This window comes from Schistocerca serialis, chromosome 2 (genome assembly GCF_023864345.2).
Source record: "Schistocerca serialis cubense isolate TAMUIC-IGC-003099 chromosome 2, iqSchSeri2.2, whole genome shotgun sequence".
In the NCBI taxonomy this organism is placed as follows: Eukaryota; Metazoa; Arthropoda; class Insecta; order Orthoptera; family Acrididae; genus Schistocerca; species Schistocerca serialis.
In genome coordinates this window covers 490,896,353-490,968,441 of record NC_064639.1, presented here as the reverse complement: position 1 = coordinate 490,968,441, position 72,089 = coordinate 490,896,353, and the positions used below count along the sequence as shown (strand labels likewise).

At 42.1% G+C, this 72,089-nt stretch overlaps 1 protein-coding gene across 1 annotated transcript; it reads right to left on the bottom strand.

Annotated features, from left to right (window-relative positions):
- Positions 1-18,597: 18,597 nt before the first annotated feature.
- LOC126457420 (uncharacterized) lies at positions 18,598-66,328 on the bottom strand. The gene is made up of 3 exons (XM_050093690.1): positions 66,208-66,328; positions 26,917-27,792; positions 18,598-20,336 (listed from the first exon to the last, which is right to left on the bottom strand). The coding sequence occupies exons 2-3, from the start codon at positions 27,769-27,771 to the stop codon at positions 19,920-19,922; spliced, it is 1,272 nt and encodes a 423-aa protein (XP_049949647.1). The 5' UTR covers positions 27,772-27,792; positions 66,208-66,328; the 3' UTR covers positions 18,598-19,919.
- Positions 66,329-72,089: the final 5,761 nt, after the last annotated feature.

The window sequence follows — 72,089 nt, the reverse complement described above, 5'->3', positions numbered from 1 at the left end:
TAGCGGTGGTGGCCGTCGTTACATGAATCTTGCCGAGGGCAGCAGAGTGTTAACGTCAGATTCTTGTAATCCACCTTTGGTCACCCCAGGGAATTTCTATGTTTACATAATTCAGTTCAATAAATATTTACAATTTAATTTTTCCTATATTTGTTATCATCGATGTATATTAATAGCACGATCACTTCGTTTTGGCTTTTCACCATAATAGTGACCACAGTAGGATCTGCTGCTAGAATGCGTTTAAAATGGCTCATTTACAGTCTATTTCCCCCCCCCCCCCCCCCCCTCCCAGCTAATACCCTTAAGGAACACTAAACGGTGCTATAAGAATAGTAAACTGACTGACATTTAATAACACGACCTGATTTCTTCACATTTTTCTTCATCAAGCAACACCCAAAGAGCGAATGCCTGCTACTTGGCTGCAACGAATCCTGAGAAGCACATTTGTCATAAAGAGATATGGCTCAGTATAAGATAAACTCACTGAGATCAAAAAGTTTCTCAGTAAATGTGCCAAAGTTCCAGTTTAGTGACATCGTAGTAGATCCAAAGTTCACATCTTCCAGTTTTACTGTCAGATGGTGCTTCAACGTACACATGAAGATACTCATTAGAAGACGTGGTTCTGAATGAAAATATGTAAAATACGTACCATCAGCCCAGTTCGTTAGGCGCAGTTTTCCGTAACAATACTTGGTGGCACATCGACCACGAATAGCTTTAATGTGGACCTCGTGATAACTTAAAAAATTAAAATTTTTCTTGAGTTTTCCCCCGATAGGTTCAATCATATCTGAAAATGACTGTCTAAAATTTAAGTTCTGTAGGATAAGGAGGGGTGGCCCTGAGCCTTCAGAATAGGAAAATCGGTTCAAATGGCTCTGAGCACTATGCGATTCAACTTCTGAGGTCATCAGTCGCCTAGAACTTAGAACTAATTAAACCTAAGGACATCACACACATCCATGCCCGAGGCAGGATTCGAACCTGCGACCGTAGCGGTCACGCGGTTCCAGACTGAAGCGCCTTTAACCGCACGGCCACACCGGCCGGCAGGAAAATCGGTAATTTGTCAAAATATTATATACGCATAATAAATTTGTCTTTTACCTAATGGTCGGCCGCGGTGGCCGAGCGGTTCTAGGCGCTTCAGTCCGGAACCGCGCTGCTGCTACGGTTGCAGGTTCGAATCCTGCCTCGGGCATGGATGTGTGTGATGTCCTTGGGTTAGTTAGGTTTAAGTAGTTCTAAATCTAGGGGACTGATGACCTCAGATGTTGAGTCCCATAGTGCTTAGAGCCATTTGAACCATTTTTACCGAATGTAGTAGGTTGTTTACCTCAGTTTCCTTAACTGAATGCATTCTTATCTAGCAGGTTGGTGATGTGATGAAACAGTGACAAAAGGCACGTAACGAGATTGCACAATGAACTGAACCGTTGTTTTTTACTACCAGTCCGGGCCAACCCCAACGTCTTTTACTTTCTAGGAAGGCAGAAGTCGTAGCAAGTATAATGTCTACGTTTATGAGATATAACATATATTTTCTCGCATGTTATTCTCGAAGCAACTGGGAGTAACCTACCATCTGTCAAACCAATTTATAGGTTTTTTTAGTAGTTTGCAAGTGTCTGTATTAACTGTGCATTAATGTGCGACAGAAATGTGTGGAAAGAGATAATTTCTTGGGAAATGTAAAAATTATAGTACAGGAGCTGAGGAACTGAATTCACAAGGTTTGTATAAACAACGGAGGCAACTACAAAAATATGCTGAATGGTCAGTGGAGGTTCATAAACGAAAAGGAACTACTTGTTTTCACAGTCTTGAGGGTCAGAACACATGCTAATCCTTTAAAGGTCCTTGTTATTGAAGAAGGTAGCCAGTTATTCATCAATCAGCAGTTGAAAGGAGGACCATGCTCATGCATGGAATCGATCACAATTGTTTTAAAAAGAGAGTTTCTGTGCAAACAGAGACAGATGTGAAGAGGAGAGAATTAAGCGATAATTATACAGTTCACTAAGTTTTTTACGTATTCATGAACTTACGCCATGGGAACTTCCTTATTTAAAAAAAAAAGAATCGTTAAACAGAATTCTCTTTTCTTTACGTAGAGGTACATTTAAAACTTTATTTTATTCCGTTTTGAAAATTATTTCTTGAAGGTGGCCTCCGTTATGCTCAATGCATTTGGAGAGTCGAAATCAGAAGTTTCGGTCCACTTTCTCCAGCATGTCTCTGTCTATACTGGCCATAGCAGCAAGATTTATTGTTCCGCAGCTCACCAGGGTTTGTGGACGATTGGTATACAGCAGGGGTTTAAGACCGCCTCATATGAAAAAGTCCCAGGGGGAGAAATCTGACGAGCGTGCTAGCCAAGGAAGATCGCCCATCAGAGAGGTGACACAGTCGGGGAAGTGTTCGCGCAAGAGTCATTCATGTTCGTGCCGTATGAGTCGTGGCGCCATCTTATTGGAACCATACATCCCCCGCCTCCATTTCTTCAAGTTCGGAAAGAAGAAACACCTCTATTGGACATACCATAAGGCTAAGAAGTGACCGTAACAGCCCTAACGTTCTTTTCGAAATACTACAGTCCAATAATGCCAATTTTGGGTAATGAACACCAAACAGGCAAACATTCTGTACTCAGAGGTTACTCGTGAAGCTCTCGGAGGGTTCGTGTCACAGCAGTATCGCAACTGATTCACGCAGAACGCATGGGGCAGATTTTCGCTCAAGGCTTCACTTGCATTTTTTCGTGAAACAAAACAGCATAGGTTAAGCGTCACTGCCAGTTTATGTGGATGAAATTTGATGTCTTCATGAAACATTAGCGTCACTGTGAAATCACAAATTGCAAGAGCAGCTGCATGTTTGCGAGCAGATCGTTTGGAGCTATTCAAAATCTCCAGCCTCTTCTTCTCTTTTTCCGGTGTCGTGGTGGTTCTCGAAGGTCTTAGTTGCTTTTCCTACTCACTACTACTATCCATAAACGTGTCCACCCACAAACACTCACTTTTCGGTCAGGGACACGACCTGCAGGAACGATATTAAACTTTTCCCTGAGTGCACGCTGGGCTGCGACGACAGATTAGTCACTGGAAAAGTAAGGTGCCTGGGCGAATGCGTGCTGCTCTCTAGTCCACTGCATGATCACTACGAAACTAATTTTTTTTTAAAAAAAAAAAGAAAAAAGAAAAAGTCAGACCAGCACAACATTGAATAACGGCGACGATGTGGCGCGCGTTTCAAATAGGGAAGTTCCTGCGCCACACTCCGTGTAATAAACTGTACACCTATATTTTCTTGAAAACAAAATAAAGAAAAACCTGCTGCCCATTCAGTGACGGTTATTTTACGCATACTGCCGTCGTGTGTTATGGAAAAGAGCAGGTGAACGTTGTAAATTGAACTCTTGCGGGATTAACCGCGATCTCTCTTTCAGTCATCTCGCGCAGTATCTTTTCGTGCTCTACGGCAGATCCACGAAACACCAGTGTTTCGCGGGAAATGAAGAAGTGCTAAGCGAAAAACTATTAACAAGACGGCGGTTATTTCGACAGTTTGACGACACTAATTATTTTCTTAAGTTTCTGTGTAATTAGTTATGATCTAAAATTGAAGTAATCAGTGAATAGAACAAGTTTCTCATTTCTTAAAAAAATGTTATTAACATTGAAAATAAATAAAGCATTCCACGAAAGTATCAGGCTTCTCAAAGTTTTGCGTCAGTGAAAAAGTTTCGGAACCTCCTGCTCTAGGGCTTATCCGTCATACAAGAGAAAGAGATAAAGCTATTTGTTGCTTGAAAATGTTTGTGCCGCAAAGAATTTGAAATCTGACTATAATGAGAGAAGAAATTCACTGTATTTCTGTTTTCTTTATCATTGTGCGTATCAAACATCTTCTGAAAAACTGTGTCCTTTCTGAAGCCATGACGCCTTATATGGATTTAAGTATTCTTTCAAAACATTATAAATAATATATTTGCGATTGTGATATAGTAGTGTTACAACAATGGAAGCTGTTCCCCTACGAGTTATGACGCCATCACGATGTATGGGATGCAGTAAATTAAGTCATTTCACTGAACGATGAACGATTTTGTTGCATTAAATCTGTGTTGCAAAATTCTACAAAACGTTCGAATCCCTGTGTTTGTTTAATGTTTGTCGAATCAACGGATGAATCTACTAGAGTGATTTGCAGATATAGTGGCGCCGGACGCAGTTATCACCGACCCAACACCCATTTCTGGCAAAATGATGCTTTCCACTGAGTCAAAACGCAGCTGACAGTGCCTGAGAAATTAAAAAAGAATGTGATCTATATTGTAAAAATGACGCATCAGTTAGTGTCAGCTACGTTTGCTAGCAGACTTTCGTGAATTAACATAACCTTTTTTGTTATGTGGTAGGCCTAGTATACTGTGAATGAATAATAAACAATTGAAAATGTTACCACCAATTCTGTGATCATGTTAAATGGAAACCTTTACCTAAATTCTGGAAGCAGAATAGAAACTAATTGCTAAATAAGACGACGACATGTTGCTATAGTGTAATCTCTGGATTTATGATGATTGGTTCATATGGAAGAATCTTTCAGTGTGCTATGAGATACAAAGATCTATAAACTATATGTTACAGATAGTGCAGCGTTCAGCTATCAATATCTGGAAAAGAAAGCTAAATAAATGTCAAAAATCCTGAGCCGTGCGAGAGCTTTTATCCATAGCTGCCGCTGTAGCCTAACATCTTTGGTCCATTGCCTGATAATAGCACCTCGGGCATCCCGCTCATTGGCAGCCACGTTGATCTTTGCGCCGATAAAAGCTCTCCTCGAGCCAATGCAAGAAGGCTGGTTGAGCTACTACTGCAGTAGTGTGACTTGCAGGTGACATTTTTCTAATTGCTCCGTGTAATGCCGAGGGAATGGCTTCGGCAGTTCGCGTGGAGTGTTTAGTTTGGCAACTCAATTGAAACGTAGTTGGTCTCCTCAGGGGGATAGTTAAATTGTAATGTTCTCCGTTTTGGTAATTTGTTCTGTTCGCTATCTAAGCTGTTCCTAAGTGCTTTTCTTTTCGTATGTTTTGCTTATTTTGGTTACCAACTAAGACAAGCTACTAGTCGTAACTTTTCAAATGGTATTTCAACACATTAGTCACTAAGAAGACGCTTCGTGAATCACTTTTTTTTCTATTGCCTTTTATGGCGGCCAATAGTTAGAATAGTTTTTCATATTTTACTGCTGGTACCGTCATTATTCTGAGTGTTTTTCATATCATAAAATTTAATGGAATGTAAATTGCTTTTCTGTAGTGTCCGTCTGGAACATTAAGAGAGCTAAAACTTATTGTTGTTTCGGTATTTGATCTTACCGTTAAAAAATTTATTATCACTTGGAATATTCTGTGATTTAGCTAAAGTTTTTGTATTAAGCATGATGTCCTTATACAAAAGTTAAAATATTATGGGATAACAGGAGTAGCAGGCTGATGGTTCTCATCCTATATTTTTAATAGAAAACAGTGTGTGTCTGTATCAGGCTTACCACATAACAATAGTCATTCAAAATATGAAACCATCAGACAAGGGGTGCCCCAGGACTCTATTTTCGGTTCCTTGCTGTTACTATTATATATTAATGACATTCCATATGCAGTGTCACAAAATGCAAATTTTGTGTTCTTTGCAGATGGTACAAGTATTGGTAAAAAAACAGTGCCCGTGATCTCACTGAGCAATCAGCTAATGAAATATTTGTAAGTACCAATGGGTGGTTCACAGTAAATGGATTGTCACTGGATTTTTACAAGAGCCAGTACATACAGTTTAGTACCTCACAAAGAATACATGATTATATAAGTATAATGTATTCAAACACTCAAATTAAAGCTGTAGACACGGTCAAATTTTTAGGGCTACAAATTGACCACAACCTAAATTGGAAAACTCACACTCTAGACTTAATGAAACGCCTTAATTCAGCTACATTTGCAGTACGCATGATAGCAGAAATAGGTGATTTATAAATGAAGAAGTTCGTTTATTCGGCCTACGTCCATTCACTAATGAGATATGGAAGCATCTTTTGGGGAACTACTCTCACAAAGAGATTATTTTCAAAATTCAGTAACGAGTCATTAGAATTATATCTAGTGTCAGTCCTAGATCATCATGCAAGAACCTCTTTAAGAAACTTGGTATTCTAACTATTAGTTCTCAGTACATGTACTCATTGATGTCCTTTGTCATTTCCAACATGTCTCTTTTTACACAAAATAGTGCAGAACATGATTATAATACCAGAACCAAAAACAGTCTGTATAAGGACTATAAAAGCTTAACATTAGTACAAAATAAGTCAAATACATGGGTACTCATATATTCAATAACTCAACAGAGCATATCAAAGGTAATATATGTATATCTGAGGAAAAAACTGGCTCTTTCCACATCGCAGAGACTCCTCTCCATGGGTTCAAATGGTTCAAATGGCTCTGAGCACTATGGGACTTAACTTCTGAGGTCATCAGTTCCCTAGAACTTAGAACTAATTAAACCTAACTAACCTACGGACATCACACACATCCATGCCCGAGGCAGGATTCGAACCTGCGACCGTAGCGGTCACACGGTTCCAGACTGTAGCGCCTAGAACCGCTCCGCCACCTCAGCCGGCTCCTCTCCATGGGATCCATGGAAAACGATAAATTCAATGTAACGTAATTGACGATATGTCGATTTACATGATCCAACACCTTACCACTCACTAGCCTAGCTCCCTACCGATTCAGAGCTCTGACTTTCATATTTCTATCTGCCAGGCACTTAATTTGCAGAGTATCCATGTAGATGTACATGAATTGGTAAATTCATTGAGATAAACAATTTGAAACTGAGAGGTCAAGTCGCCGCTCTGTAGACTGAGTATGTCTGGATAACTTAGCAACCCAGTCAGTGACTACAAGAATGCTATGCAACTTTGACGGGTGAATATTTTAATTGAAATATTAGAAGATAGTGCCCCTGATTTTGACGTATCTCCGAAAAAATCATGCCGTACCGACCAACTGAATAGAGAGAAGAATGTTACAAAAGTGATTTAGGCCCAAGACGAAATATTTCATTTGCTTCCGCAGATAACGCGGCAGCGTATGTTTACAACACAGGGTCTGGCAGGGAAGTATTACGTTTCAGACTCCGCTATAACGTAAGTGGTGGCGGAAGCATCGCATGCGCAATGGTTGATGTGCATTAGTATTAGTTGCCGTGGCAGTAGCCATAGAGCCTTGGACTTTGTTGACGACATCTTCGTTGTAATCGGTCATTCGGTAGCACAGGGACTTCGCCATCAGTTTAATGTTAGCCGACACGGTGCTGTCCCATCTCTACCAACAGTAATCAAGTGGTTCCCAATAATAAAGTCGTTCCACAACTTCAGAATGAGAGGAACGGTGAGGACTGCAACAGCTTGGGGAGGTATTCGGGCTGTTATAAAAGCAGAAAACATCGAGAAAGTTCGACACGCTATGGCGGGCAGCCCTCGCACTCAACGGTGCGTCAGCCCGCGCTTTGTGTGTTTCAGACAGATCAGTTCGCGGCGTTTTGCACTTTGATCTCCACTTTAATTATTTCTAATATTGCGTTATAAAAATTAAAAACCGTTTACCATAGCTGTCTCCTATTGTCGCCTTAGTCATCTTTCATCCTAATTAGACTTATAAATAAAAAACGAAAATTGTTGACGCATTGCACCATGAGGCAGAACCATCGGTTCTGGAAATATTAAGAAGACTAAAGTAGGACTCGATAAAATATTTAAAATAATGAATAATGGAATTGAACAGAATGTTTCTAATAAAAATAAGAGTATTTTTTACCAGATTTGGTGGTCTGAGGGGCAAGTTACTTAGCAAAGATACTGCGCAGTTGAATGTAAATGAAAATTTCATCAACGCTCAACACCAAGTTGTTAAAATGGAAGTTTGTGTTTGCTCAAGGCGGAAAGTAACCAAAAACAAATTTATTCGAGAGAGATGTCAAACTAATGGAGGATTATAATAAATAATTTACATACAAAACGAGAAAGCACTATGTCATCCAGGTCGTATCAAAGTATAGTTGTAAGCTTCCATTGGATAAAGAGACTTGTCAAAAAAGAATAACCAGTTTTGGTGGGAAAATAAGATTTTCTCGTCATAAAGGTTTAATAATAAAGTTAACATAGTGGTATTAACAACTGAGCTTCAGGTAATAAAGTAATTGGCTGATCAGTTACTTTTGAGCGATATTTTTAGGTAAGAAAACATACATGATTTCTGTATTTTTTTCTGGCTTGAGAAGGGACACTTAGTTTCACCCAATATTCATATTTTGCAGCGTGTGCCCACTAGCGAGGGCAAAGTCCACTTTCAACCAATACAAATGCGACCCATGTCGCACTTGATTCTTTCTCCACTCAGCTTCGAGAACAGACCATACTCCTAAAATTCCAACTATACGTTATTCATGATATGTTAAGGCGCCGTGATTTACAATTTTGAAACACATAACTGAACATCAAGACCACAGCGTGAAACAAACGGTGAAAATATGTGTTTAAAAAGATATTCACATTGATTTTTAAATAAGCCGAAAAGGTAGAAATAGTGTATTTGACCAATTGTTACATTTACAGTACCTTCTTCCACAGTATCAGTGGACACTACTAAGCATAAGTGAATTCTGGGAATGTTACCATGTCTGACGCGTGCATGTTTCTGCATTCATGTAGAATGGTTAGATCTATGAAATCAAAAGACATTATTTACTTAAATAATCAAAACGTTAACATCATTAGAGTAATGAACAACATCTGACGTGCTTCTCCTTATTGAAACACCAAAATAACATTGCTCAAGGAAAAACCAGACCATCTGTATAGCACGTGTGTTTGAATACAACTATCTAACTCTCTAAAGGCTTAATACGAAGTTGTAGCAGTAATACGTGACTGGATGCTATGAAAATTTGTTGTATTTATGATGTGAAGTATATCAATACAGAGTTGAGTGCTTTCGATTAGGTGAGATCCCTATTCAAAGACACTGCATTATCAGGCAGTACTGGTAAAATGTAAGTCAGCTGCTACATTAAGCGATGCTAAGAAGTGACATCACGGAAACGTTTGCATGGTAATCAACCTCCACAAGCGCGTCTTGGCACTTCTCCAGCTGCGAAGAGCGGCTGCTTCCATTGCGCAATCAGCTGCTGACACTGACAGCTGTCATGGCTCCGGACGCCAGTGGTCGCAGTCTGACCTCGATACGCTTCATGGTGAGTCACACTAGCCACTTGCAGTGACCGAGTCACCAACTATGTCATGGCCAGTTCTGTCTGCGCGCTCCTAGATACAGCGATTAAAGCTATCTTCTAAGTGCGAGTAATCCATCTGACTTTCTTTTCTGTAGAGGACTGCCACAGGGAAACGAGACTGATGATGCAAAATTTTTATTTGTCAAACATGTGAAATATGTTGGAAGACATTGAGAAGATCCTTTCGTAATCTCTAAAATCTTTGCAGGAAGTGATAGCAAACGACTGCTCAAGCTGAGGAGAAGAATCTAGAGACATACCGTCAGACATCTGGAAAAATATTATCCGCACAATCTCGAAGAATGCAAGCCCGGTACGACAACCGTCGCACAATCAGCTTAACAGCTTAAACATCCTTGTTGATGACAAGAATAATATTCAGAAGACTGGAAAAGAAAATTGAAGATCTGCTGGATGACGATCAGTTTGGCTTCAAGAAAGGCAGAGGCACAAGAGAGGTAATTCTCAGATTGCGTTTCATAATGGAAGCAAGACTTAACATTTCCATAGAATTTGTTGACCTAGAAAAAGCGTTCGACAATGTAAAGTGGCGCAAGATGTCAGAAATTATCTCGAAAAACGGTGTAAGCTAGAAGGATAGACAGGAAGTACGCAATATGTGTAAGGATCGAGAGGGAACAACAACAATGGAAGGCCGAGAACGTAGTGGTCAAAGCAGAAGGGGTACAACACAGGTATGTAGTGGTTAGCCACTACTGTTCAGTCTATTCATCGAAAGAACGATGGCGGAAATATTCAGGTTGAAAGTATAAGATTCTCAGCTATACTGAGGAACTGTAACGCCAGTGCAGTGAAATAAACAGTCCAGTGAACAGATACTACATATTGAGAGTAAAGGAAAACATTTCAGCATGTATGGAAGTGTACTGTGATCGATGGAGAAAATGAAAAGAATTGATGCGTTTGAGACGAGATGTTGTGGATGAATGACGAAAATTAGGTGGATTGATGATAGAAATTTGGAAATTCGAGGATAGTAACTGCTAAAGACACGTCTTAAGATATCAATGAGTAATTTCCGTGCCACTAGAGCGTAAAAGCTATAGGGGTAGATAGAGTTTGCTTCTAAGTGCTACTACTCTAAGTTGAAGAGGCTGACTGAGGAGAGGAATTCGTAAAGGGGCTACATCAAACCAATCACAATGATGATAATCACAAAGAGTGTCCAATCAGGATTTCCGTGGACACTGCAAATCGCTTAAGGCAAACGCTGCGGCTGTTACTTTGAAAAAGACTTCGGCCTCCTCTATCCTTGTCCTAAAGACGTCATTGACGGACCTTTCAAGCACAATCTTTCACTTTTTTCCGTGATACGTTGTTTTCATGTTTCTGTTATGTTTTGTAAGAGTTCTACGAACAGGCTAAGTTGCTCCGATTTTCAAACGTTTGATTGTTATAGTTATTCGGGAAATTTATCCCAGATTTAAAAATTTTTCGAGACCAAATTTTTTCAGCAAGCATAATTAATAGATCATCAAGATTTGCTGAACGTGTGATCTCAAATGGACTTCATATTACAACTAAAATAGGTCATTTACTAGCTGCAAGGCAAAAGCAATGTTGTTCTTTCAGTACAAGAAGAGGACACTTCGTTTGTAAAGAAAATGATTCTAATCCTTGTTAATTTAGAGAATTTGTGTGAAGATGCTTACATCAAGCGTCTCAGAGATCTACACTACTGGCCATTAAAATTACTACACCACGAAGATGACGTGCTACAGACGCGAAATTTAACCGACAGGAAGACGATGCTGTGGTATGCAAATGATTAGCTTTTCAGAGCATTCTCACAAGGTTGACGCCGTTGGACACACCTACAACGTGCTGACATGAGGAAAGTTTCCAACCGATTTCTCATACACAAACAGCAGTTGACCGGCGTTACCTGGTGAAACGTTGTTGTGATGCCTCTTGTAAGGAAGAGAAATGCGTACCATCACCTTTCCGACTTTGATAGAGGTCGGATTGTAGCCTATCGCGAATGCGGTTTATCATATCGCGACATTGCTGCTCGCGTTGGTCGAGATCGAATGACTTAACAGAACATGGAATCGGTGGGTTCAGGAGGGTAATACGGAACGCCGTGCTGGATTCCAACGGCTTCGTACACTAGCAGTCGAGATGACAGGCATCTTATCCGTATGGCTGTAACGGATCGTGCAGCCACGTCTCGATCCCTGAGTCAACAGATGGGGACATTTGCGAGACAACAACTATCTGCACCAACAGTTCGACGACGTTTGCAGCAGCATGGACTATCAGCTCGGAGACCATGGATGCGGTTACCCTTGACGCAGCATCACAGACAGGACGAACCTGCGTGCACGAATGGCAAAACGTCATTTTTTCGGATGAGTCCAGGTTCTGTTTACAGCATCATGATGGTCGCATCCGTGTTTGGTGACATCGCGGTGAACGCACATTGGAAGCGTGTATTCGTCATCGCCATACTGGCGTATCACCCGGCGTGATGGTATGGGGTGCCATTGGTTACACGTCTCGGTCACCTCTTGTTCGCATTGACGGCATTTTGAACAGTGGACGTTACATTTCAGATGTGTTACGACCCGTGGCTCTACCCTTCATTCGATCCCTGTGAAAACCTACATTTCAGCAGGATAATGCACGACCACATGTTGCAGGTCCTGTACTGGCCTTTCTGGATACAGAAAATGTTCGACTGCTGCCCTGGCCGGCACATTCTCCAGATCACTCAGCAATTGAAAACGTCTGGTCAATGGTGGCCGAGCAACTGGCTCGTCACAATGCGCCAGTCACTACTCTTGAAGAACTGTGGTATCGTGTTGAAGTTGCATGGGTAGCTGTTCCTGTACACGCCATCCAAGCTCTGTTTGACTCAATGCCCAGGCGTATCAAGGCCGTTATTACGGCCAGAGATGGTTGTTCTGGGTACTGATTTCTCCGGATCTATACACTCAAATTGCGTGAAAATGTAATCACATGTCAGTTCTAGTATATATATTTGTCCAATGAATACCCGTTTATCGTCTGCATTTCTTCTTGGTGTAGCAATTTTAATGGCCAGTATCGTAGAAAGCGCTTAACGACTTCACATTAAAATGCCTAAGGGATATAATCATACTATTTCCGCAATGGAAATTTTTAACTGCAATCACCGACTTTGAGAAGCTGCGAATATTTTCCTTGTTTTGTATGAATCAAGCCTCTCCATCCTCCTCTACGTTTCTCTTTTCATATCCAAGTAACAACTATATGCAAAACCCTATTAATTTTACAGTTTTCCTCCTCCGCATTTACTTACTTCCCAAATAAGTATTTCGGGATGGCCTGGCAGATGCTTTCAAACCAAGTACTCATATTTTCAGACGTCAAGGCAGATGTCGGCACAATAATAGTTTCGGATAATCAATGAATTCTGTGGTCTACATTTAGAAGCCGGCCGAAGTGGCCGTGCAGTTAAAGGCGCTGCAGTCTGGAACCGCAAGACCGCTACGGTCGCAGGTTCGAATCCTGCCTCGGGCATGGATGTTTGTGATGTCCTTAGGTTAGTTAGGTTTAACTAGTTCTGAGTTCTAGGGACTAATGACCTCAGCAGTTGAGTCCCATAGTGCTCAGAGCCATTTCTACGTTTATAACGGTAATATTTTTCCAAACTGACGCTTCTTTTATTTCAGTTATTTCCAGAGATTTCTTCCCTCACCCATTGCCATTACTACGGTTTCATATCCTCGCTTATCTGTTCACACTTGTTTTTTATTTATATTCTTCGATTGCGCCATTTTTCAGATACATCCAGTCTTTTTTTTCGGATTCCACATTGACCACGTCTCATGCCTAGACAGTCATGTGCTCCGGCTGAGCCGTGCATGGCTCGACGCCCCACCATTTCGTATTTTACGTCCTCTTTTAACGTATTTCCATCTCACCACGTTGATTTAAATTACTGGAGTTACTGAGTTGCTGTTTAGCCTGACCATCGTCGGCGCTAGAAGCGCTTATCGATAGGATCTTTGCTCGGCTGCTATGACTTCCCGGTTGTCATCTGTTGTGGAGTGAATCGGAACATGCGAGGAGGAGAGTTCACGGCCGCAGTTCGGGTCGTGAGTTGGGCCCTGCCAGGGAGTCGCAACGCGTCCGGAGCGCAGCCCGAGCCAGCCGGTCGCCGGCTTGCAGCAGCAGTGAGTCCTGCATGGACTCCCCAGCGTATTTTTACTATGCTATTATGTCAGAAACTCGGCTCGCTCAAAGACCAACGTTCGAATGCACGCTCCGTCGTGTGCTAAGGATTTGGTGGTGATATTGCATGCACGCCATGTGTTGACTTGCGGCTGTGTAGTTAAAATTATGGCCTCAGCACAATAAAATTAGCGACGTCGAGTGGCAATCTTCAGTGTAAGACACTCACCTGAATATGGCTGGATGGCTGCCAGTCGAAATTTTGTGACTATATGTTGACGTTATACTCATTACGTTGGAAAAGCTTTATGGATTACAATTCTTACTCCATTTGAAATAACTATTTCGGAGAGGTGATTTCATTGAAGGAAGCTTCATCGTCTGCTCCTGTCTACTGATCATATTCTTTATTTCTGACATCCTCTGTGATTCCACTTCCTAAACAGGAGAAATCTTTCGCGAGCTGTGATACCGAAAAATGCCCAGTTCGCGGCTCTCCTTTCCATCACTCAGTATCGCTTGTTCTTTGCTTTGTTATCTACAATGGTTAATTTCTGCAAATTTCGTCAGTCATGTTGAAGCCTTCCTTTCTTTCAGTCAGAAGGGTGAAACTTAGTTTCGCTCTATCTTTCAAGGCTTCAAGAATACAGGAGGCAAAACACAGTAGCTATTAGCTGCAGTTCTGCCTTACACTGTTCTTAACACGAACGTGTCTTTCTTGATGTTCCTCTTTGATAACTCATTTGGTTATCGCAGAAAATACACACAGCTTGAAATTTGTACATCTCGATAACCCAATGCGAGAAACTGAAAGAGGTAAATGCTGTCGTGTTGCGTGTTAAAAGTAGGTTACCATAAAAAACTACAGAAACAGATTTAATGACTTTAAATACTTGGAACAAACTTTCGGAACTACGATTTGGTAAAATAGGTATTTGGTATTTATTAGAGCTATAGCTTCGCTAAATGATTTTCGTGAACGTTAACTCAGTAACCGAGGCCGGCCACGGTGGCCGAGCGGTTCTAGGCGCTTCAGTCCGGAACCGCGCGACTGCTACGGTCGCAGGTTCGAATCCTGCCTCGGGCATGGACGTGTGTGTTGTCCTTAGGTTAGTTAGGTTTAAGTAGTTCTAAGTTCTAGGGGACTGATGGCCTCAGATGTTAAGTCCCATAGTGCACAGAGCCATTTGAACCATTTTTTAACTCAGTAACCAAATCACTAAGTGGTGACACAAATAAAAAAAACTGATTAGCCCCAAATGGAATAACAGGACATTTTTATGAATTTCAGTTGCTTGATAATAATGACTAAAGTCAATAAAACTGGCAACAGTTCCCTTATTGGAATAGAAACACAGTTAGCAGCTCTACGTGTTGTAATACCGCTTTAAATCAACGTTTATCATTAAAATACTTTAACAGCTCTGATAATTTTTAAGCCGTTGTCTATGACAGGATTCTCTCTTCTATAGTTAAGGTATGGTAATAAATGAAAGTAATTATATCGCATGTTAACTGAAAATTGTTTACTTCCTGTAGCCACTTCTTATAAACATCGGCCGAGATTAGTTAAGTTTTAGCGATACTATTGCCTTCTGTTGTCATACCAATCTAATATCACGGCAAACAGTTTTCCTCTGCATTGCTGCGCCAATGTGGCTGTGTATTAGACCGTTTAGTCATCTGATATCCAGGTCATTCGATGCAAGTGTGGCTCTACGCTGCACTTCACACCTGGCGGCTCTGACTCTTTTAAGAAATTTTCCGCTACTTTGTGTCTGTGCACCTCGCTCCCCTTTGCCGCACCGAGTGGCCGCGCGGTTTGAGGCTCCATGTCACGGGTTGCACGGAGGTTCTACTCCTCCCTCGGTCGTGTGACACACACACACACACACACACACACACACACACACACACACACACACACACACACACACACTTGCCGCTCTTTATGTTTGCCTTCATATACATATCCCCGTTTTTTATCCTTTGAATTCTTTACACGTGGTTTTTTTCCAGTGTATCTTGTTCGACGGTTCTTCCTTTAAATGATTTGATACAATCTTTGTGGTTAACAGCCCAACCAACCGGTGAAATGTAATGCTTTGATAACCTTTCGTAATTGTTAATTTGCACTTTTAAACTTTTAAAATAATTTGGAAAGTTTAGTGCATCTTAATACCATGCACCTTAACTCTTAATTTTGTGCAATTACATCCTTGCTTTTTCTTTTCTTCTAGAAAACCTGAGGGAGGCTTTACCATGTGAAACACGTTATTTATAATAAAACTAGCTTTGCAACCGAGACTGTGTCCTTTCTTTTTCAGTTTGGTTCATAAGAACCAGGTGCCGATTTCAATGCTTCCTATTTTTTTGCTCGTTCTTCTTCCTCTAATATTCTTTCAGGTTCTCAACATGTATCCTCCTATCCTCAGACCATTTTGTCCGTCTCTTCGCCCTCCTGCCTTGGAATGCTTCAATTTTTAACACGTTCTTAAAAATCTGTTGCATTTTTTCACTTTTTTTTCTTTCCAAATCTTTCCTAACTTCTTGTATCCAGGCTATTGTTGACTTCTTGTCCCCAAGATATTTAACAATCTCTTGAGTTAATCTGCTGCCGTTCATTCTGTATGAACGTGTAAAGAAACATCCATCACCTGTTCTGTTGCGTTTCAATTATGTTCTCTATGTCGCGATATTCTTCATTACTTCTTATTGAATGCCTCTGCATTTCTTAGCGGACCGTGTATTTTTTCTAATGATTCTTCTTTCTAGGACTTCAATTTGTGTAATATGTAATTTAGTACTAACACTCACTTGCACAGATACATTCTGTTTTTACTACTGTCTTGTAGTGTTGTATTTTCAAATTTTTAGACAGAGACATCTTGTTGTAAATGTTTCTGGTTGTATCAAACGCTCTCTCCTTTTTACGTACTCTTTCTTCCACAGCGAATTTCTCTAAACCATTTTCTGGAATCACTTCTCTTAAAAATTTAAATTTGTTAATCCTCTATTTGTCCAATATATGTTATGAGAATTTCTGGAGAATAACTTATGTTTTCCACATTGTGTTTTCTACAGAAATTCTTTAACCTGCTTTGTTGGTAGTTGCTTCTAAGAGGTTGATTTCTATTACTGCATTAGTTAGGTTTTAGAAAGAACGGTAAAATTATCTGTAAATGCTAGATTGAATTTCACTATCTTTGTTTATAGTCCCAAATGTTACTGATGCAATGTTCTTTTAGTTTCCATTCGCTTACTATTTTCTCGGGGAGGGGAGAGGGCAGACAGGGCCCGGAGGAGGGAGGAGACAAACCGTCACCTTGCCTTAACCTGTTTTATTTTGAATGCCTTAGAGATTTCACCCAGAAACTTTTCTTTTGATTTGGTGTCTGTGAGCATGTCACGAATAAGGTTTGCTATTTTAAATTTAATGCCAGCTTCTTCTGTCACTATCTAGTGTTTCCGTACCAACCGAATCAAATGCCTTTTAAAACTGATAAATCTTCCAGCTATTAGTTTAGAGTTCGTAAGTATGTGACGGATTATGGATTTTTCGTTGAAAAATCTGTTCTGAGCAAGATCTGCCCTTTGCAAATCCATTCTGATATTCATCCAAATGGCTATCAAGTGCGTAAGACCTTGTTTAGTAAAATTGTTGAAAATATTTTATAAGCCACTGGCAACAGAGATACCTCTGTAGTCATTTGTATCATATTTGTCACCTTTCTTGTGCAAAGGAATAACCATTTTCCTTTCTTCTGGAATCATTTCAGGTTCGCGTATCTTTTCATACATGGTCATAAGGTTAGTTACAATTTTTTGTTGAGACCATTTTTTAAGTTCAGTTGTAATACAGTCTTCTCCACTGGCTTTTTTGTTTTTCAGGGAACTTACATTATATGTGTAATAATTATGAAAAACCGGTTGCTGTACCAGTCAAACCATCATGGAACGGAATAAGCTTTACAAATATATAAGATTTCTGATGATTGATGAGGAGGTTAAATGAATTAGTTATAGAGTCATACACTGAAGCGCCAGATGACAGAGTACACATGAAAGCATCTTTGTAACAACTGTGTCAATATTCTATATATTTCAAGAAAAATGCGTATCGATAATACATAAATAGGTACTAGAATGAACGTCGTTAAAAAGTAAAATGTAATTTTTGGAATAAGAACATATTTTTTGAGAGAACTATAGTTACGTATGATTCAACATACAGAGGCAGTAGAATTTCCTTCTGTGCTAAATTCAAAGAATAATGTCGTAGTTACTGTGATAAAGTATCTAAAAAGTTTTATTTAGTATAGAACTCTTGTTTCTAGCTTACAATGCAGGCTAAGTCACGAACGAATCAAAGCGAAATACACATTTTATACATAACGCATGTACACATCTTAAGTACTATAGTATATGAGCAACCTTTAATTAAACAAAATGTAACTTAACAGAAAGCAAGCGTAAATAATATAAAATACGTACAGTGTGTCTTATTTTATCTTATGTGAGTGGGATATGTATTTGTTTTAGCCAGTATAAATGCAGCGAAGTGGAGGGAACATAGTTTGGGTATCACTGTTATCCGACAGCATACTGAGGAAATCATCCTGACATTCGCCTCAGTCGTGTAGATAAATCACGGGAAACATAAATCCGAGTGGCCGAAGGGAGATGTGCATCCAAACGCGAACCAACATTTTAACCACAGCCTTATTGCGGTAGGTATATGTGAAATGAGAGAGCTGGCGTGTATGTCGATCCGTGGCAAAGACATAACGATGTGCAAACTTTCATATACCCAGTGAGACAGGTACGAGTGACAGAACAAACTACACCATAAACATGGTTTTCCTTATATGCCCTTGGATATTACTTCTGTCCACTGCTGTTTGGTTGCAAGGATATGACTACATAAGAACATCTAACTGTTTTTCTTTAACTTTAAATTGTGAATAAGCATTGATTGGTTTCCGACATGTTCTTAAGTAGCAAATTAATCTTGTTACACTTTCTTTCCCTTGACCCATATTCCCTGTTGTTCTCTCTCTCTCTCTCTCTCTCTCTCTCTCTCTCTCTCTCTCTCTCTCTCTCTCTCTCTCTCTCTCTCTCTCTCTCTCATATGTAACAGTCGCACGAATAATAGAAACTGGAAGATTTTAATGTAATCTTAACGCTCATGTCAGTGATTTAATATTCTTCACGCAACTGTCCATTGAAAGTTCTCTCGTCGAAACAACAGCTTATCTATAATTTCTGCTAACCTGAAAGTCGTGCGTCTTTGGCGCTCTGCGGTAATCGAAGATTGTTCCTCCCAAGAAGGCGACGCTCAGATGCAGAGGTGGTGGGACGCTGGACTGCATCCGTTAGTGCACGATCAAATTGCAATTGTTACTATTGACGTTAAAGTAAACAGCATCATGCGCTAGGACGATGGTTACTTAAGGAACCAAAATTGCAATAATCAGAACTAAAATTGTGGCAGTGAATTACTCCACGGTGCTACGGCGTATATAAACACACATCAAAATGTCACGAGAGGTCAGTCATTTGCCAGTGACCGGCATGTGTTCATGTTGACAGGTCAACTACAGGCTGACTGTTTTTAGAGAAATTGTGGTTAACGATATTTTAAAATATATGTCCAAATATAACCGACAAGTCATTGTCTACTCCTTAGATAAGAACCACATTCAGAGGGTCTACGAACAACTGTGTTTCGGTAAGAATAGCAAGAAAGAAGGCAGGAAGCTTGTGATTAACGTTGTATCGACGACGAGATGATCAGAGGTAGAGTACAGGCTGTGCCTGGAGGAAAAGGGAAGTAAGGAAGGAAGGAAGGTTAGATACGGGACCTGAGACTGGAAGATGATGGGGCAAGGAAATCGTGGGTGTCTTTTTTCAAGGAACAGTACCGGAATTTGCCTTTATGTGATGTTGGAAAACCGCGAAAAGTTTCCATCTAGATGGCCGGAAGGGAGTTCGAATCGAATCGAATCGATATTACTGCGATCTCACTGAGCCTCTTTGCTCAGTTAGAGGAAGAGCAGCGGCGTGAGTGTTTGGGTTGGCTTTAGTGCTGACACAGACACTGATTGTCAATCCCAAGACCGGCTAGAACCAAGTTCGGCCTCCTCCTACCTACCGACAGACATGGAACAGCTATAAACGCACTGGACTCGCATTCGGTACGACGACACCGGTTCAACCACATGTCCTGCCACCCATATTCAAATATTTAGTCAGTTGCCCAATTCGAGCTCATGACTACGTCGTCGGCCGGACATTAAACTGTCATATCCCACTCCTTCTTCGTTTTACATAAAATGTTTACGTCAAGAGCGTTGAACTGCATATGATTTATTCTACCTTTACTTCAAACAACCCTTTGGAGTCAAAATGGGGGATCAGGTACTCGACGTAACGCAGGAACCTTTCATTTCTGCAGTGCTTCTGACAAAAATCGTCCGCCTGCTCTTGGAAAGTTTCCAGTGTCATGTCGGCCATCTGCCCCGCCATGTGGGTGTCGAGGATGAGCGGCAAGATGTGGAAGGTGACGTAGACGCCGACCATGCCGAAGCGGTCAAAGTCGTGGCGCAGGCTGTCCAGCGGGTAGGCGTCCGCCTGCTGGAGGCGCCCCAGGGCCCGCAGCACGCGCTGCAGCTCCACGTGGTACTCTGCCAGCAGCTGGTCCACGTGGTCGCGCAGCACTTCCAGGCTGGCGCTCGTGTGCAGGAAGTACTGCAGCTCCACCGCCGGACACCCCACGTACATACCCTGCAAAGTTCAAGCAACCGTGCTTACGGTGGCCGGCTCAGCCCCTCCTGAGATTCCTCACATCCCTTTTCTAACGTGTTTCTGGAGATGTCCAGTGAGCCGATATGAAATGGAATGATCATAGGGGTGCGTCTAAAGTTAAGCATGTGGCAGACGTTTGTTCATTGGTAGGAAATCAGTAAAACGTGTTTAGTCTGCAAACGAAGTTGTTTACAAAACATTCATGTTATCTATTATACTGAGAGACTTGTATCAAATAGGATTACAGCGGTTACTGAACTATACAAAGAACGACAGCACGAATGATTGCTCGACCCTTCATGACAAAAAAATCTTAACTAGCTGACACTTTAACATAGACAAAAACTGTCCCCAAAAGCCTATTTACAGACATCACCAACTAGCTTTAAATGACAAATCTAGGGAAAAAAATGTTCAAATGTGTGTGAAATCTTATGGGACTTAATTGCTAAGGACATCAGTCCCTAAGCTTACACACTACTTAACCTAAATTATCGTAAGGACAAACACACACAACCATGCCCGAGGGAGGACTCGAACCTCCGCCGGGACCAGCCGCACAGTCCATGACTGCAGCGCCCAAGACCGCTCGGCTAATCCCGAGCGGCGAGAAATCTAGAAGTATACCACAACCCCTACGTAGTGATCTGTAGGTATCGTGCACACAAGTTTAGACTAGAAATCTCCTGGCATATTTAAACTGTGTGGCGGACCGATAGTCGAACCTGAGACATTCGCTATTCGCAGGAAAGTATTAGGTTGGTGCGTAAGTTGTGGCGTATTTCTGTAAGTTTAACAGAACGGAGACTTTAGTTATCAACAACAGCCTCCTTCACTATTTACAATAGTCTGACATCGTTAGGTTAACTTTTCGATTCCGCGACTGTAGAAATCACGTGGTTATGATGCGAAGAACTGCTCGAGCCATTTTCGTACCACTTTTTCATCCGGAAAGGAAGTTCCTTGAAGGTTGTTTGATGGAGAGCGGAAAACGTGAAAGATCTGAGGGCGCAAGATCATGTGAATAAGTCAAGTGCGAAATGACTTCCCGATCCAACTCTTGTATAGTGCTCTTTTGTCAGTCTAGAATAATGCGGGTGGGCGTGTATCATTGTCGATTAATACCTTTAAATGATCATCAATTTTCTTGCAATGCTGTGTGTACTGGCATTATTCCCGTACACAGCTGCCTCAGGTACTGTCGCCCCTCTGTTTAACTTAAGCAGAAGAATATGTCGAAAATATTCTGATTTATCCACATGGCACTCCATTTTCTAGCTTCCATAGCTCCACTCACTATCTCCAAATGACATCATGACATTATGTAAAATCAAATGGCACCAGTGTACTACAAATAAAAAACAGCAGATAATTAGATTTATGGCAACCGTAATACCAGCAAGCAAAACAAAAACACCAACAGAACACATAGCCAGAGAACTGGCGCAGTGATCAGTGCATAAGACTTGCTTTTTGGACGACGATGGTTCAAAGCCAAGTCCAACCATCCAGATCTAGTTAGTCCATCAGTTCCCCAAATCGCAATGCCAGCATGGTTCCTTTCGTTCCCCATTCTTTCCCATCCTTAACAAATGGTCTCTCGTTGGGAGAAATGTGCTTCTCACAAGTGACTGTACAGAGAAATAAGCATGTAGACATGAAGAACAAAGATGTAGAATGTTTGTTTTATTCATAAAGCTTTAAGAGTTCTCATATAAAAATTGAAGGCGCTACTGTTCTCCGCACCCTAATATATAAAAAGCAATTAATGTAAAACTAAAATGTGTACTACAAATACCATAGCATTGTTTATGTTTAGTTTAAATGTTTTCTTCTTCTTTGTACAAAGATACTTACAGAATTTTCGTTTTGTAAGTCAGTTTATTCATATGAAATACCACTAACAAGGGGACATCACGATGCTGGGACCTCAGTTTCTTTTGTCAGAAACGTAATTTTTATTAAGAATGGTGTTTAGTTTTTTGCTTAGGTGATGGGCTAGACGCTTCATACAGTTAACTACATGCCTACATGGTACATTTTCATGGTGTCTTTTTTGTTGAGATCGTAATTTAAGAACTGATAGATTATCATTTTACCCCATCACCTTTCAGTTTTGTCAAATAAGGTGTCCTTCCTATTTAACACTTTTTTAAATAAGTGCCTGAAGTAAGTTTGTTGGGTTTCTGCCTATGCATCTTCTGTTGTTTCTACAAAATGCTCGTGTTTTATTGATGTATTCTTGTTTAATAGTTGCAATAGTGTCTGCTTTGTCTGGTTTTGAAATAACAGCATCATTATCTTTTATTTTGTCATTAATAGCATTTACGATTTTGCTTTTTGTGATCAATTGACTGACTGGAATTTTTATTATTGTTTCTTGATTATTATGGATCTTTTACAAACTACATTGCTTTATTCTGCTGCTGGATTTTTGTTGCATCTACTGCCATTTTTACACGTCCAATCATTTCTGCTTTACTACTATGGTACGAATCTCATACAGTGCTGTAAGTTCAACATTTCTGTAAACATTTTTGTTGATATGTTCAATGTTGGGAAGGTCTCACACTCTTGTAGAATTCAAGTTTTCAATTTGAATTTGTTTTCCGTTACATTAGTTATTTATTAGTTAGTGAAGAGTTAATGTTCTTACTGTGTTGATGTCTAATCGTTTATGTTATATGTAGTAATGTTCATCGTAATGTTAAATATTTTGTTTTGTGCTAGCTTGCCCTTTTCTAGGTATGTCATGTGTATTATAGTATTCAGATGCCCTGTCTTCTTGTATTTCAGTTGGACTTCTTCTTTCACCAACATCACGTCTTATGTTTTATTTAACCAGCTAGATACATTGTTGACTTGGTACTGATCATAATGTGAGATGATTTGGTTTTTCAAGCACTTGGTGTTAGAATGTATGTGGCTTTGCAACAGAGGCATAGTAGTGGTTTCATAAAAATAATAATTTCATTTATTATTCTCTTTCAGAGTGAAGGAATGACGTGTGCATTAATTCTGATATCTAGGGGATCAGCAAGTACGTATTGCTACTATAGTAGCGTGGTACATGGCAGCCAAATTTTACTATTTGACTCCCTTGTTTTTAATCATTAACAACCCAGTTTGGATGTTTGATTTGTCAAACGCAGATCGTTTTTAATTTTTGTTCGTCTTCTGTAATTTTTGTTTCTCTGTCAGCATGAACAAAATTTTAAATGTAAGTACAAAAAGTGAAATTTCAAATTTATCATGCAGTCTTAATGGCATGAATAGATGGCAATGCAAGAAATATTTCGACAGTTACTTGGATTTGAGTTTTACATGTACTGTTGCTGGGGAGAATGACCACAGCGCATCGTTGTTTCAGAATCCTAGCTAATAAAGGTATGCTTCCTAATAAAACGTTACGACAGTTGCCGAATCACGGTAATTCAGTAAACAAACCAATAAAACATTTTTTTAAAAGAAATGACAGAACAACGAAAGCATTCAGTAAATAAGCTACGATTCCTACAGAGGCCCTACCAAAGTTGCCGACCATGTAACCAAGGAAAATCTTATATTTTAAGAGCTGTTCTGAACATACTAGATATTATAACAACTGAATCAGCTACCAAGCAACTGTTAAAGTTCATTGCCAGAATAAAGAGGATGAGCCAGCCAGTCTGCAGTACACTAAATTCGAAATTTCCACAATAGGCCACACACAGCCCGAAACTTTAAAACCTTCAACACACTCACCATCGACGGGCAGGTTCACAGCTAAATCACCTTCTATCCATTTAATACAATATAAAAGGCGCCCAGTGAAAATGTACCTTTCAGTAATTTGTCGAGCACATGCATCAAAGACAGGTGGAGGTGAACCTCTTTCCACGGTACAAACCCATATGTGAGGGGACAGTTTCCAATTTCGATTCAGATCAGGAACACTCATCCTGCCTGTGCAACCAGGAGGAGGAATGCCTGGTTAAATGCCGGCCGGAGTGGCCGAGCGGTTCTAGGTGCTACAGTCTGGATCCACGCGACCGCCACGGTCGCAGGTTCGAATCCTGCCTCGGGCATGGGTGTGTGTGATGTCCTTAGGTTAGTTAGGTTTAAGTAGTTCTAAGTTCTAGGTGACTGTGACCTCAGCAGTTAAGTCCCATAATGCTCAGAGCCATTTGAATTTGAACCAGGCTAAATAGCTGGCTTCAATCAATCACAGCTTATTGTCCATCACTGGCAGCCACTGCTCCTCGTATGTGGATCTCTGACTCTCAAACTAAATGACAGCTTGAAGGGGAATAGCACATTGTGCCATGCTATGTTCACAGCAGGCCTGCTTGGCGGCGTACTCCGCCGAACCCTCACATGCCCTGGTTCGCGGCAGAATGATACCCAACACCCCCACTGCTGAAGCAAGTACAGTTTGTCATGTATGAGCTGGGCCATTTTCTCTGCGGGTGTGCGTGTTGCAATGAGTTTAGGACAGAAAGGGAACTGGGGCAGATGAACTGTTTGCCCAAAAGATGTCTCATCTGCTTCATTGCCTTTAGAATCGCATGGACCTCTGCAGCAAATATAGCATATTCTTTGGAAATCTGAATACTGAAGATACGATTGGGCATGTAAAACGTTAAAAAAACGTTTTTGTAGCAATTTCCACAACAAGTTGATCAACACTACTGTATCAAAGATCTTTCCAGTATAATTTGTTTCCTCATCATTGCTTTAGTTACGGAGATCAGTGAAACAGGACTATCTCCAAGTAGGTAACAAGACCCCACATGTTTTGTAACTTTTTGCAGCGTAGTACTTGGGTGGCTTTTTCAGCATTCGCAGTTATCAACACGAAATATAGATTGTACATGAATATGGAGAAAGAGATGCGAACCGCAATTTCCATTGTTTTGCCAAGATTTGAGGAACTGATATACACAAGCAAGCTCATCCTTCGAATTAATTGCATTGAAATAATAAGATGTAATAAGATTTCAAGTTGATTAAAATGTATTGTGTCAACAGTTAATAATGTATATCTATTCTTATGTCAAGGGATCTGTGGATCGTAAACGTTTGAAAACCAACGGAACAGGAAACCCATGTTCCACATCATAAATGTAGCACCACTAGCCAACAGTTGAGAGTCACCGCCTAACTACTGCATAACCATATTGCGTCAAGAACCTGTTTCTGCATTAAATCACTCAATCTGGCACCAGTATGTCGCTATGACCATTGTCCAGCATGATATTTGGGCATTCCAACATGTGACCAGAGGATACCTTCAGCATCTACATCACAACATGCTGGATCAATGTTGCGTCTAAGAAACTCCCTCTCAAGCAGCACAGGGCAGCGTGTCAGTGGCCACTTCATTGGGTTACCGCCATATCGTTCAGACTGGGAACCAATCGCTGTCCGCTGGTGCAGTAATCAATCTCAGTATTGTTCAACTAGACTGTCTGCCATAGGTTCTCCATCTGCAATCGGCTGTCCTGGGCTTTAAACTGGACCCATACTAGGCTGTCGCTGGAAGCTGGCAGGACTGGTGTTACAGATTTTGCTCCGCAGATGACATCGCCTTCAAGGCTGTCAGTACCACCTGTTCACCATGTTGACAGGAAATATGAGTCACCATCACTAACTCGGCACCAGCAGCTGCTGAGCTGCCTGTGCAGCAGGAATGCTCTGACCCTGAATCATGCTGCACTGTTTATGGCCACATGCGTGATGATGATAGCATACTATCACTGGACGTGAACCTGGGGCATAGTTGAAATCTTAAAGATCATCATTGGTACCCCACTAGTGAATTCACACTTGGAGGTTCAGACAGGTACCTTGACAAGCTTTCACCAAACCGCGAAAGGGTAGAGACCTCATGAAGCTGCTGACAACATTATATAAAGGAAAAGTACTGCAGTTATCCGTTGAATTTCAGAAAGGAGTTTTGAAACTCTAAGAGCACAGAACATGTGATATCTGAGTCTTTTTGTCATTATCTCGCACAAAAAAAATCGAGAAATTCTGCGGACAGTTGAAATATCGTGAAAGACCGGCTGTCGCAAACTTTTTCATAAATTTCCTGCACCAGTTTTTTGCTTACTATAGATGAGCAGCATTTGTCCATCTAATCTTAACTAACGTTGTAAGTGACTATCACAACCACTTATCATATTCGGTCCATATACAGCATTAATTCCATGATGAATCTCAAGTACTTTGACATTTTGACTATATAAACCGTATGAGAGTGAAATTCAATGTTACTTTCCCATTACTGCAGCTATGGACACGCTGACCTACTGGGTTAGAAAAGGTGGTTACTGTTCTGCTACCTCCACGAGGAAATGGGGGTTACTTTTCGCACTGATCTCTTAGAAAGACACCTTTGCATAGTTTCTCTCCAGTCTCGAGTCACACATACAAATAACTTTCATGTACACGGTTATCAACTGCTTATTCCTTTGTGCCAATTTCTCAGAGTCGGTTTACTGGTATAATGGTGCATCTCCAAAAGGATTCCATACTGATTAATTTAACAATATGAAAAAGTTCTCCAATATCTCACCTGAAAATCGAAGACGCGAACCTGTAGACTTTCCCCGTCCCTGCGAAACATCATGTTGTTCCTGTGGAAGTCGCCGTGTAGCATAACTCTGAAATCTACTTTCGACTTTGTCACCACATCCACTGTCATGCGCAGCAGAGGAAGCCCGAAATCGCTCAGCTTGCCCTTGTACTTGTGAAACCAAGCGTATTCTTCGAAGATCTTTACCATTTTACCAAATCCCTCCGCCATTGAGGACTCGTAGCTCTCGAGCATCTTTTCGTTGAAGATGAGCGACTGGTGGAATAGACCGTCTGCATACTGCTCGTCGTCCAGCAAGGCGACGGATGCGGCGTGCAGGCGGGCTAGACCTCGCACTGCGACCGTACACTGCTCCAGATCCAAAGAGACGGCCTCGTCCACCTGACGGAACCCGGAAGCGTCCAGGTCTTCAATCACCAGAAAGTCGCTCGGCGTCGAGCCCTGATAATAAAACTTGGGCCACACAGGCTGCCACTCGTCAAGGTCAACCGCTCTGAGAGCAGCCTCCACGGCCGGGAGGAAGCTGCTGTAGGCGATCTTCTCCTTGGTGAACACTCCACTTTCGATTACGTCCTTGAGGAGACCGTCGGAGTTCGGCGCGATCTTCACAATCAGCGACGTGGTCTTATCTCTCTGGGTCGCCCCAGTCACGGTGTTCCGCGCGACAACCCTGAAGGTTTCGCTCAGGTAGCCGCCACACACCTCCGCCACAGAGACGATCTGTACGCTGGATTCATCGGTTGCTGGGTCAGAAGCTTTCAGGGCGTCGGCGACAAAGGCCTTGTCCAGCCAAGACGGTGGCGTCACCTGTTTCGCTCCATCTCCTCTCGGCATGGCTGATTTATGTGCCTCGACCTTCGGAACAAAAGAATCACATGCTACGTTAAATCAGGAAATGCTATAGTATGACTGAATTTTTACATAACAACATTCGGAAAAGGTATCTTAAAACCACCAAGAGCACTGATTTATGATAAAATATTAACAAAAAATAAATAAAAACAGTATCTAAACTGAAATTTATGGGAGAAATATCTGAAGCCTTCAAAATAACTACAGGTATATTACAAGATGATGACCTTTACCCAGCTCCTTCAGATTGTGTTCTAGAGAAAACAGTGCGAATTTGATATGAAAGGCTGAACGAATGTAACAAATTTCTCATAATAGAGATAAGAAGGAGCTATCCGTAATTGGTTTGGAGTAATTTTAATAGTCAAGATCGTATTCAGTACTATTATTCCTGATTAACAGTTTCAAGAGTTAAGACTCGTTAAAGAAACTTGTTATATGTCCTGTTCCATTATTACTGTATCACACATACTATGTCGACATTCTAGTGGGTATTATGTAGGACAGTTGACACAGGTTTGTTAAATAATGTAGATCAATGGAGTATTTAATTCGTAATGTATTTTGACAAACCTGTTTGGAATATCCAACACAATATCCACTAGGATGTCAGCATGGTATGTGTGATAGTCATAATGGAACGGGACGCGTAACAGCAAGTTCTTTATCTGTCGAAAGACTACAGTCTGTCGAAACCCATAACAAGGAATAAATATCACTGACTATTAAATTTTTTTCGAATGAATGTAATAATTCTCCAACAACGTCGGGAAGAAGGATGACTTTGCTACTCTTTCTGAAAATGTGACATCTGCTGTAACACAAATTAATGTTTTAGAAGAACATAGTAAATAAAACTACCTCAAGAATTTCTGTAGAGAAAAAATAATATTTTTTAAAAACATTAAAAATGCACAAAAATTTCTGAAAACAAATATTGACCAAAATGAAAAATTTAAAAATTTGAATTTCTTGGTGAGATAATGGACGAGAATTGTTTGTAAACAGCTGCTATGAAGGAAAGGAAACAAAATGGGAAGCGCATATGGTATAACTCGAGACTTCTCAAAAAATGCCTGTCGAAAAATACATAACTAGGACACTGCAATATATTAGTGAAGCCAGAATATCTGTGAGTTAGTGAATGTCTAGCGTTAAACTAGGATTCAGATCTATAGAAACACTAGAAAGCGGATCATTAGGAAAATATTAGGCCTACGAAAAACTATGCGAAAATGTAAATTACGGAGTAACAATGAACTTTATCGACATTGGGAAAACTGTGTGTATTTATTTCTAATTCTTGACAATGTTCTTTTAACTAAGAAATTTTAAATTGTAATTCGACTTATAACTCATTGGTTAATAATGACATCATGCAGTCAGAAGTGGGTGGAGCCTCCATTATATAAAGTAAGACGTGCACTGGTTTCTCCAGTTGTGATTCTCCAACAGAAAGGGGTTCCTACTCAATGGTAATTCAACGTTTTATAGCTTTATAGCCGTATAACTCTATGTATTTTCATTAATGCATGTAGCCCTCTAATTAGTGCTTTGTATACATCTTGTAGGTCTGAAGATGACCACAGTAGTGGTCGAAACCGGTCACCTTGTTAAATAAATCGTGATCAAGACTGTTTTTAATAGTAATTATTTACAAGACATTGATCACTGCTGTTCCCATAATGCATTCAAAAGTAATTGGGAAAACTGATTAGAAATAATGAGAAAAAGGGGCCGGTAATTTTTGGAAACTTGTGTCGAATGCAAGACAGTTGACCAACCAAAGAGTTCTTCAAATTGCGTATGCACTGAAGCGGTAGAAGCATGCTTATTCAAATACAGAGATTTGTAAACATGCAGAATAAGGCGCTGTCAATATAAGACAACAAGTGTCTGCTGCAGTTGTTAGATCGGTTACTGGTGCTACAACGGCAGGTTATCAAGACTTAAGTGAGTTTGGAGGTTGTGGTATATTTGGTGCAGAATCAATGGAACACAGCATCTCTGAGGTAGCGATGAAGTGTGGATTTTTCCCTTACGACCATTTCACGAATGTATCTTGAGTAGCAGGAATCCGATAAAACATCAAATCTCCAACATCGCTGCGGCCGGGAAAAGATCCTGCAACAACGGGACCAATGACGACTGAAGAGAATCGTTCAACGTGACAGAAGTTCAATGTTGGGCCATCAATTAATGTCAGCATTCGAACCATTCAACGAAACGTCATCGATACTGGCTTTATGAGCCGAAGGCCCACTTGTGTACCCTTGATCACTGCACGACACAAAGGTGACGCCTCGCCGTATATAAACATCCCGTCTGTTCACCTGAATCCATTCATGTCCGTTGTTCATTCTGAATGACTTGGACAATTCCAGCAGGACAATGCGATACCCCACACATCCAGAATTGGTATGGAATGGCTCCAGGGACACACTTCCGAGCTTAAGCATTCACATTGGCCACCAATAAGGGGTTTTGGACACCCCTGCATGACTCATGGTGCCAATTCCCTCCAGTACTATTTCAGATATTATATATATATATATATATATATATATATATATATATATATATATATATATATAAATAATCCTGGGACTCGAGAAGGTCTACGATTCTACGATTTTTGCCTGTTATCGATGTCGATACTTGCAAGATATTAGCCCCAAGGTTTAAAAATCTTATCAAAATTTCCGCTGTAATTCTTCAGATTAGCCCGGACACACAGAAGGAGGCGAGCAGGGGACTTCAGTTTATGTATAGATAGAGAGGTAACATTTAATAAAAGATCTGTTTATCTATTAAGAAGTGACTGCAACTTACATTTTACGTTTGCATGCATGACTGTTCGTCTTAGGCTTTTGAGCGATGATGAATGCAAAGTATGTTCAGATGGCAAAAGATTTTTATGTGATGTAATTAGAGTTTAACAAGTTTCAGATTCTTTACTTTACTCGTCCTGTCAAACCTTGATGAATTTCATGATTATAGGTTAACGGAAAGTACCCTATTGGTTTTGAAGAGTGATTTTTTAGCAAAATCTGTGATATTAATGACTATCTTTTGATTGCATTTACTTATAAGCTTATATTTTTTAAACCACACTGTGACCTTAGACTTTAGTATGTAAAATAAATTTGAATTTGATACGCCAACGTGTTTCAGAAAAAAATGGTCGTAATTGATGGACAGACAACAAAGCGATCTTACAAGGGTTCAGTTTTTACAGACTGAGGCACGCAACCCTAAAAATAATAAAAAATGAATAATCACAAAAGGCGAATGGTTACAGTTGTTTCTGAAGAAATTTTAATAATAATAATAATTATTATTATTATTTTTACTGGCTTAGATTTTAAATAATCATGTTGCCAAATAGTACTGACACAACACGGCAGAAAGATTCGTTGAAATTTGTTGGTGTTAAAGTGATGTAAGATGGAAACTAGTCTGAAATAATAATAAACAGTTTGGCATTTCTCTCTTTCGTCTACGCAGTTCTAACTTCAAAGAACTAAGGTTTGAATCCATTCTGATTTGTCTAATTATCAACTACAGCTATAATACACTAGATTCTTTTTTAATGAAGTAAACTTTACCATTTAAATCAATTATGTGTGTGTCTTGATTCATAACAATGCAATTTTAATCTTCAGATACCATTCGTTAATACACCGAATCTTTATCTTGTGCCAGGTATATATTTCATCGGTAATACTTATGAAGCAAAATTCTAATTTGTGTTGGCACTCTAACCTGGATGCCTGACAGTACTTTCTGAGCTACGCTGTCCAAGCTAGTCTTACGAGCCGATCTAAACCAACTTTCCATTGACCTCAACCCTTCCCAAACGGCTCGGACACGTCCGTGACGCGTGCTCCAAAATCACAATTGGTAGCACACTGTTCATGAAGTCAGAAATGTGCTAGGACCAACAAAGAAAGGTGCTAAACTGCACTCGTCTGGAGTCAATGAAAGCAGCTGCGAGTAAGGAAGTGTATGTCGGTGAGACGGTGAGATCTGTTATCAGAAGCCTCACCAGATACGAGTGACATTTATGTTGTCGAATCTAAAGTATCTGGACATACCTATGTAATGCGGAACTGACACCGCCAGTGTAAAAGACAGCCGTCAGGAGACCACAGTGACTTCGAATTTGGGATAGTGTAACGTAATAAATCAGCCAAATCTACAGCTGGCGACGTGAATGGATTAGAAATGTGAAGGGGAAACCACAGATAAACCATGACCAGGCAGACCTCATGTGCTGACAGAGAAGGACCGTCGTAGACTGCTGAGGGTTGTAAAAAATCGCTTAAATCAGCGGAAGGAATCATTCATGTGATCCACAGTGCTACCAGCAGTCCAACTTTCACAGTGACTGGATATGGAGCTAAGAATGGGCAGCTCCTCGTAAGCCATATATTTGAGTAGTGAACGCACACTTAAGACGGTGTGAAGAGCGACACCACTGCAGAATGGAAGTGGATTAGTGGAAGTGGATAAGTTGAAGTGGATAAGTGGAAGTGGATAAGTGGAAGTGGATAAGTGGAAGTGGATAAGTGGAAGTGGATAAGTGGAAACGAGTGCTTTGGAGTGTCGCATCAAGCTGTACCCTGCTGCAATCCAATGGAAGGGTTTGGGTTTGCCTAATGCATGGAGAATTTTACCTCTCATCAAGAGTAATCCAAACACTCAAAATGGAGAAGATGACGTTACAGTATGGGCGCCTTTTTAGTGTTACAGTGCGGTGCACTTATTGCGCTTAAGAAAACACTATATGTGGAAGGATATGAATTTACAGCATTGTGCAATAAGTAGAGCACAAGGACAGTATCGAAACGAGGATTCCTTCCATAAGCACTACAATGCAACATATCATGGAGCAGCATCCTTTAAGCTATCGTTTGTGGACATTCCTGAAATGGGCGAACCTACCCAGAATCCCAACCTGAACCTATTGGAATACCTTTGGCATGAGTAGAAACACGGATTTTGCCCCAACCCCTGCGTCCAATGTCACTACCTTCTCTGGTTTCGGGTCTGCCATTCCTCATCGATCACTCAATCACCTCAATGAAATTGTCCCCAGCTGAGTTCACGCCATCATAAAAGAGAAGGGTGGACACCACTAATGGATGGTCGTATACTTTTGATCCGAGAGTGTATAACTCGTACAATGCAAGTGAGCGGTGACGAGCTTCACAGTGAGTGCACAGTTCCAGAGAGCTCTTACTCTACCTAGGAAGCCACTCACCCAGGATATGAACACCATTTGCAGCATTGTGTACTGTGTACATCAGAGGTACAGCTGGGGGACGAGGAAGATACCAGAAGTGGTTGAGATTTTTTGATGCAGTTTCACAACATTGACAGGCTTTCGTCATCACGGCCGTCAGCTGCGATTGGATCCTGGCCTCAAGAGAATATTTAAGAACGAGCAGCGCGTTATGTCGCGACGACGTTTAGTAACCATGTGAGTGGCGAGGAGATGCTCATAACACTCCACTGGCAGACATAACAAGAGTCTCCGAGGACATAAGGGAAGTGTTATGCATTACGGAAATGCTTACTGTTAAAATTCACAGAACTGACTTTCCACGAAAAGTCGTCAGGTATGTTGCTACCTCTCATGGATATGTCGTTAACTGACCGTAGCCGAGCGAGTCTGAGGTGCCTTTTCACGGTTCGCGCTCCTCCTCCTCCTCCCCCCCCCCCCCCCTGTCAGAGGTTCGACAAATTTCCAAACTGACCATAATCTGCAATTTTCATAAATCCAGAAGCATACGGAGGTTCATCGACAGTCATCCTTATGGTGTACCATTATTGCATGGCACCATGACGAAACAACAGGCAATAAGAACAGAGAATAAAAAGATGCATTTGTTAAGATAGTGGCAGAGTATACTCTACTGGAAGCCCGCCCGGTTAGTCGTACGGTCTAACGCACGGCTTTCCGGATTGGGAAGAGCGCCTGGTCCCTGGCACGAATCCGCCCGGCGGACTTGTGTCGACGTCCGGTGAGCCGACCAGTCTGTGGATGGTTTTTAAGCGGTTTTCCATCTGCCTCTGCGAATGCGGGCTGGTTCCCCTTATTCTGCCTCAGCTACACTATGTCGGCGATTGCTGCGCAAACAAGTTCACCACGTACGCGTACACCACCATTACTCTACCACGCAAACATAGGGGTTACACTCGTCTGGTGTAAGACGTTCCCTGGGTGGTCGTGGGGGGGGGGGGGGGGTCCACCGGGGGCCGAACCGCACAATAACTCTGAAAGAGCTGTTCGGCGTGGGGCGGCGCAGGGGTGAAGTGGACTGCGGTAGTCGTCGTAGGGTTGTGAACCACTGCGGCTGCGGCGGGGACAGAGCCTCTCCGTCGTTTCTAGGTCCTGGTTAACATGCAATACAATACTCTACTGGACATGCAGAGGAAAGAAGCCTTCAGACAATAACTTGCTGTAAAGGTGACAAAAGTTATGGGATAGCGATATGCACATATACAGATCGCGGTAGTACAACATACACAAGGTATAAAAGGACAGTGTATCGGCGGAGCTGTCATTTGTACACAGGTGATTCATGTGAAAAGATTTCCGACTTCATTATGGCAGCACGACGCGAATTAAAACACTTTGAACGCGGAATGGTAGTTGGAGCTAGAGACATGGGACAATCGATTTTGGAAATCGTTAGGGAATTCAATATTCCGAGTTCCACAATGTCAAGTGTGAGCTGAGAATACCATTCTCAGACATTATTTCCCACCACGAACAACGCAACCGTCCACGGCCGTCACTTAAAGACCAAGAGCAGCTGCATTTGTGTACAGGTGTCAGTGCTAACAGACAAGCAACACCGCGTAAAATAACCACAGGAATCGATGTGAGACGTACGACGAACGTATCCGCTATGAAAGTGAGACGAAATTTGGCATTAATGGGCTGTGGTAGCAGACGATCGTCCCGGGTACCAAAGCTATTTGCATAACATCGCCTGCAGCTTCTCTCCTGGGCCGGCCGTTGTGGCCGAGCGGTTCTAGGCGCTTCAGTCTGGAGCCGCGTGACCGCTACGGTCGCAGGTTCGAATCCTGCCTCGTCATGGATGTGTGTGATATCCTTAGGTTAGTTAGATTTAAGCAGTTCTAAGTTCTAGGGGACTGATGACCTCAGATGTTAAGTCCCATAGTGCTCAGAGCCATTTGAACCAATCCCCTCTTGGGCTAGTGACCTCATCTATTGACCCCCTAGACGACTGGAAACCTGGTCTGGTCTGATGAGTACCGGTTTCAGTTGGTTAGAGCTGATGGTAGGGTTCGAGTGTGGCGCAGAAAGCTGATGGTGGCTCCATAATGGTGCTGTAAACATGGAAAGGATTAGGATCCACTGATCCACCTCAACCGATCCTGAAGATCGTTACGTTCGGCTTACTGGACACCATTGCAGCCGTTCAGTGATGGAATTGTTATGGATGACAACGTGCCACTTCACGGGGCCACAATTGTTCACGATTGGGTTAAAGAACATTCGGGACAATTTGAGCGAATGATTTGGTTAGAACGGTTCAAATGGCTCTGAGCGCTATGGGACTTAACCTCTGAGGTCATCAACTCCCTAGAACTTAGAACTACCTAAACCTAGCTAACCTAAGGACATCACACACATCCATGCCCGAGGCAGGATTCGAAAGTGCGACCGTAGCGGTCGTGCGGCACCAGACTGTAGCGCCTAGAACCGCTTGGCCACTCCGTCCGGCAGCGAATGATTTGACCAACCAGATCGCGAGAGATGAATCCCATCGAACGTTTATGGGACATAATCGAGATGTCAGTCCGTGCTAAAATCCTGCATCGGCAACACTTTCGTAGTTATGATTGGCAATAAAGGCAGCATGTCTCAATATTTCTAACGACTTGTTGAGTCCATGCCACATCGAATTGCTGCACTACGCCGAGCAAAAGGAGGCCAGACGCGATATTAGGAGGTATTCAAAATGGTTCAAATGGCTCTGAGCACTATGGGACTTAACATCTATGGTCAGCAGTCCCCTAGAACTTAGAACTACTTAAACCTAACTAACCTAAGGACAGCACACAACACCCAGTCATCACGAGGCAGAGAAAATTCCTGACCCCGCCGGGAATCGAACCCGGGAACCCGGGCGTGGGAAGCGAGAACGCTACCGCACGACCACGAGCTGCGGACAATTAGGAGGTATCCCATGACTTTCGTCCCCTCAGTGTAATATATGAGAACGAATTAAAGGAACGCATGGCTAGATCCGGAATTGACAGAACCGCAATGATATAGCTGAGGTAGATGCAAAACAATAACAAAAAATGGAAGGAACGATCAAGAAGTTTCCACTAGTTGGTGTTAGTGTCCAGACAAATTTGACGTGGGCATTGACAATCATCCAACTAGCGCATCAAATTAAAGATTCCCATTTTGCAGAACACCGTGTTCTGCTACGTAAAGAAGTCTGTAACTGCCTGCTGCACATTCTCGTCAGACAGGAATCGTCAACCCTTCAGGGTGTTTCTTTAAGGGACCAAAGGCGTGACAATCGTATGGGGAGAGAATGGGCCTATGGTGCCGGTGCTCGGCTGTCTCCCACGTGAGTCGGCGTAACTTCTGCGTTACTGCATTTTCGGTATGGGGACGTGCGTTGTCATGAAGCAGCAGCACCCGACAACGGTGGCTTTCCATAGGCATGTTGCTCCGTTGCTCCCTACACATTCTTCATTCTCCGATGGACGTCTACGTCCATAGTTCCACGTTCACACATTTGCCGCACGCACGCTGGAAAGACACGAATGCCACTCTAATCCCTAGCCTACATGTCGGTGCCATATCGGAGTCGCGCTTCGTTGCATACAGGCTACAGCCACACCCTCGGACGAAGACTTTTTGATCGCCCCTTACAGTTTAAAAAATCGTAGACGAAATGAGTAAACAAAGACTGAACGCCTGAACAAATCTCACGGACTGGTTCTGCTGCTGCTGCTAATGATAAGAACGGTAAATGCCAATAATAGGATAGACACTTACTTTGATGCAAACCTAAATGCGATCGCTACGGGCACGATTTCATGAACAACCATTCTCTGATAAGTAACAATCCCCTCGCAGTGTTTGTATGTTCGCAATCGTGGAACAAACGAACTGCATTAGCAGCCTCCCGCAGTGAGGGGTGAATTTCCGTCTTCCGGTGGCTCATTACGTTATCAGTCACGGCAAATCACGCTGATGAGGTACTTCACCAAGCCGTCCCTCCCAGAAATAAACACTTGTACTGAAAACAAATCATTTATGCGTCTCCTGTACTTGACTACTGCTCCATGAATCCTACGAAACTACAGTTTCTTACCCGCGTCGTCAGACACGTATACAGAGGAGTGGAAGGAGTTTTTACCAATTCTTTGCTCATTGTTAAGCATTTGTGATTCATCCTCCCAGCACTGTTCGGCACTTTCTTCCTCATTAGTCATTAGTTTTCTGGTATGTTAGCATATTCTTAGTGGCGACACAACTTTGAAGCCCGCTACTTCCTTCTTTTGCCGTTCCATCACATCAGTATCGTGGGCCATTGTACCTGAGCGCCCCCGCCCCCCCCCCCCCCAAAAGATAAAAAAAACTTTGCCGTTTACTGTTTCCACGGACACTCTGAATATTTAATATTTGTCAGAAATCTCGAGTCTTCCACACTTGATTTGCTTCTACGTCACTAACAAACTCGAAAGCTACTACATCTGCATTTACATCTATACTCCGCAAGTAACTTCATGGTGCGATGCGAAGGGTATTTTCTGTGCACTTGTCACGTCTTATGTTCCGGTTTCCCGGTCGGCGGAAGGATCAGTTCACCAGATGATTAAGTACTTGATAAAGTATCAGCTCCAGTAGCGTAAAAAGGTTTTTATTGAGAAAACTGTCTTTGGCCCCTAGGTCCTCCTTAGGTGATTTGCAGTTAGTAACTGTGAAAATAAAGACATACAGTAAGTGTCTTAAAACAAGCTACACGCAGAGTAATTATGAAGTAGGTCTCATAATAACTCATCACAAAGTATAAGAAAACGCATGTACAGAACAAAAGTTTCGGATAAATTTACACCAAATCTTTTCAGTGGATAACACTAACATCTTAAACTCTTTCTCAACTCGACATCTCACTCATATACACAAGTATTGACTCAATTTTTAGGCAAGCAAATAAGAAGTTGCTGTTCAGAATATGAAATCAAAAATCATCGTTGTGGTCCTGATCTCAGCTGATTGTGCGAATAGTGTGATTCTTGTTGAATAATGAACAGCATAGCACCAACTTTTTAAATTATGAAATAACTTTTTTCTTGCAAGTAGTCTATGTATAAACTATGAATAAATGAAATGGTATTATACTGTACTGGTAAGCCGAACGAATTTGCACCTTTTTAACAGAGTAGTCTTGTATTCGTGAAGACAGAGGCTCTAATAGCCATATGGTTATCATGCTATATATCTTCCTCGTTTTCCCTAAATTACTGCAGTCAAAAGCCAGGATTGCTCCTACTATAAGACCACGGTCTATTATGGTCGAACTAGACCTACAAGAATTTAATTATATCCAATATCCTTTGGAAGTGTCAGCAGTGGGTGCGGAAGATGAATTGAACAATAGCTGGACACAAATGAAAAATATAAAAGAGCACGTTTGAAATGAAATGGTAATCCCGTAATACATGCAACCAGACATTTTCGAAAAGAGCTCTGTCAGTACATATTAAACAGTAAATAATTCACCTTACATGGGACGATCAGAGTACATAGACGAAGAAAGAACCTGCACGGTAAGACAGAAATAAAATGAGACAGATTGACCAACAGAAACATCTCTAGACAAAAGTATCGTTTTTAGTGGATTTTCATGTGTGTCCTCGTGGCTTTACAGTGTACGATTCACTTTCATACAATGCTATGTAACAAACTTATATTCTCAGAAGTTTATTCTTTAAATTAAGGCCTATGTTTCACACTAGTAGACTTCTTTTGGCCAGGACTCCATTTTGTGCTTGTGCTAACCTGCTTTTGTATCCTTGTTTTGTCAGTCAGAGGTTATTTTCCTTTCAATGTAGCAGAATTCTCTAACTTCATGGTGACCAATTTGTGTGATAAATTTATCTGTAATATCATTTCTACTAATCCTCATTACATTCATCTTTCTTCGGTTTACTCTCAAACCATAGTGTATGCTCAAGAGACTGTTCATTCCATTCAGCAGATCCTGTCACTCTTTCTAACTTTCACTGAGTATAGCAATGCCATCAGTGAACCTTTTCGTTGATATCCTTTCACCCTGATTTTCATTCACACTGGTTAACCTTTCTTTCTTTCTTTCTTTCTTTCTTTCTTTCTTTCTTTCTTTCTTTCTTTCTTTCATTTTCGACACTTCTTCTTCGATGTCTAGATTGAACAGTAGGGGTGAAAGGCTACAATCCTGCTTAATACCCTTTCTGATCTGAGAGTTTCGTTCTTTGTCTTCGATTGTTATTTTTACTTATGGTTCTTGTACATATTGTATATTACCTGTCTTTTCCTAAAACTTACCCCTATTTTCCTCATAATTTCGAACATCTCGCACCATTTGACGTTGTCGAACGCTTTTTCCAGGTCGATGAATCCTACGACCGTGTCTTGATTTTTCTTTAGTCTTACTTCCATCATCAAACACGTCAGAACTGCCTCTATGGTGCCTTTACCTTTCCTACTGCCAAAATTACCCTCATGTAATAGAACCTTAATTTTCTTTTCTATTCTTCTGTAAATTATTTTTGTCATCAACTTGGATGCATGAACCGTTAAGCTGATTGCGCGAAAATTCTCGCACTTGTCAGCTCTTTCAATCTTCGGGATTGTGTAGATGTTTTTCCGAAAGTCAGCTGGTATATCTCAAGTCTCAAATTCTCCAGACTAACGTGAATACTCGTTTTGTTCCTCCCCCCCCCCCCCCCCCCCCCCATGATTTTAGAAATTCTAACGGGATATTATCTGTCCCTTCTGCCTCATTCAATATTAATTATTCCAAATCTCCTCTAAATTCTAATTCTAATACTGATCCGAATTACCAATTTCCTTTTCATTTCACCGAAGACTGCTTTGACTTTTCTGAATCCTGACTCAGTCCTTCCGACAATCATTTCTTTTCAGATTTCTTCATGTTTTTCATGCAGCCAGTTCGCCTTAGCTTCCCCTCACTCCCTATTTATTTCAATTCTAAGTGAATTATTTCCGTATTCCTGAATTTCACTGGACATTTTTGTACTTCTTTCATCAATCAACTGAAGTATTTCTTCTGTTATCCATGGTTTCTTTGCAGTTACCGTTTTGTACCTATCTTATCTTTTTCTCCCCAACTTCTGCGACTGTCCTCTTTGAGAGATGACCATTTTTCTTCAACTGAACAGCCTACTGAGCTATTCCTTGGCGCAATATTATAGCCTCAGAGAACTTCAAGCGTATCCCTTCATTCAGTACATCTTCCGTATCCCGTTTCTTTGAACATTGATTCTTCCTGACTAGTTTCTTAAACTTCAGCCTACTCTTCATTACTACTAGATTGTGATATGGGTCTAAATGAGTGTATATCTGCTCCTTGGTACGCCTTACAACCCTTAATCTGATTTCGAAATATCTGCCTGACCTTTATGTAATCAAACTCCCGGCCTTTTCCAAGTATGCCTCCTCCTCTTGTGATTTTTGAACAGAGTATTCGTTGTTACTAGCTGAAATTTATTGCAGAATTCAGTCTTTCGCCTCTCACAGTCCCAATACCAAGCCCGTAACTCTTTCTTCTACTCCTTCCCCTACAATTGCATTCCAATCCCCCACGAATACTAGATTTTCGTCTCCCTTTACGTTCTGAATCATACTATAGCTCATACATATTTTCCTCAGAATTTCGAACATCTTCCAACGCTTTACATTGTTTAACACATTTCCTAGGTCAATAAATCCTTTTACTAGGTCTTCCAGGTCTTTATGTTTCTTTTTTAAGTCTCCGTTCCAGTATCAAGCACATCAGAATAGCCTTTCTGATGCCTTTACCTTTCCTGAAGGTACACGGGTTGTCATCTAAAGAGATTCAGATTCCTTTTCCAACCTTCTGTACACAATTAGTTAAACAAATTACGATTTCCAGTCCCAGCGTATGCTGAAAAACGTTATCGGAATTCTCTTCAGGGGAACAGGAGAGGTGTTCTCTCTGTACATCCCAACTTCACGAGTCTATTGAAGACAAAAACCAGTCTCGCAGGTGAGTAAAAGTTCAAGGAGTGAGTGACGTCATATCGTGCATCATCACTACTGCTTCATGACTCTGCACCTCTTATTACATAAGAGCGTAGCAAAGACGCAGTCTGCAAAGAGCCAGTAATCGGCGTTCTCCCACCTTATATGATTTTAACCATCCGCCTGGTCTCTCTCCAAATGCGGTGTTTCTCTGGCAAACAAAGATACCATCGCAGTGTCGCTGAGGTCGTTTGTAAATTGGTCCTATTACACGCATCTGGCTGCAGATCGCACACTTTCCAAGTTGCTACAGATAGAAAGCTGCCCGCATACAACTTTTGCTCTTTCTTTGATTTACCGCTGGCTTTGTTAGCCAGAGAAACACCGCACGATGTTCAGATTAAAGCCTCCTCCACAAAACGAACTGTGTCGCGTCTCTCTTAACCTGACAAGATCGTTTATTAATAACAAACAGGATAAGAATATGCAATACAGGCATTCACGGCCGGTATTTATCCTATATTCTTTGTAATACGTGTTGTATGGGCTTAATTCAAGAGTTTTTCTGTGCCTAAACTTTTATCAAGTTCCTATCATGCCGTTGTACAGAGGTCACAGAAGTTCGAACTTAAAAAAAGTAACGTTAAAAGGAAATAAGAGGAAAAACTAAAGTCAGACAAGTTGTATACCTTAATGCTAGACGTATAAATTATCGTTTTATACTGTAGCTGTTACTACTTTTATTAACATCATTACCACCACCACCACCACCACCACCGTTACTGTTACTATTGTCACTACTAATGTCTGCAGCTGCAGTATTGGAAGTAATGCCAATATTAATTTTGTTAGTTCATAGTCAATATAATTTATTCACACGGGCACTGCAGACACTCGAATCATTTTAATACCAGTCGTCATACTAACATTGTTAATTATTTAGGTTACTATGATGTAATTTATACTGTATGTGAGAAACCCCAGTCCGATGTAAGAGGGCCTGAATGTTCTAATACGTCAGTATAAATAAATAATAGATAAATAAATAAATAAAAGACGGCTAACTCTTCTGCTGTTTAAGTTACGGAACACGCGTCAGCATGACTGTTAGTAGCGGTCGGATGGCGTCACAATTGCTAGCTGTGAGATTACCAATAAAAAATTCTATAGTTTCGGCTAAGTTTGAAAATTAAGTTATTACATCTTTATAGCTTCTGAGGATATCTCCCGAAGTAGCGGACGAAACTGAGGCACAAAAATATGCCTTGGAGCTTTGCCAAACATACCTTACAGAACTGGCAACTGCCCATAAAACGAATGTCAACTAGAACATCAAAACCTGGCAGTTAGTTTCTCAGAAACATGTCAAAACATCTCTTACTGAATCCATTGATGCGAAGAGGCCTTAAGTGGCCTGGACTCACAACAGGATTTTTTTTTTTTTTTTTCAGAGTCGTAATTTTACTGGTCCTGAACGATAATTTTACGTTCAAAGCATTCACCATTTGAAATAGGTGTTTTTCAGGAGAGTTTCTCACAATATTGCAATTTTCCTACTCCAGCACTGTACGTGGACGTATTCTGAGTCATCAAAGCTCTCGCATGCACACAGGTTCGCGGAGCCTCAGGTATTTCTCCTCTCTTGCATCACGCCAGTACTACAGGCAACGACTGCGGCCAGCTGCTGTGACGTCGGTGGTGTTGCAAGCACTCGCTGCCCGCAGGCTTCGCCAGCTCTCGCTGCGCAGCTTCGGTCCAGCTTGTTCGCAACGTCATACATCTGTTGTAAAAATTACGTTCTCGTGGAAGACACTCCATCCTGCAGAAGCCGAATGCATCTACCTGTACGGCCAGAGTACCATCTACAATGACCATCGGTGAAACACAAACTGTTCCCCTGAAGAGAATTCGCGATTCAATGCCATATGGGGTGAGGAACTACGTTCAAGTTGTTCAGACGGAAAGAATACTTTCTGACCGCGGTAGGTACTTATACACTGACCCCAAGCATATTTACGGCCCGCCGCTAGATTGAACGTCTTTGCGGCCACATGACGCTGTCAAGTATTATTTTCAGCCCTAATGTCTATGTTTGTGAACCGTCATTGTGTGGGATAATTATTTATTTCAAGTTTCTGCTTGCAGTCACTTTTTATTTTATGCTTAATCTAACGTAATGCAACGCCTTTCGAATACGTTCTGTTCGTCTTCAGGCGTTTAAACATACATACATACACATAGAGAAATGTTACATAAAAATAAACAGTCTTAAACTAGATTAATCTAGAACACTTTGTCCATTATTTTTTACTGTAGCTGCTGGTGTGGCATTTGGGGGGAAGAAGGGGGGGGGGGGGCAGTGTACGGCTAGAAATCGAAATCTGTGATATCCTCTGCTGGTTTTCTTCCTTGTGGTTGACTGTGTATATCACAGCCTGTATAGGATGCAGATAGATTTGCATCAGTTGTGTGTTACGAAAGTAGTGTGAAAGGCTTTTATATGACAGTTGATCACTTACAATTTAATCATCTTGCTGCTTCACTTGCATAACTGGTGTGATGGCGGAGCTGTTGATTGACATTACACTATTGCACATTATATTTTGTAAAGTATGCTCTGAGGTGACAAAACTCACGGGATAGAGATATGCACATTTACTGATGGCGGTACTATAGCATACACAAGGTAAAAAACGGCAGTGTATTGGCGGACCTGTTATTTGTTATCAGGTGATTCATGTCAAAAGATTTCCGACGTAACTATGACCGCACGACGCGAAATAAAATATTTTCAACACGGAATGGTAGTTGGAGCTAGACACATGGGACGTTCCATTTCGGAAATCGTTAGAGAATTCGATATTCCACGATCCACAGTGTCAAGAGTATGCCGAGAATACCAAATTTGAGGCATTACATCGCACCACGGACAACTCAGTGGCCGACGGCCTTCACTTAACGATCGAGAGCTTGCTTAGAGGTGTCAGTGCAACACTTCGTGAAATAACAGCAGAAATAAGTGTGGAACGTACGATGAACGTATCCATTGAGACAGGGCTGTGAAATCTGGGGTTAACTGGTTATGGCAGCAGACGTCAGATGCCAGTACCTTTGCTAACAGCACGACTCGCCTGCAGTGTGTATCGTGGGCTTGTGACCATGTCGGTTGGACCATAGCCGACTAGAAAACCATTTCCTGGCCATGTGAGTCCGGACTTCAGTTGGTAAGTATTGATGGTAATGGTCCGAGCGTGGCATAGACCCCACGAAGCCATGAACTTAAGTCGTCAACAAGGCGCTATGTAAGCTGGTGGTGCCCCCATAACGATGTGGGCTGTGTTTACATGGAATGGTCTGGGTTCTCCGAATGTTCGACTACTTTGAGACCATCTGGAGCCGTTCATGAGCTTCATGTTCCCAGAAAACGATGGAATTTTTATGGATGACAATGCGCCATGTCACTAGGCCACAATTGTTCGCGGTTGGTTTGAAGAACATTCTGAACAATTCTAGCGGATGGTTTCGCCACCCAGATCGCCCGACACGAATCCCAGCGAACATTCATGCGATGTAATCGGAGGCTCAGTTCGTGCACAAAATCCTGCACCTGCGAACACATTCGCAATTATGGACCACCATAGAGGCAGCATAGCTTAATATTTCTTCAAGGGACGACTTGTTGAGTCCATGCCACACAGAGTTGTTGCACTACACCGGGTAAAAGGAGGTCCGACAAAACATTAGCAGGTATCCCACGACTTTCGTCATCTCAGTATGTAAGCGGAGCAGAGACGATGGGGGAACATTCTAGCGACGATACGGGTCTAAAATGGGGAAATCCGCTAACAAGCTGTTTAGATAAATGGCAGAATGTTATGATTCGGTATCTGGGAACAAGAAACTCGCAAACGGCTAAGCTTGTCAGCTGTCCGCTTGCTGTCACGAGTATGTATGGAAACTAACTGAAGGACTGTGAAACCACGAGGAGGCCACACGGTGTTTGGACGTTCGTTTCTCATTCCAAGATGTGGATGTCAGACACTTTACTGCTCTGTGAAGTAGAATAGGGGAGGATCTGCTGTGGATCTTCCACGAGTACAGTGTTGGTGCAGGCTAAAATGTTTCAGAGCTCACCGTTCAGGGCACATTGTTGAATATATGGCTCCTCTGTTGACCCAAAGATATCGTCAACTACGATTTCAGTGGGAAACGTGTCACCTAGTCGGATCAATTACATTTGTCATTGTATTAATCGGATGGTCGTGTCAAGGTGAATAGCTGCTCGAAACATACATCGCACCGCGAACACAGGCCGGTGGAGTCAATATTATGTTATGGGAGAGATCTGTGGTGGTAATCGAATCCATCACGACTACGTGAGCATCATTGGGAACCACCTGCAGCCCTCCATGCTTGATGTCTTCTCCGGCGTCGAAGGTGTGTTTAGCAGCGTCACAAGACTAGAATCGTGATACAGTCGTTTGAGGTTATAATAGTGAAGCACGTTGGTGTCTTGGCCACTAGATTCACCGGATCTGAAACCGACTGTTCGCATCTGAGATAGCAATGGGGCGCCAGTTCCGTAGCCATAAAGCACCGGCCCGTAATTTACAGGAAATGCGTGACCTGTGACACCAGATGTCTAATCTGGTGTCACATACCTTCGAGACCTACCAAAGACTCATCAAGCAGAATCGGACCACTACTGCATTTAAGAAATGTGCCAACATGCTATTAGGCAGCATTCCTCTTCAGAGCATGTTACAGCGATTTAAGTCGTTGAAATCAATGAAGTAGTAGAGTAAAGCGAACAATTATAGAGTATTTTTGAATGCGTAGTTATGTTTTGATAAATGAGAGTGATGAAATACTGTTCTTGTAAAGAGGATAAAGGATCATTTACCATTAACAGCAATTCAAAGTTTGCGTTTTGCTTGATTTCTCCAAGTCACTTCACGTTTACTGTCAACAATTACTGGCTGTCACTTTCCACAGTTAATATTTTGAAATTAAAGTAAACTCTGATCCAATGTATATATCATCATCATCATCATCATCACCATTCACGTGTTCACTACTATTTTCATTTTGGCATTTGTAACTCCTTGCCTTACCGTCCGCTTTCCTCCTTTCTGTAGGCTCTAGGTATTTTATGATGTATTCAACGAAATTACGTCACTAGCAAAGATATCATTCAACGAGAATTAAATATCAAGGTAAGTAATTGTATCATTGCTGCCTAACATATATGTTAACGAATTTCTGCACCTTTTGCCTTATAGCGTACTTCGCGATTACGAAATATATGACGAGTAAAGAAATTCTTCGTCTTAGGTAGCAAATTATATCGTTCTCAAGGAGGAACGTAATCAGAAACAAAGTTAAAGCGCCCTCAAGGATCTGTAAGAGGACCCAAACTATAAGACCCATCGTAAGAAAGCTGTAAGACGACTTGTTGGTAAAGCAGTGCTTGGTGCTATGATTGGTAGCAGGCCCTCAACGTAGCATATGAACGTACAATAAATACGCTGAACAGGTAAAGATTCTAGAATGAGACGAGGTACTGGTGGAATTAAAGCTGTGAAGACGGGGGGTGAGTCGTACTTGGGTAGCTCAATCGGTAGAGCACTTGCCCGCGAAAGGCAAAGGTCCCGAGTTCGAGTCTCGGTCCGGCACAGAGTTTTAATCTGCCAGGTAAAGATTGGTTGATTGATTATGATGGGGTTGGGGCCAGACGGCGAGGTCATCGGTCCCACGGTCTAGGATGGCAGAAATCACGGGAAAAACACAAACAGCACAGTTCGGTCTCGAAAAAAAAAAAAAAAGGTCAGGGCAGTAGGGAGAGGAAATAACAGGAGGGGGACGGGTGGAGAAGAGGCAAAGATACCTGCATTGTTTACATCAGCAGTGATTAATCATTTGTATCAATTTTAATTATAGCAACTAGGAGCTATTTCATCTTGGTAAGGCATTAACATTCCGAGTGCATACGTTCCTAGGTGAGTGAAAAAACGAATTACTTTCCCGCACTTATAACTCAAATAAGGGCCATGGCTATATAATTATAAAAATTCAAGCACATACTATGAGATGTAGACTGCATTTATTTTCGCGCACTGTTCGAGAATATAGCAGGAAGTGGGGAAATATATACTTTTAATGCAGTGTGCCCTTTTACTTAGACCGTACGGCGGTTTGCAGAAAACAAATACAGATAGTCAAACACGGGCAACAGAATGCGACCAGTGACTGCATTACGAAAATAGTCCCTCATGTTCTGTTCCCTCGTACTCATTTTACCCACATTCACGAAGCCATCTGAGTTTTTGGATCATCGTAATTGCGTTTCGAAGTGCATCTGTGTTTGAGTGTAGATCACTTTCAAAGCTCTTCCGATAGCTTTTGAGACAATGAAGTCTGTAACCATTCACACATTATTGCATCAAGTTCGTTCGAGGAGCCCAGGCGATAAAATTATTTACTTAACCATTTACAATTACGATTCATTCGTTGCACGCGAAACTCAGACGTAAAATATATGTAATTCACAACACCATTAATAATTTATTTGAAACTTGTCCAACGAAACTACTACCACAAAACGTTGCATTATCTCCTTTTCAAAAGTTCCAGGAATTGAGTCTTAATTATCCTATTATTTCTATGGCAACAAGTTCATAATGAAAATATTGCTTCATATTTGTGGGTATCCAGGATACAGCAAAATAGAGGTAAATCGTTTATAAACACCCTACATGTATCTTTGGAAGCCATATGAATATGATTTGTGGGTATATAGAATCAGTCAGTTTACGGTGTATAGTAACGCAGATGACTTGCCCTAGAAGTAACAATACGCGCGAATCGTGTACCTGAAAGTTGTTTCAGTGATACACCTTTAATCTCATTTTGCTTTTCTTTCATATGATAAACATTCAGCAGCATCGATCGCATAAAATATTTGTTTAAGAGAAACGGTTTCGACAGACTTAGCTGTCATCTTCAGCTCTTAAAAATCTTCTGTTGTGAAACATGTACATTTTACATAAAACTGGGAGCCAAGTTGTCATGCAGATAAAAATCAGCACGTTATAAAAGGTTTGTGCTGACAAGTTGGCGTGAGGTTCAACATAAAATGAGCATGTTTCACAATAAAACATTAAGATCTGAAGAGGACAGCTAAGTTTATCGAAACCGTTTGTCTTAAATAAAGAAATATTTTATGCGATCTAGGCGTATGAATGATTTTTGCAAATAAAACACATCGATCCTTCAGTACTCCCAAAACAAGAAAATTCTATCTTCACGTGTTAGCGCCGCCCGTTGCTAATAACAGTCTTCAGTTTACGAAAGGTCCTTCCAAGAACTAACATTCCCATCAGTGTGTCCACTGTTTTATATTGTTTAATACACAATTATTCCAATAGTGAAAGATACTCATTAACTACACTCCTGGAAATGGAAAAAAGAACACATTGACACCGGTGTGTCAGACCCACCATACTTGCTCCGGACACTGCGAGAGGGCTGTACAAGCAATGATCACACGCACGGCACAGCGGACACACCAGGAACCGCGGTATTGGCCGTCGAATGGCGCTAGCTGCGCAGCATTTGTGCACCGCCGCCGTCAGTGTCAGCCAGTTTGCGGTGGCATACGGAGCTCCATCGCAGTCTTTAACACTGGTAGCATGCCGCGACAGCGTGGACGTGACCCGTATGTGCAGTTGACGGACTTTGAGCGAGGGCGTATAGTGGGCATGCGGGAGGCCGGGTGGACGTACCGCCGAATTGCTCAACACGTGGGGCGTGAGGTCTCCACAGTACATCGATGTTGTCGCCAGTGGTCGGCGGAAGGTGCACGTGCCCGTCGACCTGGGACCGGACCGCAGCGACGCACGGATGCACGCCAAGACCGTAGGATCCTACGCAGTGCCGTAGGGGACCGCACCGCCACTTCCCAGCAAATTAGGGACACTGTTGCTCCTGGGGTATCGGCGAGGACCATTCGCAACCGTCTCCATGAAGCTGGGCTACGGTCCCGCACACCGTTAGGCCGTCTTCCGCTCACGCCCCAACATCGTGCAGCCCGCCTCCAGTGGTGTCGCGACAGGCGTGAATGGAGGGACGAATGGAGACGTGTCGTCTTCAGCGATGAGAGCCGCTTCTGCCTTGGTGCCAATGATGGTCGTATGCGTGATTGGCGCCGTGCAGGTGAGCACCACAATCCGGACTGCATACGACCGAGGCACACAGGGCCAACACCCGGCATCATGGTGTGGGGGAGCGATCTCCTACACTGTCCGTACACCACTGGTGATCGTCGAGGGGACACTGAATAGTGCACGGTACATCCAAACCGTCATCGAACCCATCGTTCTACCATTCCTAGACCGGCAAGGGAACTTGCTGTTCCAACAGGACAATGCACGTCCGCATGTATCCCGTGCCACCCAACGTGCTCTAGAAGGTGTAAGTCAACTACCCTGGCCAGAAAGATCTCCGGATCTGTCCCCCATTGAGCATGTTTGGGATTGGATGAAGCGTCGTCTCACGCGGTCTGCACGTCCAGCACGAACGCTGGTCCAACTGAGGCGCCAGGTGGAAATGGCATGGCAAGCCGTTCCACAGGACTACATCCAGCATCTCTACGATCGTCTCCATGGGAGAATAGCAGCCTGCATTGCTGCGAAAGGTGGATATACACTGTACTAGTGCCGACATTGTGCATGCTCTGTTGCCTGTGTCTATGTGCCTGTGGTTCTGTCAGTGTGATCATGTGATGTATCTGACTCCAGGAATGTGTCAATAAAGTTTCCCCTTCCTGGGACAATGAATTCACGGTGTTCTTATTTCAATTTCCAGGAGTGTACTTAGTCGGTAGTCGAACACCAAATCAGAACTTAACGTAAACTCAGTTTAAGTCCTTTATTTTTACTTGCATATTTAGGCCCTTAGATTACTATAAACTCATGGTCTAAGCAAATTATGTTTTGTTAAGAACAGGCAGTGGGTTTCTCATACAAAAGTTGCTTTCCAAATACGAAAAACCAACGACATTGAAAGTGCATTTTCCTAGTATTCAGATGTGGGAACATAGTTACTCCCACATTTCTTAAGTCATGAGCAAACCGTTTATGTCATTTCAGTATATTATTTAAAAGGACGATCAGATTGTAGAAGCCTCCTACATAAAGCATCAAAATGATAACAGTAGAGGTGCCCCGAGCAAAGTTACTCCTGAGCGCAAAATTCTGACTGTCGCGAGTATGCAATGGAGGGCGGACCCTGTGACATCCAAGGAGAGTCAAAAGGAATGCTTTACTCGAAAGTCAGAACAGGGGGGTACGTCACTAGATCCCCGTGCAGCAATACCTCCTCCAGGAACAAGATTTCAAGATCAGACCGGAACACTGGCACGTAAAATGCCACACAAACGTAGACATCTACATCCATACCTTACGATGTATGGTTGAGGGTCCTTGGGGTGATTCTGTCTTGGTGCCTTCCGTGTTTCATTCGCGAATGGGGAGTAGTGGTAACGACTGTCAGTAAGCCCTACATGAGTTAATTTCTTCGATGTTCTCATCGTGGTTCTTGCGGAGGGTACATTCAGAGGGAGGCAATATATTTTTTGCATGTAGGAGGAAGTGATATCTTTCTTAGCCCTCGTTGTAAAGTACGATCTCGGTACTAGAACAATAGACCTGTGGATGATGCTCAAAGCATCTCTTGTAGCGTCTGTCACCAGACTTTGTTGAGCATCTCGCTAATTCTCTCACGGTTACTACATGTTACCATTAGGGAATGCGCATCTCTTTATTGGATCTTCTGTTTCTTCCAATAACTCAATATGAAGAGGGTCACAGACTGATCAGCAATGTTCAAGAATCGGCCTAATGGATGTGTTGAGAGCGTGGATGAGCTACATTCCCTTAAGATTCCTCCAATACATCTCAGCGAGACATCTGCTTTTCCTACTACTAGCTTTGTGTGATGTTCCCACTCTATGTCGCTCTGAGCAGTATCTCCTAAGTATTTTACGGTTGTTACAGTTTCCGAAGATTATCAGCAACAATGTAACTCTCGCATGGTATCAGCTCGGGAGAAACATATGTATGAGGTCTTTCATGACCCCAGAGTGATTCTAGCAATTATACGTCGTAAAATGTGAAATATTTCCACAAAAATAATGGCTTATTGTGAGACCCATGCACAAGTTTGAAATTACACCTCCACTGTTGCATGCTCCAATTAAGCTGCAAACTTGTAAAAAATTATCAGAGGTAATGTTCCAATCTCTTCCCCTCAAGTGGTCAACTGAAACATGCACCACTTGTTTCTCTTGATTTATTCCCTTCCTTCAGCAGATTTCCCTGTATACAGTCATTTAAGAGGTAATCGGTCTCTCAATCTATAGCAGCCCACATTTTTATTTCGTACTTTCCAGGCTTTGAAGAAATGTACAGCTTGAATAGACACCATCCCTGAAAGCAGACAGGTGCTCATCAACTGTAATAATAAGAAATGCAGGCATCAACGAACATTTCAGACACAGACACTATAGGTTCAGCAATGGATCCAGAAACGGTTTTTCTTTTCTCTCCTGTAAGTTTGTCACCGAACCGGAGCCACATCAGAACGTCTCAGGGCCACTCGAAAAATATGTAAGCCGTACTCATCCGACCAAAATTCACTCAGAGGTTTCCCACGTGCCTTGTGTAAACCAGACCAAAGAATGAGTATCTGTAGTGCTGTAGAGTCAAGTTCAACTCGGTGTCAAGGTATGGCTATAGAATTTTACTGTATTCTGGACGATTACTGTTATACATTACTGTTGTACCCAGTACATTATTTGTGGTAAAAAGTCTGAAACAATCTGCCCATGTATGCAGTTGTGGTCTAATGTGATTTGGGATATGTGGAGTTTCACGTATTGTATTGTTGAAAGCATTCTTGGGCACATCGGGTCTCGGTAAGTCATATGTTATCCATCCACTTCTAGATATACAAGCGTAGCCGCACTAGTTTCCTGAATACCATTATGAAGTTCACACTCATTACATCCGCATATTCTCCGAGCTCTATATATTCCTCTATCATGTCTACATCAGCATCACTCATCGCTCTGATCCACATTTCCAAAAATTTATTGCTTGTGTCTATCTGCCAAAGCCTATACGAGCCCGTAGCCCTTTTCATAGCATACATCATCATCGATTATGTATAAATATCATACCATGTCTTACTTCAACAAGAAGTAATTCCTAACTGTAAATTAGTGCCAATAGAGCATATGTATGTATTTTCTGCGAATTGATTGCAACAAGAGACGTAAATGTCTCTTGAGAATGAGCATTGAGGCCAAGTTTTTATTTTCGTAATAATGATGGAAATAGACAAAATCACATGATGTATAGCTGCGGTATTTTCTGACCCCATTGCAAAAATATTAAAATATTACACTACGAGCCGTGATATAACCATAAACATCTTGCCCGCTTATAAAAAGTCCATACAAAGTATATCTGGAGGTCAAGAGGCCTACGTCCACGCTAAAATTGTTTCTTTGTAGTGAAAAGAGCCTTTGAGTCTTTTGTAAGCCCTTGTCGCCAGTTTGTGTAGGCCTCGTCGCTACTGTTGTTGCTGTAGGCAGGTTTCGAGTTCTTGAACGGCTTCTGGTGTAGTATGCAGCTAAGATAATTTCTCCCTGCCACTATTAGCCAGAAATGCCCTAGGGTCAGGTAACGGAATAGGAGAACGAATGTTCTACAACACTCCAACAAATCAGTAACAGAGTCCCACAAGTGAGTTGAAAGGTTTACGTAACTTTGCGGCTTGTCGAATAATGAAGTCTGCAGCACTGTATGTAATGGCCCGCAATGGCTAAGTGCAAATGATCTAGGTAAACTTCACAATACATATAAAAAGGAATTTACAACAACTGTATGTTCAATTCTAAGAGTTCACTAAATGACGTTCCCTGTCTAAGTCAGTCATGGACGATGTTCTATAACCAAGTGTGCAAGAGCCAAAGAGAAATTGTCCTTTGTCGTCCGGTCATTGGCGGATTGTACTCGGCCGGCAGTTGGCCGAGGCGAAGTCGATATCTTTATTCCCAGCGCCGCCAGCGGCGCTAGGAGAACTCGCGTTAAGTTCAAAAATGGTTCAAATGGCTCTGAGCTCTATGGGACTCAACATCTTAGGTCATAAGTCCCCTAGAACTTAGAACTACTTAAACCTAACAAACCTAAGGACATCACACACACCCATGCCCGAGGCAGGATTCGAACCTGCGACCGTAGCGGTCCCGCGGTTCCGGACTGCAGCGGCAGAACCGCACGGCCGCCGCGGCAGGCTCGCGTTAAGTGGCGAGTCTCTACTGCATTGACACCAGCCTGCATCTTTGCGTGTGTGGTGCTTTTGCCCTGGCTGTGTCTTGTTCGGACGACACAGGACCCCAGACACCAAGCAAGGAGTAATCAAGCAGAAACCAATATCTTCACTAATTTATACGGAATAAGTTGCATTTATTTACGCTCAAGGTCAGCTGCCAGTCTCTTTACCAATCGTCGATTCCTTGCAAGTCTACCTTGATGAAACTGATGCGTTTCTAACGTCTAAGAACTTTTCCAGTGGTTCAGAGGAGTCACCCATCGATATTCTGGTGGTCAACATTGAGTTACGTATCATGGATCAAGTACGAGGGGCGGGTGACCGAGCGAGGTGACGCAGTGGATAACACTCTGGCCTCGCATTTGGGTGGACAAAGATTCGCATCAGCGTCCAGCCATCCAGAGTTAGCTTTCCTGTGATTTCCTGACTTCGCTCCATGCAAATGCCGGATGGTTCTTTTGAAAGGGCACGGTCGATTTCCGTCCACATCCTTAATAAAACGATCTGAACGTATGCTTCGTCTCTAATGACCTCGTCGAAGGGACGTTAAATGCTGATCGTCCTTGTGTAGTAACGGTGGGCACATTTTTTTTTTAAATTATTGGCGCATTTACCCCATAGCTAAAAAACTTAACGCCCACTGATACTGGAGTTCGTAAGTGTCTGCATGTGACTTAAAACCAGATAGGCTACTCAGAGGACCATGTTAGAAACACTCTCCAGAGGTAAACTCCATACGAAAAGTCAAATTCTCTTGAATGAGACCACTGGCGGAATCTCGACTATATTAATCGTTCGACACTAGGTATATATTTAATAACCGCTTTCACAACACACCGAAAATGAGCATTATACGTGAGGTACGGTGGTTTATTAAGTTACTGCGATGTATGTATGAGGGCGTACTGACAAGTAATGCCTCTTACACCTTTCTAAATAAAATACACGTCATTAACATTTTACATCTTTATTCTTCATCTCTATATATTTATTTCTAAATATAGTCACCCTGGTGACGAACAAGTTTCTCCTAACGAGAGATCAGTTTGTTCGTACCGTCACTGTAGGACGTTCGACTTTGTTGACGGAACCACAACTTCACCTCTCCTTGCATTGCTTCATCACTATCAACGCGAAGTCCTCGAGGGCGTTATTTAGGTTTTGGGAACAGTGTAAGACGTCGTGGTCTACTGACCTTCATTGCTTACATATTCCGCCCTCACAATTATATTCTGCACATCAAGACGCTTCATTCGAACCCAAACTCTATAAGATAAAGTGAATGTTGTATGAATTCATGTAAACGATGTGCAAATAACAAGTAAGCTCACCGTGGCTGAAATACTCGAGGCTGGCGTACACACATACATTCCAGACACGACGGTCACAGGAGCTTTTAGTTCGAGAGAGGCAGACCACACGCCGGGAGACCGGTCCCTTCAGAGGATGAGTCAACCTCAGCCGCCCGTGGAGCGGACAGCATTAGCCCGTGAAAGGAAGCAAATTCCGCTACCTTGCGTGAGGGTGCCCAGCCCATGCGTTCTTTAGAAACAGAGCACGCAGTTTCAGAGGTTTTCACAGGGAGACAGCAAACGCCAAACGCCGATGCTACAGATTTCCGGATTGGTCGCCTTAAACGAAAGGTCATCCTCCCGTTTCAGAAGAGCAATGCTGATTGGCAGACGATATTTCTGACGCCATGAGCTGAAGGAGTAATGGAAGAGACCAAAATATATACCCCTTGACGTCTGGCGTGGAGAGGGGCCGTTCCGTTGTCGCTCTTGGAACGAGAACACGTAACGAGAGCGTGTGCACTCGTACGTGTACTCAAAGAGCGAGGAACAAGTCTCTCCTCAGTACTTCACTGGAAGAGCACCTCTGTCGAGAGCAAATCGGAGTGCGACTCTATATTGAGTCCTTGCGATTAAGCGTAGTTCACTGTGTTGGCCGCCACACTTATTATGCGGTGTGAACTGACAGAGGTATAGTTAAACGCCTGCGAGCGAATTTTTGAGTGGCATCGCGGTGGACTGGTTATCCGACGGTGTACCACGCCAATAGTTAGACTAGGGGCGAATAGGAGTCCTTGACTTCATCAAGGCATAGGGAGAGTTTGATTGGCGACGGTCAATCCAGATAGAACGAGAGTTATCTTATTTGTCAGCAGCGATCGGCGCAGACAGCAGTCATTGCTGCTTACGGTATTGTGCGCTACAGCTCTTGCGAGCCGCATATTTCCTCCACAACAGTACACGTCACTGTATTTCACACTCGACAGCCTCGACCATACCTACAAACATTCTAAAGGATAATTATTCAAGTTGAGTAGGCGCAACTCTCAGCCATTCTGCCAAGTCAATAGCAATCTTAAACTTTGTATAGAAATTTTATTAGCGAATCCTATCCTTGAGAGGTAACTTCACATTCCGAGAAGAACCCGGAACTTTTTCAGTTCATAACTAAAAGTTTCTCAGAATTTTAGCAAAATAAATAATAATTTTCGTTAGTTTCATGTTTTTCTTACACTAACTTGCACTACTCCAGTACCCAAGTATCCCACTAGTTACGTAATAAATTTTGTGAATTTTTGTGTCATTTCCTTACAGCGGACGACTCCGAAGATATTTATTGCTGAAAGTTTTTGAGGCATGTCTCTTTAGAACGTTCGGAGCGTCTGTCTGATTTCTGTAGTAGTGTGGGGTTGGAAATGCATCTTGCAGGAGCCACAGGGTAAAGGGTACATCTCAGATTAATCCGTTGCGCAGAATGACAGAATAGCACCCACATGTCGCTCACAACAGATGAAAATCAGACGGGGCGAAGCCGGGGCTGTGTGGAGGACGATCGATGACAGTGAAACCAAGGCGTCGGCTTATTGTAGACGTCGCAGCGCTCGTATGTGGTTTGACACTGCCATGCTAAAGGACAGGGTGCTCCCTGTGTGGACAAAATTTTCTAATTCTAAACTGGATTACAGCACGCTATTTCTCATGTGCCGACATGATTGCACCACACACCAGAATGTCACATGCTACAATTTGGATCCCTCTAGCGGCAGAGTATTACAAATATGCTGATATGAAGAAAAAAGTTTAGAATCTATAACGGATCTTTTACGTTGGGGCAAATTTATTTTATTTTTTGTTAGATGTTTTCGTTAAATAGCTGAATAAATTGTAATTAGGAATAATTTAATCAAGTAGAGTAGAAAAGATAAAGTCAAAGAGATGTTCATTGGGCGGACATTGTCGTAATATAACGTCGCGTTGTTCGGTTTGTCAAAACAAGTCGTTTGTGTTCCGTTCTGCTGTTCGGTCGTGCCAGTATCTCAAAGGAATTAACTCGGGGACTGGAATAAACATTCACATAATAGTTACGATTCGATGTTCCGACAAAAGGGGTTAACGTCAGTGTTAATTTGAATTGTGGGCGACAGGATTAGTTTTGACAGATACGTGAAAACGGACGTAACGAAAGTTGTTCGCATATCATCCTTGAACGTGATCTTTTTTTTTAATTAACGATTGCGGGCTAATTAAAAGCTATTATCTCATGATTAGGATCAATCCCTCTTTCCTCCTAGATAGTGATCATTCATTAACATGTACGTCATAAGAAAAAGGATTATTAATAAAAGTTATGTTAAATGACAATTACGTGTTATTCCGTTAGTGTGGAATCGACGTAATATCTCTGAAATGACATTGATATATAATTTGTGTCAAATACTGAACTGAGATAGGAAGTAAATTGAAATTAGTGAACATTTGATACTGAGACTATAGAAGCAGAAGCGCTTAAGGTTTCTCTTCTCAAAAAATGGAAAAATAAGTACGAACTTTAACTCAATAGTCAACATTATGGATAGCATTTCATACTAATTTTGACGACGCGCTGATAAACAAAGGAACGTTGAGCCTCTGTACGAGTAATAAAATTAAATCTAAAAACATAATTAATAACGGCGAACTCCGCTTTAACAAACTGTATTGCGTGTCGTCATCGGGGAATAACTGCTCAACCCTGAAGACTTGTGTGGTGGAATTAGAAGTCGGGCATATAAAACAAACTTAAAAATCCATTCAAGCTACAGTGGAGTCGGCACAACACGACGTGGGCAGTTATAAACCTTAATGAAGTTTGCTTTATTTAAAAAGCTTTAAGAGTTTTCATATAAAAAATTCGGATGCATTCCTTTACAGCATGTTCTCGTATTTGAAATGTGCTCTTGAGACAAAACGGCTGTATGTGACAGTTGTCGTAAGATTGCAAAAGAACCACCCGTTAGACTCCTGCACAGTGTCAGTTACGTCATGATGGCAAGAAACCTGACCTATAGTTCTCCAGTGAAGTGAGATCACCTTATTTCCGCGGTGATGTTAGGTCTTTCTCGTAGCCGTAAAAGCCAAGACTTTCGGCTGAAACTTGCACACATCTGAGAGGCCACGGACAGCTTCGCGCAGCTCGACCTCACAGAGGCCGCTTTGTTTTTGCTTGTCATCGCCTTGTGGGTTGAGACCGCCACGCAAGCGGCTGCAAGCAGCTGACATGCTGAACTGGGTGACCCCACGCTGCAGACTGTTCCTCTCGCGTGGCATGCTGGACAGATATGCACATATGGGAGAAGACGCATTCAGACCCCCGTACGCCACTCATATTCCTTTTTCGCGCAGTTCCATCAAATCGCTTATCGCCAATGTAGGGATTGATACTTCGAAACCGATATGGACGACTTCCAGAACGTCCTTGTTCTATACGAGACTGTTGCTTCCCCTCTAATCATTGCGTCATCGACGAAAAATTTAACGTTGCACTCCTCGTGTAGCTCTACCTTCTCACCATGCATGCATACATCAAGGAGATTGTATTGTAACAAATGCAGTTACTGCATCAACACAGACACAGTCGCTATTAATAATATAATCGCGCCCGGCGGGGCTAAAATGACGATACAAAAAATATTAGATTGGTGTATACGTTCGCAACGTTGAAACGGAACTTGTTGTACCGTTCCAATGTTTTATTAAATTGCTAGCACGCATAAATTATTAGCAAGAGTTTCTTCTCTTGCAGGTAATACCTCAGCTGGTGTCCGAAAGGAGAGAATGGACTAAACAGTGTTATTTATTGTATTTTTTTTATGTTGTATACCACGTTTCCCATTTTCCTTTCCTTTGTGCGGCCTGGACGGTATAAATGAGTGACTGTGTGAACTAGCAGAAAGCTTTAGGCACGGATTGTAACAGTGCATGAATGGCCGTTCTGGAGTAGGGTAGTACCAATCCCCCAAGCGTGAACAAGTTTAGCAGAGACCAAGTTTGCAGGTCAGGGCAAAGATGACACGTAGGCTCGCGTATTGGCTCTGTCAGGTTGGTGCGCCACCCCCACCATGTTTGTAAGCGGAACGGTTAGGCGAATTCGGTTGGAAGAGCACTTGTTCCTGGCCCTTGCGCAATACTAGAATAAAATTTCAGTTTAAAGATTCAAAAATATGTTGATCCTGACAGAACTATTCGACAAAGATTTTAGTTAAACGTTTAAATTTTCTTTAGCGCTTTCTTGTGTGTGTGTGTGTGTGTGTGTGTGTGTGTGTGTGTGTGTGTGTGTGTGTGTGACAATTCTGTAGTTATTTAGGAGGACATGTGGTAATGGGACGTCTACAGGTCGGGTGTCTGAGAACTCAGTACCTAACGGAATAACGTAGGTAGGAAGGTAAAATGCTTGAAATTACATGGGGTTTTACAGGAAACAAAAAAGTGCACAAAATGAGCAACAGATGGCGCTTCATAAGATGCAAAAGAAGATAGCAAAATCTTAACAATTGAGATTTAACAAAGACGATGTTCCTTACAGTAAATGCTCAACATGTCGGTCGTCATTCATCAACACAATACCTGTAGTCGAGGGACAATGTTGGGAACTGCACTATACAGCATATCAGTAGGTATGGTGAGAAATTGCCATCCCTAATAACGTTGGACGATCGCGGTAAACTTGCGACTTCACGGAACCCCTTAATAAAATCTCACGGATTGAGAACTGCGGCCTGAGACGCCACGCATGACTTACGTGGTGGCTCAGCACACGATCCTCACCAATAGTTGTGTGCAAGAGAAAAAAAAAATGGCTCTGAGCACTGTGCGACTTAACATCTTAGGTCATCAGTCCCCTAGAACTTAGAACTACTTAAACCTAACTAACCTAAGGACATCACACACATCCATGCCCGAGGCAGGATTCGAACCTACGAACGTAGCAGCCCCGCGGTTCCGGACTGCAGCGCTAGAACCGCACGGCCACCGCGGCCGGCAAGCTGCGCAAGAGAGCATTCACTTGAGTGGCAATATGGGGTAAAGAGCCATCCTGCATGAAAGCCGTACCTTCTGGCAAGTGTTTACCAGCCGCGCTAGGTATGATCTCTCTCACTACAGCTCATTACAGCTCATTCTATACACAAATCTCGTGTGGCGTCACTGGCCGGTTTCTGTATAGCGCCATCTGCTAGCCAGATTTTGTACTCTTTTGGTTTCAATATACCCGCAAGTCATTTCAGACACGTGTGTCAATTTTTACGTCTCTACCTACATTATTCCGTGAATTAGCTCATTTTCAAATATTAACGGACTTTAACGTCACCCTCTTTATAAAGAATGTAGTCCTGTCGATTATCTTCCGTGATGACTTAACATGCTTTATTCAGGCCCATCCAGACTTTTTTCGTAATTGTTAACATGAGGCAGTGAATTTCCTGTTAATTATTGTCCCACGACGGTACTGTAGCCCAAAGTTGATCCCGTGAAACAGTTTTCTCATGAAAATGTTAGTGAAGAAGTTTATTTACTTACTGAAATTTTCAATTTAACTATCACGATTACCTTGTTTTCTAACACGTGTATGTGGCCGGTATAAACTGACGACCGGAATATTACCTTGCTAGAACTAGTAATAACAGCTTTGTGTAACCTATCTGAAACATTTCTTGCATTTTGTGTGTATTATTATGATGTATTTCGAAGATGAATTTCAGTCAGATTTCTTAAACAGCTGATACACAATCACAGTCAAAATTTAGAAAATAAACAGCATGTGACAAATACTTGTGAGGTGCTGTTATATACTGAAAATGTGAATCCTATTACCTGTCGTTCAGTATGTTTTGCACGAAAACCAAGATCCATTACCAAACGACTGCAGAGTATATCCGTACAACATCAACAAGTAGCGACACTCATTACGGTCTAACTCTGCGGTTGATCAAGTGCGTTATACTAACCACAACATGTTGAGAGCTTTGTTATTTAAGTACGTTGTCGGAATTTGTTTTTAATTTTTTGCGGAAAGTTACGACATCCGATATGACTTCCTAGGAGGTAAAGCGACCAGATTTACGTCTCGATAACGCACTGAATCACCAAAACTTTGCAGTTCTGAGAATCTAATGCACGAATGCGTGACACTTCCTTAAGCCGTTAAGGCGTCGCACAAACCTCCTCGTTGCCTTTCGACGAATTACACCTTCTCCTTGAAATGCTAATGGGCAATATCTACACATGTAGCACGCTTACGGAGACCGACAACAGTTTACAGTTACGAGCATCTCACATTCTTCACACTTATTCAAGCTCCTAATCCTTTAAGCCGACATACAAATTTCCTCGAAATATTCGACGAAGTACACCGTCGTCATGCGCTGCTATCGGAAAGTAGCTAGACGTGCAGCATTCCTTATGTTTCCAGTATTCGGCAACAGTTAGCAGTTCTGAGAATCTGTCACACAGGACACTTCCTTAAGCCACCATGCCGTCAATATGGCACACAAACTAACTTCTCCGGTGCGTTTTGGCGAACCACGACCTTGAGATGACAATGTGGTGTGAGGTACCGATGATAGATGGTTTGTCTGGCACGGGTATCGAGAGAAAGACCACCTAAATTGTTGTCCTCCTCTGTGATTAGCTGCTGCGTTCGGAAGTTGTGCGCCAAAACGATAATATTCTGTTATTAATATCAGAAAAGCTAAACAGCATATTTACTTGCATTTCATATTAAAGCAAAATGGTTCATTTTTAGATTAAAGTTCAGTCTTGATCACGTTATGTCTGTTTTAATGAGTAACCGGTTTCGGTTTTTTCTATAAAACCATCATCAGACCCATTGGCTCCCTTGGGTTGGTAGGTGGAGCTCTCCTTGCTGCTGTGCAGTCAACTGATCAGTTGAGCCTTCTAGGAAGGTCGTTTGGTGGAAGTACTGGTCGATGGCTGGGAGGTCGAGGTACGTAGGAAGTCTGCACGGGACGGTTCCTTCTTGAAGGCCCGTGCATCTGACTTCTGGGTCTTCGTCTTAGCAGAAGCTGATGAAGGGGCTGGTGTCTGTGGGGTGATGGGAGGAAGAGGAGACGTCAACCGCGCGATCTTTGAACTGACAGGAGTGTGGCTCGAAGCAGTTTCTGTGCCTGAAAGGCGCTCTCAGTTTCTAGTAACAAGGTACCATTACGCAGCCTTGTACAAGACTTAACAGTACCGGCTATGGCATCTACGCCCTTCTGGATAACGAAAGAGTTGACAGAGGAAAAATCCTTTCCGTCGTCAGATCGAGAAACGACGAGGAACTGTGGGGCAGGCGGTAGTACTTTTGTCACTGGGGGCTGGTCATGTTTCCGTTTGTGGGCAGAAGTCGAGAGAGAAGAAGAGAATCCCCCATGATTGCCAGCGTCTCCGATGGCGCGCTCCTTCCTTGTGGGGACCCTCTCAGAGGGCACTCCCGCCTTAGGTGAATGCTTACACCTCAGGTCACACCTCCCGAGAAACAGACGGAGGGACCAATCGGCATGGTCAGAAGGTATCAGCTCAGGCAATCACCCCTCCCTGGGCCTGGCCTTTACCAGGGGGTACGTGCGTGCCTTACTTGTCTACCCAGGGCGGGGAATTACGCGTTACCCCGTCACCGGCTACGCGTGCGAACGCGTGGGTCGGCCTTCAGGCGCGCACCGGGAGGAAGGAAATTGGAGGAACAACTTCGGAGGGTTCACCGCTACAAAAATACAAACTAATTTCTCCTTGTCCGTGACAACGCAAGGCCTCACCCAAGACTGGTACCAGAGACTAGCTCCCAAAACTTCATTAGACTGTTCCTCATCCACCCTACTGCATGGATCTCGCGCTTCCGACTTGCACCTGTTTCGTCCAATAAAGGATGCACTTCGCGGGAAGCAGTAGCTCAATGATGGGGATGTTATTGATGCATCGAGATGTTGGCTCCGACGTCGACCAGTAGAGTGGTACCGTGGGGGTACAGAGGCCCTCCCAACAAGGTGGCTTAGGGCCGTCGCATTGAAAGGAGATTATGCTGAAAAATGTGGCTTTGCAGCCAGAAGAGTGGGTATTATTAACGAGTATTGGAATCCTGAACAATACCAACCTGCTTTCAGGAAAAGTGTTTTATTACTTATTGAACTCGCCTCGTAGATTCCACATTACTTATTTCAGTGGCCAACAAATGCGTATCCTTCTTGCACCATGATGTATCATAGGTAAGCCTTCGTGTAAATTTTATATTCATTCTTGTGCCATGCTTGTCCCGTCAGCTGTGTCCTGGGTCTAAAACTACCGATAGCACAATACTACTAATATTGTGTTCCCTCGATGTTACACAGGAGCAGCATTTGTGTTTTCTGTGGCTTAGTAACTACGTATCCTTTGCGCAGATCACCTTGAAGGACAGTACGGCGATGTCTGAGTTGAGTCGCCCATTTTTTGACTGTTGGTAATAACGGAGCAGGTTCTTTATGAAACCACCAATTCAGAATACGTTTTGGTTGCCGATCAAACTTCCAGACTAAAAAAGTTATGACGACCCAGAATTCGAAACTATTCATTTGAAAGCAACATAGAACAACTTAAAATAGCTGTTTAAAATACAAAGACTATTTGGCAGATCAAATTGATGCTTGATTTCTGTTACGGCGGAACATGTATCAAATTAACAAAAAAAAACTTTGAAATCGACACCATTTCGACTGTAGTCCGAGGTCTTCGCTTTATCCTCGGATAAGTAACAACTGCAAATCTCTTCTCTCTAGCAGTTCTCACATCCCCCTCTCGAAAGATCATTAATTTCCTGAACACGGATGCAAGAGTTATTTTAAATGTCACAATCGATTATTTCAGCTAGAGTGTTTACGTGTAATTAAATTTTAATTTTCTTAACTGGGTTTGGAGTAAAACTCAACCCTCCAAAACAAACAGAACCTTGCGTTTCATCATAAAATTTTACTTACCGCCTTTATACTGTACTACCATGCCATACGCAAACAAACGTTTGATGAAATCGTCACACAGTATAATGAACTGAAGTGTTCCTGTAAAAGCCCCGTTGCACCCATAGACGGGGCCCGTTCGTTATCAGTGCACAAAATGTCAGTCAGAATGTCATTTTTCACGTTTTTCGACCGTTTCTATTCTAGTACGTCACATGTAAAGTTAAAATTGCAGTCATACTGTTTTCAACGGAAACCTCCGCTATTCTACAGGTCGCGGCAGTCAGCTTACAGGTGGATACTGTACTTTCACGAGCACGTTGATAACTGTGCCGCAACCTTCTTTGTCTGGCTTTACACGCAAACAGTTTATCCTCGACTGTACTGATCAGACTAAAGGAATAAACGAAATACCGATAAAGAACTGGAAATTCGAGGCTTGTCAAGAGCGACAGTACCGCAGTTAAAGCGAAGAATGCTGGTTATACTGTTAACTTTCGTGGCATTAGTAAATAAGACTTCAGATTACAACGTCTTAAACACGTGCGTCAGAGGCGTAAGTGACGGAACAGGAGCAGTTGTGTGTGTCCTGAGCATTTACTGCACTACAGCTGGCTATGATTACTGATAAAGAAACTACGATCCCGTAAAGAGCTGGTCCGATTTGTAGCTGGAGCAGTCTTTTCTTCGTAGTTACAACACAGCCGGTAATCCTCTGAGGCCAGACAATTCCAACCTGCCTCGTGGAACTTTGCAAAGACTGTTTTTGTCTACAAATTGCGTCACTGAACTCATAATACGTGACATTAGTTTTAAGCTAAGATTTTTCACGGATGACGTTGTCGAGAGCAAACTGCGCGAAAATGCAACTTGTCCTTCAAAAGGAATGTATATGCTCTGGGTACTGCCACGTCTTTTAAGCGAAAGACTATAAGGTTGTGCTCTTCTCCTAATATAAGAAGCAGAAAGCCCACAGCTACGCAACAAACTGAACGGAACTCGAACTTGAAATAAGAAAGAGAGGAAATAGTAACTAGATAAGGACTAAATTCTTAATTTGTGTTGCAATACTGTCCGTAGTTTGTGAGATTACGTAACGAGTTTCAATTCTGTCCCTGCAAATACTAAAAATACGCATTTATTCTACCGTAAGCGTTTCGTTTGATGGGTTACATACACAGTGTGTTGCCTGGACTGAAATAGACAAAAAATTTAGCTTTCCTTTAGATCTAGCATTAGACGTGAATTTTAAATCATTCTGACTACAAAGCGTCGACAGTGCTTTAAATAAATGAAAAGAGGCGCTTAAGAACGTATAATAGCGCATAATTTAATAGGTGCACAGGCAGTTTTGAAATATGTTACTAAAATAATTAATAAGTTTAGTAGTGATTAAAGAAAATGATTTAGCAACGCGAACAGAAACCTAACAAAAGGATGTGAAAAGACTGGCTATAAACTGAAGATGTCGAACAGCTGCTTACATGTGCCATTGTGGGACTAGCGCAATGTTATCCGGCGGCACACCCTAGAATTGTAAATACAACAGTTGTTATTGTGACCGTAAGTCACAAGACTGGTTTGATGCAACTCACCATGCTAGTCTATCCTGAGCAAGTCTCTTCACCTCCGAGTAACTACTAAACCCTGCATCCTTCTGAACCTTTTACCCACTGCACTTCCTTCCAGTACTAAAGTGGTGATCCCTTGAGTCTCAGAGTGTGTCTTATCAACCGATCCCTACTTTTTGTCAAGTTGTGACAAAAATTTATTGCCTCCCCACTTAAGTACGTCCTCATTAGTTACGTGTTGTACCTGTCTATCCTTCAGCATTCTTCTGTAGCACAGCATTTCAAAATCTTGTGTTCTCTTCTTGCCTAAACTGCTCGTCAGCAGAGTCGAAATCGTATCGTTTGTTTAGAATACGTGTCGAATCGCACTGAGAGCTTACAGAGAAGTGCGGCATAGATGACTGCTTCTTTCAACATAATCTAACATTCCCCAAAAAAATATGTTTTCTGTATCTGCGTTTAATAGGTGAAAAAAAAGGTTACAGCAAAAAGCATTAGCAAATCTTCTAGAGCCTCAGGATCACACAAGAAAGTAGATAAGAGAAAACATTAGGTACAGTACTGCATTTATGAGGGCAAGTAGCTTATCGTTTTTACTTCAGAAAACGGAGGGGAAGGATGGAAACATCACCACTTCAATTTGATTTGTATGCGACAATAAATAGCAAATTAACCTCCAACGCTCTCGTCAACAGCAGTCGGAGAGAAAGCTCTTTCAGACACAGTTCAACGTGAATAACATGCCTACAGGTGTGCAATTTCAAACACTAAACGTCGAGATGGATGAAACGTCGCTTTTGGCGAACTCATGGAAGTCAAACATGTATTGAGTGAATGCACATGCAAAACCCGTCGACAACAACTTTCAAAAGCCTCTTGATAACTAGGTACAACACTTTAGGAGATGGCGTGGACTAACTAACCAATAAGCTGCCGGTATCTGCCCGCAGGTTCTTGCGGCGCGGCGGCTGGCGGTGTGCGTGCAGACGCTGCTCAGTGCAGACTAAAGCTGACAGCAGCCGGCAGCGCGCCTTCGCCCTTCCACGGCCGGCATATCGTGTGCCGCAGGCCGGGCAGAGGGGCGTCACGGACAACGCGTTGCGCAATCGTCAAGTCCCAGAGAACTAGCAGGTCGAGGACGTGCGCACTACAAATGAACGTCCGCGAAAAGGCGTCCCCCGTCCTCCGCTTCCTCTGTGGGTCTCCCGGAATGGTTCCCAGGGTGATGTCGCTAACCACGCACCGCTATACCACCACTACCACAATGTGGTAGGTTCCTTCCTCACAAAAGCTTTGCTTCAGAGTAGAGTTCTACCAGAATTACGGTTCGGTAGTCTTGACAACATCAGTGACGCAGTAAGTGGTAGGATTACCGGTAATAGTGGTGGCATTGGAAGGGAAAGAAGCATAAATGAATGTGTAAGAGAGAAGCTGAGATTCAGCGACTGCTCGTTGTTTTTTTGTTTCGTTGATTGTTTTTTCTTTGCACATAATTAGAACCACACGTCATTCAGTGTTACTCCATTGTGTATTTCATATCCTTAAGGAATATAAATTGCATTTTTATGAGTAATGAAAATTAGCTGATTGCGTAACTTCAGCACTTTCGTGTAACCAAAGCAAATCCTTTTGATGTAAGTACAGTTTACATGCTCAATGTGAAACTTGTTTATGAATAACAGAAATGTGTTTTATAGAAGTTCGACCAAGTACTGAAACGATTTTTGATATATTTTTGTTTTGCTGTTTATTTTATATTTCCTTTGTGATCACGAAATTGCATTTTCTAGCACTATGTGAGAAACCTGTATTGATTTCATTATTTGTACGACTGCGTACCTCTGTTTCACGTTACAAATCAACTATTTTCGAATAAAACCTGAATTAAATATTGCAACTGCAGGTTTTCTATAAGCAACAGTATAACAAACTGTAGCTGGACAACTATATAAATCAAAAATGTTCCGCAGATTACCCGGCCCTTTATATATCTTCATTCACTCTCTAGACAGTTTGTCACTTCTGGCTAGCCGGCCGGAGTGGCCGTGCGGTTCTAGGCGCTACAGTCTGGAACCGCGAGACCGCTACGGTCGCAGGTTCGAATCGGGCATGGATGTGTGTGATGCCCTTAGGTTAGTTAGGTTTAAGTAGTTCTAAGTTCTAGGGGACTGATGCTCCGAAGTTGAGTCCCATAGTGCTCAGAGCCATTTGAACCATTTTTGAACTTCTGGCTGTCAGAGAATCCAATAAGACACTGTTCACTTACGTAGGGAAAAGATCGTTACGAGGTAGCGCCCGATAGGTATGCAACACACCTAACATACAGGTAAAACGGGTATGACCATAACAGGCCAAAGCTGCTGGGAAAACTAACTGCTGCGCAGGGTTACAGAGCGGTCTAGGGCGCTGCAGTCATGGACTGTGCGGCTGCTCCCGGCGGAGGTTCGACTCCTCCCTCGGGCATGGGTGTGTGTGTTTGTCCTTAGGATAATTTAGGTTAAGTAGTGTGTAAGCTTAGGGACTGGTGACCTTAGCAGTTAAGTCCCATAAGATTTCACACACATTTTGAAAACTAACGTATTGTTTACTTACGATAGTCTAAAGTAGCCTTTCCTCCACGCTGTTTTCTTCTTTTTCAGGCTATCAGTGTACTGACTGTTTTGATGCCGCTTGTCACGTATCCCTCTCTTGTGTAAACCTCCTCATCTCAGAGTGCCACTTGCACCCAACGTCCTCCGTTATTTGTTAGATGTATTCCAAACTCTGTCTTCCCCTACAGTCTTTATGTTCTTCAGCTCCCTCTAGTATCATAGACTAACACATTTTTATGATGCCCTGCCTTCTACTTCTCCAAATTTTCCACATGTTCCTCTCATCGCCTACTCAGTAGAGAACCTGCTCGCTTATTATCTTATCAGTCTTCTAAATTTTCAACATCCTTCTATAGAACCATATCTCAGATTCTTAGATTCTCTTCTTTTCTCTTCTTTATCCCACAGTTCATGATTCACTTACATACAACTCTGTGCACCAAACGCACAATGCAAAATTTCTTCCTCAAATTAATGTGAATATTTGATGCTACTAGAACTCTTGTGGTCAGGATCGCCCTCTTTGCATGTGCTTTTCTGATTTTCACGTCCTCCTTCTTGCGTCTGTCATGTCTGTCATGTGGTTTTTGCTTCCAGTGTAGCACAATTCCTTTACTTCGTCTACCCCATTAAGCTTATCGCTAATCCGGTTTCCGCTACTTTTAATCATTTTTGTCTTTCTTCGGTTTTCTCTCAATGCTGTGTGCTCATTACACTGCTCATTCCACCCAAAAGGTCCAGCATTACGTCCTCATTTACAGTAACGGCAATGTCACCGAGAAGTCTTATAATTGATGTCGTTTCACTCTGAAATTTAATCCCACTCCTGGACGCTAATTATATCCTTTTCTAATGCCTTTTCTAATGGAAGCACTTCGTTCTTGCTCTTCCATTCCTATTTTACCATCTTTGTTCTCGTACATATTGTATACTACCCGGATTTTCCTGTTTTGCTCAGAGCTTAGAACACATTTCACTAGTTTACGTTATCGCACGATTTTCTCGCTCAACAAATACTATGAAAATGTACTGTTTCTTATTAAGTTCTCGTTCCATTATCAAACGGAGCCATTACTGACCTCTCCGTTTCCTTTATTTTTCCTAAAGTTAATTGGATTATCTCAACCAGATCCTCGAGTTTCTTTTCAAATCTTATGTCCATTATTTTTGTCAAAACCTTGTGTGAATGAGATGGTAAGCTAATTGTGCCATTGTTCTCACACGTATCTGCCCTTGCTAACTTCAGCGATATGTGGATGATATTTCTACGAAATGATAATACTCATAGATTCTGCAACCAACTTGATTAGTAATTCGATTGCGACTTCCTCCAACGTTTTCAGAAATTCTGAAGTAAAGTTGTCTATGACTTCCGCCTTATATGCTAGTAGTTCTTCCAAACCACCGTTGCACTATAATACTGCAAAGGCACTGTGCCTTTAATGGAGCAATTAACACTGCCTTGCATGTCCTCATGCCGTTGATCATTTCTGATTCCTTAGGGGCCGTTTCTTACCGCAAGGATAGCAGGATGCCCCGAACTTCTGTCAACCTCTCCGCCCTCTTTGATAAGGCCATTGTCAGATCGATGATGATTACTTATACTATAACTCTTCAACCGCTTTGCCGACGGTTTTTATTTAAATTTTTAGCTGTGGGTGGAATCGAAACCAGGACCTAGCACGTTTTCATTACAAGCCTTATGTGCTAACCCTGCACCATTGCACTATAGTGGCATGATGATCTACTAGCTGTTTAAAGTATTTCTGTGACCAATGCGTTCGTTTCGCTTGAATGAGTTGTATGAACGTCATTATGTTTTTGCTGGTACTTTCAGGAAAAACTATGCTTTCATAGCATTTCGGATGCTTGTAGCTACGTCACTTTATAATCGGAATCGCTCAAAACTGCGTCGCTGTTCGCTGTGTAGGCTTGTGTGTAACTACTGGTTTAAGAGAACGTACACGTCTCGTCGACCTTCCCGTAGTTAATAGGAGAATGTATTTTTTATTGTGGTCCAGACGAGAGCAGCGTATTGCAGTGATAGTATTTGATCCCGCTGTGTTTGATCCGACAGGCGTTGACAAAGCTTGTCGAACAGTGTGGTTTTCTTCCATCTTTCACACGTGTCTTGCAGTTTAAATTGGGAATTTATAGACTCCTTATATCAAATTATTCGGTGGGTGAGAATTTCGCGATATCAGCTGAAATGCGTATAATTGTAATAACCAAATGTGAGATATGAAAGTTTCTATCAGGCTGGGATTCGAGCACGGCACAAATTTGTCACAGTTGGATAACATATCTGTAAGTTTTAAAGCACACGTCACGTAATTCGCATTTTATACGGGTGCTGAATGTCAAATTTAAAAAAAAAATTGAGAGATTTGTTTATGATGGACATAAAAATTTTAAGAGACTACGTAATGGTAGCAGATTACTATAACGTCACCTGCTATATATAAAGTGGATTGCTGCAGAAAATAAGAGACGTCATACTGTTCTACATATACTCCAAGACAAAGAAATGACGCACCACGAAGAAATTATCGGACTGGAACGGAAATCGGTAGATGTGATGTGCATGTACAGACAAACTGATGATTACAACTTCAGAAAAAATGGATGGTTCTTTCAAGAGAAAGAGCTTCACAAATTCGGCAAATCAATAACGAGATGGTCCATGTCTGGACCTTATGGAAGCAGCTAATGGGTTGGCATGGATTGATAGATTTGTTGCATGTCCTTCTGTGGGATAGCGTGTGAAGTTATGTCCAATTGACTCTTTAGATCGTCAAAATCGCGAGCAGGTTGGAGGGCCCTTTCAGTCTGGAACCGCGCGACCGCTACGGTCGCAGGTTCGAATCCTGCTTCGGGCATGGATGTGTATGATGTCTTTAGGTCAGTTAGGTTTAAATAGTTCTAAGTTCTAGGGGACTGATGACCTCAGATGTTAAGTCCCATAGTGCTCAGAGCCATTTGTGGGCTCTAATCTCTCTGATTTTACCCTCATGGTCTCCCCGCGAGATATACGTAGGAGGGAGCAATGTACTGCTTGACTCCTCGGTGAAGGTGTGTTCTCGAAACTTCAACAAAAGCCCGTAGCGAGCTACTGATCGTCTGTCCTGCAGAGTCTTCCACTGGAGTTTATCTTCGTAACGCTTTCGTGATTACTAAATGATCCTGTAACGAAGCGCACTGCTCCTCGTTGGATCTTCTCTATCTCTTCTATCAACCCTATCTGGTACGCATCCCACACCGGTGAGCAGTATTCAAGCAGTGAGCAAACAAGTGTACTGTAACCTACTTCCTTTGTTTTCAGATTGCATTTCCTTAGGATTCTTCCAATGAATCTCAGTCCGGCATCTGCTTTACCAACGATTAATTTTATGTGGTCATTCCATTTTAAATCACTCCTAACGCCTACTCCCAGATAATTTATGGAATTAACTGCTTCCAGTTGCAGACCTGCTATATTGTAGCTAAATGATAAAGGATCTTTCTTTCTATGCATTCACAGCACATTACACTTGTCTACATTGAGATTCAATTGCCATTCCCTGCACCATGCGTCAATTCGTTGCAGATCCTCCTGCATTTCAGTACAATTTTCCACTGTTACTACCTGTCGATATACTACAGCATCATCCGTAAAAAGCCTCTGTGAACTTCCGATGTTATCCACAAGGTCAATTATGTATATTGTGAACGGCAACGGTCCTACGACACTCCCCTGCGGCACACCAGAAACCACTCTTACTTCGGAAGACTCCTCTCCATTGAGAATGACATGCTGTTTTCCAGGAACGCTTGAATCCAATCACACAATTTGTCTGATAGTCCATATCATCTTACTTTGTTCATTAAACGACGGTGGGGAACTGTATCATACGTCTTGCGGAAGTCAAGAAACACAGCACCTACCTGGGAACCCATGTCTATGGCCCTCTGAGTCTCGTGGACGAATAGTGCGAGCTGGGTTTCACACGATCGTCTTTTTCGAAACCCATGCCGATTCCTACAGAGTAGTTTTCTAGTCTCCAGAAAAGTCATTATACTCGAAAATAATACGTGTTCCAAAATTCTACAACGACGTTAGAGATATAGGTCTATAGTTCTGCACATCTTGAAAACGGGGATGAGCGGTGCCCTTTTGCAATCCTTTGGAACGCTATGCTCTTCTAGAGACCTCCGGTACAGCGTTGCAAGAAGGG

What these genes read in the sequence shown, in the direction of transcription:
- LOC126457420 (XM_050093690.1), bottom strand. Translation starts at nt 27,771, where the DNA reads ATGCCGAGAGGAGATGGAGCGAAACAGGTGACGCCACCGTCTTGGCTG. An exon ending in TTCGCGTCTTCGATTTTCAG is followed by an intron (nt 20,337 to 26,916) that starts GTGAGATATTGG and finishes TGAACTTTGCAG; the next exon opens with GGTATGTACGTGGGGTGTCC.